General features: G+C 43.5%; 2 protein-coding genes across 4 annotated transcripts; both read right to left on the bottom strand.

Annotated features, from left to right (window-relative positions):
- Positions 1-18,430: 18,430 nt before the first annotated feature.
- Positions 18,431-33,878, bottom strand: rbm6 (RNA binding motif protein 6). Of its 2 annotated transcripts, none has more exons than XM_028999281.1 (23): positions 33,784-33,878; positions 32,913-33,010; positions 30,752-32,270; positions 30,569-30,658; positions 30,397-30,466; positions 29,342-29,415; positions 25,237-25,311; positions 24,119-24,413; positions 23,782-23,939; positions 23,599-23,699; positions 23,451-23,523; positions 23,240-23,306; positions 23,076-23,149; positions 22,807-22,930; positions 22,516-22,613; positions 22,104-22,427; positions 21,708-21,857; positions 21,445-21,510; positions 21,012-21,242; positions 20,378-20,452; positions 19,253-19,326; positions 19,013-19,064; positions 18,431-18,925 (listed from the first exon to the last, which is right to left on the bottom strand). In XM_028999281.1, the coding sequence occupies exons 2-23, from the start codon at positions 32,957-32,959 to the stop codon at positions 18,833-18,835; spliced, it is 3,930 nt and encodes a 1,309-aa protein (XP_028855114.1). In that variant the 5' UTR covers positions 32,960-33,010; positions 33,784-33,878; the 3' UTR covers positions 18,431-18,832. The 2 variants fall into 2 exon arrangements, with proteins under 2 accessions (XP_028855114.1, XP_028855115.1); XM_028999282.1 differs by having other exon boundaries at positions 23,451-23,514.
- A 1,505-nt stretch (positions 33,879-35,383) lies between these two features.
- On the bottom strand, positions 35,384-57,004 carry camkva (CaM kinase-like vesicle-associated a). Of its 2 annotated transcripts, none has more exons than XM_028999556.1 (11): positions 56,812-57,004; positions 45,342-45,449; positions 45,121-45,252; positions 44,833-44,907; positions 44,289-44,427; positions 43,923-44,043; positions 43,622-43,697; positions 43,233-43,369; positions 38,947-39,025; positions 38,462-38,549; positions 35,384-38,282 (listed from the first exon to the last, which is right to left on the bottom strand). In XM_028999556.1, the coding sequence occupies exons 2-11, from the start codon at positions 45,434-45,436 to the stop codon at positions 38,004-38,006; spliced, it is 1,221 nt and encodes a 406-aa protein (XP_028855389.1). In that variant the 5' UTR covers positions 45,437-45,449; positions 56,812-57,004; the 3' UTR covers positions 35,384-38,003. The 2 variants fall into 2 exon arrangements, with proteins under 2 accessions (XP_028855389.1, XP_028855390.1); XM_028999557.1 differs by lacking the exon at positions 56,812-57,004 and adding an exon at positions 53,381-53,511.
- Positions 57,005-72,089: the final 15,085 nt, after the last annotated feature.

Raw genomic sequence — 72,089 nt, 5'->3', positions numbered from 1 at the left:
AGTGAGGGCCACAGACAAAAACTGCACAGAGCTTCAGTTGGGGCTACAAATCCAGCTGCAATAGCCAGGCATGTTATTGGTGACTTTGAAAGTCTCTCAGAAATCCTAAAAATGGACACACCCTGTGGATTGTTGTTTGCTTTCTCGACTGAGCATCGATGAAGTCATTCGTTAATTTGTTCCTGTCCGGATCCGGTCAGGAAGGGACTACTCCGGAACCCTGTGTTATTATGTTTCCGGATTGTTCTCACCCGTGTCTGCCTGTGTAAAGTCACCCTGTTTGTTTCCGTTTGGTCATCGTTTGGTGATGTTTGCATATGCATCCTCCTTCCTCGCCATGTCCAGCCCACCCGTGACAGTCCTTCTTCATCGCCATGTCCAGCCCAACCGTGACAGTCCTCCTTCCTCGCCATGTCCAGCCCACCCGTGACAGTCCTCCTTCCTCGCCATGTCCAGCCCACCCGTGACAGTCCTCCTTCATCGCCATGTCCAGCCCACCCGTGACAGTCCTTCTTCATCGCCATGTCCAGCCCACCCGTGACAGTCCTTCTTCATCGCCATGTCCAGCCCAACCGTGACAGTCCTCCTTCCTCGCCATGTCCAGCCCACCCGTGACAGTCCTCCTTCCTCGCCATGTCCAGCCCACCCGTGACAGTCCTCCTTCCTCGCCATGTCCAGCCCACCCGTGACAGTCCTCCTTCCTCGCCATGTCCAGCCCACCCGTGACAGTCCTCCTTCATCGGCATGTCCAGCCCACCCGTGACAGTCCTCCTTCATCGCCATGTCCAGCCCACCCGTGACAGTCCTCCTTCCTCGCCATGTCCAGCCCACCCGTGACAGTCCTCCTTCCTCGCCATGTCCAGCCCACCCGTGACAGTCCTCCTTCCTCGCCATGTCCAGCCCACCCGTGACAGTCCTCCTTCATCGCCATGTCCAGCCCACCCGTGACAGTCCTCCTTCATCGGCATGTCCAGCCCACCCGTGACAGTCCTCCTTCCTCGCCATGTCCAGCCCACCCGTGACAGTCCTCCTTCCTCACCATGTCCAGCCCACCCGTGACAGTCCTCCTTCCTCGCCATGTCCAGCCCACCCGTGACAGTCCTCCTTCCTCGCCATGTCCAGCCCACCCGTGACAGTCCTCCTTCATCGCCATGTCCAGCCCACCCGTGACAGTCCTCCTTCCTCGCCATGTCCAGCCCACCCGTGACAGTCCTCCTTCCTCGCCATGTCCAGCCCACCCGTGACAGTCCTCCTTCCTCACCATGTCCAGCCACTGTGACAGTGCAGGCTGTGGGTCAGATGGCTGCAACACAAAATTGGGAAAGAACAATTCCGTCTCCAATCATGCTAACAGGATTTTCCTGGTCGCATGTGGGATTCCCTGAAACCAGTGGTTTGATGCCAGACTAAAAGCAGCACAGAACATTTTTCACGGACTGAATGATGAGTCTCTCCGACTGTATTAGTACCTCTTGGAATGCCAACCTCAGTCAGGATTTTGAGAGTGAAAAGGTGGTGATTGCTTCACGAGGAGCAACATGTGTGAAGCCTACAGAGACATCTTGCTGACCTACATGAAAAAAGACTATGTTCTACACACCACACTGAGTCAGGTCAATCTCAGAATCAATCTCATGAATCTAATTTTATACGTTTTCTTCGTGCTGCATGTAGAGAAATTAAGAAACGACTTTGATGATCCCCTCATAACACATCTTGTGTGCCTTTCTCCTGCTACTGTGACCAGTGCACGAACAGAGCAGCCATCTCTGCTACTCCTGGAACAACTGCCCTGGTTGTATAGGGTGGTAGTGGCCTAGTGGGTAACACACTCGCCTATGAACCAGAAGACCCAGGTTGAAATCCCACTTACTACCATCGTGTCCCTGAGCAAGACACTTAACCCTAAGTTGCTCCAGGGGGGGACTGTCCCTGCAACTACTGACTGTAAGTCGCTCTGGATAAGGGCGTCTGATAAATGCTGTAAATGTAAATGTACTGTAATCAGATTTCCTCATGCTGTCATATAATCATGTTGCTATATTATACATATTCTAAACAACAGCGTCCTTTTTTGCTTTTATTTTTGTAGCACATTTAGTAACATTGATACAAATAGATGGTTGTAGTTCAAAACATACTTTGAGCTGGGATGTATTTATTTATTTATTTATTTTCATTTTAAAATACAGAACAACGCTAACACGTTGTCACGTCCGCGAGCTGACAGGGGAAGGAAGATTTAATAATTGGCGCAAGGAAAAATGGGCCAAAAACTGTGTAAACAAAGGGGAGAACAAAAACGAACCCGCAGGCGTGTGCCGAAAACAGACATAAGGTAAGTAACAGGGTCCACATAAAATGTCGCAGCCACGAATGTCCCTTATAACCACCCTGCTGTCAGGGAGATTGGCGCCACGTGCGTCTCCAGCCGCACCCAATCGTGACATGTTATTAGTCCTATTTTGCATATTTTCTGCACAGGATGTTGAGATGAAATAAGATGCTTTTTGAAGTTGTGTATGTGTGTTTTACGTTAAGCAATGCAAAACTGTGCTATAGACATATTTTGCATTTAGGGTTTCAGCTCAGATCGAATGTAGCCATTTAAATGGACTTTAAATGCACAAGAGGCTTTAAAGGGGTATCTGTGTCATGATGAATTGCCTTTTACAGTAGTTGTTCTTACTGTTTGCACTTTTCAAATGTCACTGCATTGTGATTCTTAATAAAACTGTAAATCATTTATGACATGGTTTTCAAATATCAGAGGCATGACCTTGATACATGATGGACAGAAGCCACGTGGAAGATGGTTACGTATGACCGATATTCTGGGCTGTTCAGTGAAGGGAATTACTAAACACAGGTAGAGGCACTATTCTGCCGAGAGGGGGGTTTTACAAACACCGAGTAGGTAAAAGTTGCATCATACACTATATAATCTATGACTACACAATCTCTACACAACCTATGACGATATGTGTTATCGAAGCAGATTTTCTGAGCAACATCATTACATGTGCACGATCATTTTAAGCTGCTGGAATGATACTTTGACATTTAGGATCCTGCAACACTGCCACCTTACCTTGCACTGTTTGCCAGTTGTTTTTCGTGAGTTTCTGGAGATGCATTGAAAATTTTCTTGTCATGCACCTCTGACAACAGGCTGGGCGCAGTGCCGCGCGTTTCTGCATTGTGAAGGTATGACTTTTTTTAAACAATCAAAATATCCAGATGAATTACCATAAATGTAAACAAATCGTCAAGGAATCAGATATTGGCACAGATTTGTACACCTTACACAAGTCAACCCCAAAAAATTACCTTATTATTGTTCTAGAATTATTTTTGAACTGGTGAGAGGCATAGTGCTACATTCTAGGTGTGCTAGTGTAAGGTCAAAAACATCCTCAGGATTTAGATGAATAAATACTGTATATAAAACAGAAAGAGGCCGAGGAGGTAGTGTGTGTGAGAGCTGTCAATCATATGGGTTTTGTCTCCCACTACTGTAAACTCCTAGCTTAGTGACAGTTTGAAAATAGTGCCCTTTGAGCTCAACTCAAACAAGAAACATACGTACATGGCTGTACGCCAATATCAGTCTTCCTTTAATAACAGTTTTTAGACTTTAAAATAGCTGTCATTTTGTAGAATTCCAAATATACACATGGCCTGCAATGTTAGAGAACTACGAAGTATCTTTCACCGTTTTTGTTCTACGCTGAAAAGACTTTTTTTTTTATACACAGCAAATCTGTCCACATTTTTTAAAGCACAGAGAACATCAGTTGTGGGTGCCTGTTGTCTTTGAGAAGCCTTCATTTGATGTGAACTTAATCACCATTATTATGCTTCATTTAACTTGACAAATACAGATAATTGATGCAATTATGTCGGGTTATTTTTCTTTTTGCCTCTCATTTTAAGGATCAGCAGCTGAGGCACTATTTGCATCTCTGATGATGTCTCCATTTTCACAAGCACTAAATTACTGATGAATCCCATCTGAAGGATTTAGTTGTCTTGAGAACACAATTTATTTACAACAGTACGTTTTTGACTAATCATTTACACAAAGAAAAACACAAGTCCAACTACACACAATCAAAGCGGGACAGTGGGACAAGCTCTGACAGGGTTTCAAGATACCTTTCCCTTGGCCGGGGTCATGAGCAGCCTCACACCTGACAGGCCGTCCCCTGCAGGTCAAATGTCGCGACTGCCACCAACCACATGTGAATTCACAGGTCAGGGACATTGAAGCAGGAGTCTGCATTCATTCGTCTTAAGTGTTCCAATCAGGCCAAGGCAAGAATTCAAGCATATGCAACAAAAGAAAATAATAAATGAATACAATTAAAACGTACTATGCAATTATATAACATATTTATTTCTTAAAAATCTTATTTAAAGGCATTTACTTTTGCAGTTAACTGTAATTAAGTTTTTATCATGCAATCATTACATGATTTTATAGACATCATAACAGTTTTAGCAATAATGTATGTTAAAAAGCAGCTACAAAACTGAACATGCAATTTAATTCATGTCTAAACTACAACAACTGAATTCTTTAGATAAGCCCAGGGAAGGAGTCTGTTCAATTGCGTCCAGACACCCATTGTTGCTGCCGAATTCCACTCTGCCCCAGGGCCAGAAACAGAATTGCTTTTTTTTTTTGTTTGGAGAACAGCTGAATTTGTAAAGAGATATATGAGTACTAATCTCTCCCTGGGGCAGATGTGGACCGTAATATGTATTTGGAAGATTGCTGTGTATGGTACCAGTGCTTTGTAATAACAATGTAACATATTTTTTACATATTGTAAACATATGTGACATAAGTCATGTGTTTCATGTGTTACTACATAATAATTTCCACTGAAATGTAATACTCTTTAATCAAAAATAAGCAGTATACAAATTGTCAAATGTATTTTAATACATATTTAATACAAAAACCTAAACTGCACTGAAAAGTCTTTATTTTCCATTGGCAAATACATCTAAACCCAAATTAGTCAACTAGAAAACCATGTGTGAACTTGTTGCTGCACATTTTTATACCACATGGACCTAAACAGATTAAGAATCGTAAGACATATTCAAGCTTATGTTACTCAGAATCATTCGTTTTTATAAACTACATGATGTCATGATCCAGTCTGGAAGGGGTTACCATGTTCGTTTCATGTTCGTCCTGTGTAATGTTTCCTGATTATGTTCACCTGTTTCTGATTGTATAAAGCTGCCCTGTTTGTGTCTGTTCACCATCAGGTCATTGTCACATGTTCATTGATACTGGATGTTTCCCCTGTCCAGTTCATCACGTATTAACCCCCTGTTTTGTGACGTCGTGCAAATGCGTCCTTCTAGCTTGTCATGTCCAGTCATCATTCCAGATCGCCTGCCTCGCCAGCCCAAACAATAATGACACATGAATTATATGTGTCATGATGCACACATCATTGTCATACTACTCAGAATCAATTATGTTGTTTTATTCTAATTGAAATTGTCCTGAACTGTAGACTTTGAGATTAAATTGTCACATGACAACTCGACTCTAATATTTAATATCTTAGGAGCCCAACCCTCATCACCCCTCTTCTTACTCTCCTCTCCCATAATTATTGTTTTGTCCTCAGCATGTGGCATGTTGCAGTTATGGATGTCATACGTTCGGAGAACAAAAGGTGAATACTCACCCACCATATCACAATTGGATTTAACGTACTTCGCAACAGTCGCTCTCTAGCTCTGCTGTGCAATCCCTGCATGACAGAATGACTGAGCCACTATTTAACGCTCGGTGACAGTTTCTCCAGCTGATTGGTATGACCTGGCATCATAACCCCATCACCACTTCATCATGACTCACGTTTCTTCATCACTTCCATAGTCACTTCCCCAACCCCGGCTGGCGAAACATATATGGCGAACCTCATATCTCCTGTCCTCAGGCATTGTGCTCAAATGGGGGCCTCACTGTCACCAAAACTGCCTCCAGCCCCAACCTGAACCATCTTCAGCCATCATCCCTCCTTCTCCTCCTCTGAATCTCGATGCAGTCCCTCCTTGCTACCAAGAGCTGTCCGCCATCTTTATTACCAAAAGGGCAGTCCTTCTCCCACCACAATGGCCAGGAGACAATGACTGCATGGCCATGCAGTCATTTATACGCCTTGTTGGGGGCAGAGCAACAGGCCATGGAAAAATGTCCCAAGACTTGCAACCTTGTTTTAATTAAAGAGGTCTTAACAAAACAATGTGAAAAGCTGGTCACCATTTCCCCTCACTAAACAGCCCTCTCTGGTCTGACACATTACATCAAACTGGACGTTCGATCAGCATACAATCTCATCCGCATCAGGGAGAAGGACAAGAGGAAAACAACCTTCATCACATCCACCGGGCACAATGAGAGCCCATCTTCGAAAGTGAAGTGATTGTCACATAAGATACACAGCAGCACAGCACTCAGTGCACACAGTGAAATTTGTCCTCTGCATTTAACCCAACACCCTGAGTGAGCAGTGGGCAGCCATGACAGGCGCCCGGGGAGCAGTGTGTGGGGACTTTGCTCGGTGGCACCTCAATCACCTTCTGATTACGGGGCCGCTTCCTTCCCCGCTAGGCCACCACTGCCCCAATCTTGATTCCCTGCTCGCTCATCAGTGTAGTTTCTGCTCTATGTTGCTGCTAAATTCCTTGACTGATTTTGCCTCAAGCCAAACCTTTTCTTTATGACTGTATTATCCTGGATTATCCCGACATTTTTCTGGAAAAGTGCACCTTCCACCAGCGCTCCACTATGGTGCTGGGTTTCACAAACTCATCCCAGGGTGTGGTCATGGTGCCCAAGAAGAAGGAAACAGTGGCATCATGGCCCCTACCCACAACACTCAAACAGCTCGAACAATTTATTGATGGAGACACAGATCTGGGCCACAAAGGCCCCAATGTTTCGCCAGGTTGCCTGTATGTTCCAGTTATCTACCTAAATGTGATGTGGTCACCCAGGCAGTCAATGGAGTCTTGCCTTCATCCGCCAGGCATTCTGGTGGCCTCACCCAGGACGTCTATGTTGATGCCTGTGCAGTGTGTGCCAGGACCAAAGATCCCACAAAGTGTCCCACCAGCCCACTTCGTCACCTGCCAATTTCTCAAAGCCCCTGGATGCACTTGGCACTGTATTTTGTCACAGGACTTCCTGAGTCAGGTGTCCTCAACACCATCCTGACTAGTTGACCGAGTCTCCAAGGCCGGCCACTTTGTCACACTCCAGGGGCTCCCATCTGCCATCAACACTGCTGGTTCTACAATGCATCGTCTGTTAACATGGATTCCCCCAGAACATTTTGTATGACCATCTAACTCAATACATCTTGGCTGTTTGGAAGGTGTCCTGACATCAAATTGGCTGCTACTGTAGTTTCTCCTTGCGCTACCATCCTCAGACCAACAGCCAAGCAGAGCAAACAAACCCCCAAAGGTTGCAGCCCCTGTAATTCTTTTATGGTTATCATCTTACCATCTTCAGGCATCTTCCACTTGCCAGCTGATCAAGGACTGCCAAATGACCTGGACAAAAGCATGCACTGCCTTTCTCTCCTCCATCTGTTGTTTTGCCGCACATCACCATCAACCAACTTTTGGGTTGGTAACAGGATTAGGATGTCACCTCAGAACCTTCGCCTTCACTCAGAATCCTAGAAGCTATCCCCTTGATTCATCGATTCATCTCCAGCTCCCTCCTTCACTCCTGAATATGCATTGGAAATATTATCATTGCATTATTGTTAAAAATAAAAGGCCAGTAATGTAACATTTAACATGCAATGCATCTCTGTCATTTCTGTGTTAACATTCAAATGTTCTGGTTGCAAGTATGAAAATGAAAAATTAACCTGTGTAATGGACAATCAAAAAGCACAGCCAAGCAGTGCAAAAATATATTTCTTATGAATTGATAAAGAAGAATATTTTAATTGTGATTCATTTTGAACAGATATCTAAAAAAAAATAACAGTGATTAGTGAACACATCAAGGCAATGGATAAACTACTCATTTCACCAGTCTGTGTTTTCCTGTTAGAGTGATAAGGGGTGTGTCACGGCTGGGTGGGGGACACACCTTGCACCAATCAGCTTGACAGCAGGGCTCCGGCCATGGACAGGCCGATTAGGCGTACATGGCCGGAGCCCCGTTATAAGGACCTGTGGGGCAGCAGACGAATGCGGCGTCATTAATGTGGACTCTGTTACTTACCTTCTGTATGTTTTCAGTTCCTAGCAATCAACACATGCCTGCAGGTTTGTTTTTTGTTTGTGCCTTTGTTGTTTCGTCAGTTAGGAAAATTTCACCCTGCAGGTCCTAATGCTTTAAGTATTTAATAATTTACTGACAGGGTGCCATGTCTGCAGTAAAACCATCATTTCCAGTGTTTTGCATATGACAGATGAGGTAATAGGTGAGATACACCATCCACTCACACTCACAGACAATTTAAAATAGCCATTTCACCTATTGTACATGTCTTTGGATGGAAGGAGGAAATGGGAGAACCTGTAGAAAACCCACACCCATACAGGAGAGCATCTCACCCTTCCAGCTGTGATCAAATGAGACAACATATCTGTCATCCATCTTAATTCCAGGCTTGTAGCAGAGAGCTATCACAATACAACATGACTTCAGCTGCTGACTGGATGGCTTAAGGAAACTTGCCAAAATCCCATCATCACTCCACCACCATGCCAAGGTGCTGAGAACTTGTATCGGCAGAGGAAAATGAACACATAACCTTGAAGATGAAACCATGCTGTACGGCAGCAGCTCTCCCAGAGGTTTGTGTCTCTGGCCCAGAGACCTGCTGGTGTTGGACATTCTTTTCAATGCTTGTGTGCGTCATTCAGTGCAGATTTTTGAGGCTAGGCGTTGCTTTTGAATTATGGGGCCTGAGATCTGAGCATCAGTCCCTCACTGAGCATGGAGCCAGCTGCTGGGGGCCAGTGGAGTGTGCAGATGGTGGGGGAAAGTGCTCTCAAGTCACTGGGTGACTCAAAGGTCACCAGTTCCCAAGTACTGCTTTTACAAACAGAGACACGCCTACATACTGGAAGCAGAACTTGAGGTGCAGAAGGACTCAATGCAAGATTGAAAACATTGTGGGTCCATCAATGAAGGTGAAGTATCAACTCACCCTGAGTTGATTCTAAATTTATCTATCTTTAAAATACCTAGATCACTTTAGCTTTTGTAGTTCCAGAAGTGTGTTTGGCGGACAAATGGCTAAATGGAAACAGATGTTACCTTCTCCTGATGCAGTCAGGGCTGAGGCCCAGCACAGGAGAACTCGATGACAAGTGGTAGATCATCCCTCCATCCCAGCTCTATGGCAGCCTTGGTGGGTACAGAGTGGGTGACCTCATTAATCAGATGTCAGGGAAGATGAAGCACAATCATCTGAAAATATGCAATAGATAAACTCTATAACATATTTAATAAAACACAGTGAAAAGTGAATGTACAATATAAAATTAGTAAGAGTCAACATTGGTATTCCAAATGGCAAATCTAACATGCCAGATAATCTGAACAGAAAGTACTGCAGTCTTAGCCAGCAGCAACAAATTAAATGTGATGTGGTTTCTAGTCACAGCTTTGTGCAATATTGAACTTGCATTAAAACAAAAAATTACAGCTGTATTAGTGAATAAAAAAACAACAACAAACAAACAAAAAAACACAGAAAACAGTTGCCCAGTGAAAGAGCAGCAATGGTCTATAGAAAAAGTTCCCTCGTAGAGTCTTGTTTTGAGAGTTTGGGCTTTCTTTGAGAGTGCATTACCATCCAACTCTGTCACAATTTCCTGGAGCACTTTGTAGAAGTACTTCAGTTCAGGAGGGTAGTTGAGATTCAAAGCATACTTTAAGCCAAATAACATGGCAGCAGCTTGAGCAACATTTTCCAGATCATGCAGTTCCTGCTGGCCATCCAGTACAATCCCTATGTCCTCTGATGAACTAATGGTATCACGTTTGATGACATATATTCCCACTGGGATCTCCTCAATAGATCTATCCATGACATCATCTGCCTACAGAGTGCATTAGTCAAGAAAAGGACAAACAGTCCAAAATCTAGGGCCGTTGGAGCCCATCATGGGACAGCAGACACAAGGGACACACTGCCACACCTTCAGCATCGAACACCATTCACATCCATGGCCAATTTAAGCTTCCACTGAGCAATTCACTTAGCCACTTGTCTTTGGGTCGGGTCACCTACCTTCCCCATGCTGGGAGGGCAAGCAGAAACAAAAAGTTGAGACCTGAAGTTGAGCCCTGACCTTGGAGCTGTGAGGAAACAATGACACTGTGCCACCCTCTTGCTACATAGATATTTTAATACACAGGAGAAAAAAACATTTGGATGAATCCATTCAGTACACTATAAAATCAAAAAAAAAAAAAACCTGAATAAATACCTCTATCTTAAAATAGTCAAATGTTGAGTGCAGATCTTGCAACACTGCCCCTATACAATTATACAGGTACTTCCGAATCTGTATCAGTATCTCTTCTGTTAATTTTTGAGTTGCACAAAAAAGCAATGGAGCAGCAAATATATTTTGCCTTAACACATGATTGTACTGCACAGTAAAGCTTAAATTACATCAAGTTTGCAGATGACACAACAGTAGTGGGTCTCATCACCAACAACACATACCCCACTGCATGTCAATGGATCAACTGTTGAGATGGTCAACAGTGTGAAGTTCCTGGGAGTGCACGTATGAGATGATTTCTCCTGGAACCTGAACACCATCACCTCCACCACGAAGAAAGCCCAACAACAACTGTATACTGTGTTTATGGTAGTATTGACATTAAAGATTAAAGATCTTGACTTGATTTTTCATGAAGGACCCCGCTCCACACACATTAGGCACAACCCTTAAGTGTGTATACTTTTTATGGCTTGGTGTCCTCAGGTATGTCATATTTTTTTTATATTTGTCAAAACTCCAGGTGCACAGGGGATGGAGGTGCAGAAGCTTGACATTTTCACAATAAATGATATTAAATAATCACAAAGGATAACCTGTAGGTGTGTGACAAAACGTCAGCAACAGAAACACTGAATAAAACCATGAACGGCCACGTTAATGTTGCAGCCACTACTGTGTGCTGCATGCTCTCTTTTAACGGGTCCTTATCACTTTTGCTTAATTGGCATCAGGACCCATTATTCATGGAAACCAGCACCTAATGTGTGAGCCCAGTGGCTGCTGGGCATCACAATATGTCTCAAATATAAACAGTGTTTCCACATTGTTTAGTTGAAAGGAACACAACACAAGTTTAAAGTGTACACCTCTAAAGCAGTAAAACAGCCTACAACATGACGATATGAGCAAAATCCCATGTTCCAAATGCAGCACGTCACCTTAAAAACGTGAATGAATGTGAGACACAGAGTACTTCACTGAAATATAGAAGGCAGGATTAGTGAGTGCTCACTTTCAGGGAGTGGCCCAGCTGACCCATGACTGTATACATAAATCATGTTTTCATGTTGTTCTTTAAAATCTCTATGGGTGCGTGCGTGTGTATGAAGATAATTTCAAATGATTTATGGTTGTTTACAAAGGCTTTTTTGATGAGGACAAGGCTTTATAAACCTGAAACTGTTTCATGTTCATGAACCAGGACAGCTACTTCCCTTTAATGGAAAGGTAAACACCCCGGGGCAACACATCAAAATACACCATTGCAAAACTTGATGTATACATAAAAGTAAAAGATTAGCGCTGTTCACTCAACTCTGCATTCTTTTCTGTATTGTTGAAGTAACGGCCTGGAAAAAGAGCAGCTGAGCATGTCACGGCGCTCATCACACGGCCGGAGACGACAGTCCCAAATATTCTAATGGTGCTGCACAGTGAACACTCACATATACTTCTACACAAATCAGCAATGACATGAAGCCAGGCGAAGTGAATAACAACTGATATTGCTGTTGCAGTGGTGGGATTCGTTACAGTCAAAACCTTCCCAAAATTGCTCCATTTGGAAGACTCGGCACCGTCACCATTAGCCAGTGTAATATAAACAACTTCTTCTATCGGGGAACTTCAAATATATTCACGTCTTTGCAGGCATCCTAGTGAGGCACAATGCTTGATGGGTAAGGACAGTGTTCTTCTGTGGCTGTTGACCTCCACTTCTTGGAAATAATGGTGTTCCCTGGAGCACATCCCACAAATTTGTAACTGAGAGCTGGAGAAAAGTTCGATCCATGGAATCTCACAACTTACACGATTTAAATGATCTGCCACTCATGCAATATGTGCTGGAGACAGATATCACAGCATACCTTCTGAGATCAAGTGGAGTCTATGGCGGCCTACTCAAAATTAGATTGGAGGTCATTATGATATGATTGATCATTGATCAATGTATGATTAGTTTGTGTACCATATAGGTACACTTGAAGTTGCACTATAGCATGTGAAACTGCACTGATATATCTAATGATAGAGCATGACCTTCACTGTTTCATAATGGCACAGAATAAAGATTAAAATGGCAAAGAAACTGAGAATCTTTATATTTACCTTCTGATATTACATAGATCATGACGCATTCTTCACCTGTTCTTTTTTTGTTCCTTTAAATGGTTGCTTTGTTGAACTGATTCTGTTTTTCTGCAACCATCACTGACAGATGCCAATTCAAAGCCTTCACACTTTCATTATCTGTACAACGGTCCTGTGTTCCTATCTCTGAGAGGGGCGAGGATTAGCACATGTGTATTCTGCTGAATCAGCCAAAATTATTCTTTTCGCCTTTGACTCTAAGGTGCTGTTAATGGGACACAATGCAGCAGAGGACATGCAGGTCCCTTCAGACTTACTAAGACACTAAGGCATGGTCAGTTTAATAAACCCTTTTAAAAGGCAGGATTGGCCTATATCTATTCTCCTTGCCTAACTGTCTGTTGGACAAGCATGTCTTCTTTCTTAACTTAATGAAATTGAGTTTGCTGTCCATTCTCCCATGGACTAATGCTCTGGACCTGATGAAATGTTAGAATCTATTGCTATTTAGGATAACTACTGTGGAAAAGTATTCAGACTCCCTTAAAATCTCACTCTTTGTTATTCTGTGCTGTGTGTACATTAATGAGTAAAAATTAATTTTATTTTCTAATTATTTTAGCAAATAGCTGCAATATAACAAAGAGTGAAACTGTATGTTGCTTTTAGGATAAATGCTATCATCAGGTGTATTATTCCTTCCAATTTAAAAAATCCCTCAGGCTGTAGTCTCTGACCACTTAATATGATTAAGCCCAAATTATTGGACAGCATGGAATTAACAACAAGCTCACATTTCAAACATGGCAACTTCCTTTCACTCATCCAGTCAAACTGTGGGAATTTTAACACAGCGTGATTTAACAAAGAAGAAATTATGGACTATTTTTGCTTCCGGTCCTCTGTGTGAGGTCAGAACATATCTGCACTCCACCGCCATGCACATCCTGGACATACGAAAAGGTGTAGCTCTGCAAAGTCAATTTCATGTCAGTGAAGGTTTGTTGAAGGTGATAAAAAGTCTCGTATTCTGGGGCTCTGCTGACAGTCTGATCTGCTCTTTTGAACTGCATCCCTGTGTCTCCTCAGGACCCCGACGTTTCTCACTTGGAGAGCCTTTTTGTATTTGATAATGATACCCCCTGTCCAGCCTCTCAGATGCCCCTAGAGCCTGAAAGCTCTGGTAGCACGTGCTGTGGTTGCAAAACCAGAGACCATCCCTGCTTCACTCAAGCCACCTCCAACCCCTCTCTCTCTCTCTCTCTCTCTCTCTCTCTCTGTCTCTCTCTCCTTTTAGGGTCTGCCTTCAGTCGAGCCCATTAATTACATTCACTCTGCAGTAACATAATGGCTTGGTGATAATGACATCTGTCACAATGGGTGGGGGTTGGAGGGAGTTAGGTGGAACAATGGTTATGAGTGAATGGCAAAGTGAGTGGTAAGAGCAAACTTTAAAAGAGGCTTTATGAAACAACTGAGGCTAAAAAACTCCATTAGTGAAACATTACGTTATATAAAACTAGGGACGTATCTTGAAATGTGAACACAATAACACAATATAATAACAAGGAACAAAATTACTGGAATAAAAATGCAATGACAAAAAATATATATATAAAAAAAATAACTTAGATATAAATTGTACTGGAGCCACACAACGTCGCAGAGGTCGTAGGTCATAGGTTTGAATACGCATGCTCAATGAAATGTTGTGAATGGTGTCCTGACCCAGCTGATCCCCTGGGATGGGGTCCCAGGATGGGGTACTGCAGCTGTGATTAAACTGTAATTAGGATTAAGCAGTTACACGTCTAATTATAGATTAAGAGACATATCAAGATTAATTGTCTTCAAGTTTGAGTGAGCCTCATTTCAGCAACATACAGGTTAGGCAATACATAATGGGACAAAACAAATGTTTCTACAGAACCAGGTGCTACATGTAACGTTTAAACAAAGTGCACGTGTGTGACAGAGACTAACTTGGCAACGTAAAGTGCAAATACGGGGCACAGGCAGTCTTGCTCAAGGATGCAATGGTAGTAAATGGGGTTGGAACTTGTGACTTTGTGGTCTTCTGGTTCATAGGTGATAATTTTTGATAAATCAGAACCTGGACCTACTGAAAGAACAACTAATGATTAAATGATGGTCACATCATGTAAAAGTATCACAAGGTCCAAGCATCTATATGAAAATAATGCTGAAGGGGTATTCTTTTGTCACTGTGCAGTGTGGCATAAAGATGGGTTCTGTACAACATGGAGGAAGACTTGACCTCTGAAATGTAAACAAATGAATGAGCTGGAAAATGTATTTTCCAGAATGTAAAAATTGAATCCACATTTGCCAAAGGATGACTGTAGATAAGCAGAGGGTTCTTCAAATTGTTAGTCTAATCTTGGTATAGGACTGCTATGCCATGTTAGACACAAGGCACATAATCTGTTATTCTGTTATTCTGACTTTAATAAAGCATCATAGCCTTTCATGCTATCCATTCAGAAACATGCTAAAGTTCATATTCCATCTCATTTTTATATTATTTAATCTATTTAATGTAAATGGACATTTACAACCTTAATTCACCCCCTGTTCGACAGTTAAACCGTTGATTTGTTGGTATGTGAATATTTGTGCAATGACGGTTGTCCCCGGCGTTCAGCATGAGCAGGCCGCATTTCCCGGTCCTGGGGCACTGAGTGCAGGCCACGCCCCCCTCATTATTCCCCAAGCCAGTTTTCCTTCCTGGATGCCTGCACCAGTGTTCAGGGTCAGGTCTTCTCGGCCTGTCACAGTTGGTGTGCTGCTGTGTGCCCACAGAACAGAACCAGTGCGGTCTGCATCAGCGGTTCCGTTCCCAGTCATGCGTCTTGAGTCAGGGAGACTCAGGGCCTTGGTTGTGTGCTAACTGTCTTGGTTTCTCGTGTTTTCTGATTTGATCATATGAGAGAACCTTCCCTTTCCCAAAGCCAATTACCAAAGCTGATTTAAAAATGATTATTTAATTTTTATGTTTGTCCCGGACTATAATAAATAGATTGTTTGATCACACCTGTACCTGGGTCCTCCTATTTATTTTGTGTTGTGACAATTTGTGGTAAAAACCCTTCAAAAAATTCCAAAAGACTGAAGAAGACTGCAGACCATTCTTAACCAAAAGTGTTAATTGCGCTCATACGTGTAGTGATATTGATCTTTGTCCATCATTTCAATGTCACATGGAAGACCAGACTTGTAGACTTGACCTCACAGGTACAACCCTCACCTGGTTACTGACATGTCTCCCTAACAGGACTGTTACTGTATGCTCCCACATGTTCTGTGTTTTTGTGTCCTGTCTCTTTTAGGTTGACTTCATGGGAGGAGTTGAAGCCTACCAGCACAACCTACCATCTGTCAAGTGGTCACCTCCACCTATATGAAGTGACTTCAGATGGTGTTTGGGAGGTCCCCAGGGTCTGCTAGGCTCTTACTCTTTTGGGAGGTCCCCAGGGTGCACAGAGATCTGCAAGGAGTATTTTGTTGCTTTGGGTGATAGATCCCTTGTTGTTAGCCTGTTGTGTTTCTTAACCCCTAGACTAGACTTAGAACGTGACAGGACACATTACATCAACCTGTAGAGACTCCTGCTCCTTAGTCAGCCAAGGTGTACCTCAAGGTTCTATGCTGGGACCTCTCCTTTTTACTATCTACATGGATGCATTCATGGCCTATTGCAGTGGTCTAGAGTTGAACACAAAAACAGCTGGATTGTTGCTGAATTGGTGAATATAGGTAAAGCCTTCACTGATCCATGAAACACCATGCCCACATCCCTGGTAGTAGCCTAGTGGGTAAGACACTCACCTGTGAACCAGGAGACCCAGGTTCAAATCCCACTTACTACCATTGTGTCCCTGAGCAAGACACTTAACCCTAATATGCTCCAGGGAGACTGTCCCTGTAACTACTGATTGTAAGTCGCTCTGGATAAGGGCGTCTGATAAATGCTGTAAATGTAAATGGTCAAGGCATGTGTCCCTACTCTATCTCCTATTATGGTCAGTATAATTAACAACTCTTTGGAATCTGGCCTGGTTCCCAGCAAAGTCCATGACAGGCTGCAGTATGTGTAAAACTCAGCTGCCAGAGTTCTCAGTCATACAATACATTGCCCGATCCAAGGCAGCACCCTTATCTATTAGCACTGGCTTCCGGTTTCGGATCTCCTACAAAATCCACCCCCTAGCCTACAACCTACAATTTTCAAAAAGTGCCACCTAAGCAATTGGACAGCAGATTCCAGAAAATGAATTCTTCCAGCCAGTGGATGACTACATGTGAACATGTGATTTGGGTGGCAGGGAACCCTTTTATGGTGTGCTTCCTATGCCAAGCACTTTAGTCAGAAACAGCCTTCTACATTTACATTTACAGCATTTATCAGACGACTTACAATCAGTAGTTACAGGGACAGTCCCCCCCTGGAGCAATTTAGGGTTAAGTGTCTTGCTCAGGGACACAATGGTAGTAAGTGGGATTGGAACCTGGGTCTTCTGGTTCACAGGCGAGTGTGTTACCCACTAGGCTACTACCACCGTTCTACTGACATAAGAGAAAACCAGCCACGTAATGCTGCTCTCTGATGCGTACTGGAGCAAAATGTTGTGTTCCTGTAAAAGGATGTGTTACTGTAGCAAGCAGTAATGTGCTGTTGTTAGTCATTTTAATTACATAGCAGTGTAGTTTAAGCACAAATTGATTATCTTGATATAAACATACATTTTTCCATGATAATCTTGTAGGAACCCTCTTTCAACTTATTTTTAACAGACGATGTTAACATCCCAGATTTTGCTAGAATTCATTTGAATTCATTCTTTCCTCTAACTGGAATGAAATGTTCTCTGTATCACTGCAACAAAAGACCAAGGCATAGTCCGTCTACATCCATCCTGAAAATTAAGGTGTCCTCTTCCAAATATACCTTTACACAGTTAACAAACAGTTCTGTTTAAAACACAGTGGTGTATTAGAAAATTGTATTAGTTTTTTTTTTTTAAGACAGGACACAGGAAAGGTTGTCTTCTGCTGACTGTACCACGAAGGTCATGTTTGTTCAGGTGTTACTGCAGAGCACAGTGCACCACCACTCCAGAGTCTGCTAAATCTTCTTGAAGATCTTTTATAGTCAAACAGGATTTTTTCCCCTCACTCAAACAAGACATTAGTTTTTTTGTTCTTCCAGATCTGTTTCACTGACCTTTTTTGATGGCTTTATGTTTGGAACAAGACAATAAGCAAATTAAGATCTGAAACTTTGGTAAAAGTTACCAAATAAAAGATATATTCCTTTTTCCACTCTGAACCTGGACTAAATAATGCTCAAATCTTGCACAATACACCCAAATTGTTACCATGTTACCATTTATATCAATACAGTTTTAGCAAGGAGCCCAAATTTAAAAAGAAATTATAGCAATAAGGTTTCATCTCTCAGCCCAAAATAAACAGAACATGAACATGCGGGCTCTTTATAAAAGACTACTTGCTTTTTATTGTATTAATATAATTTACACTAAGATACCTTAGCCTTTGGAATCACAAGTAAACTGAATCGGAATGAATCCTATGAAGTGCAGAGAAGACTCAATTCCTCCAGTGTAATATTGCCCCCAAGAGGCAAAGCAGAGAATTGCTTAACTAAAAGACATTTTAAAGGATATCATTGCCTTTGTTTGAGTTCCATTCAAAGTGGTTTCAAAGTGCGTTATTGCTCTTTTAAAAACAAATGCAGAATTTTTTTTTTTTTTTTTTTTACACATTTTACAACTGTTACTGAAAATGTTTATTGCATCTGTACAATGACCATAATTCAGTTAAGCAATAAACCATGAACTCAAAACCGCTTCACGGCACATATACTGTAATATAAAAAAAAAATTACATAAAAATTACATAGATGATTCGAAATCTGCAACCAAAATGAGAAGCGACAGTTCACTTAAAAACCTTTAAACTGTTCTTATCAAGCTGAACACATAAGAGAGGTTTTAAGCTACAGTGTAAACCTCAAACCTACCGCTATATCAAATTCACAGGACAACAGCTTGTTCATGAAAAACTATACTGAAAATGGTTTATCATAAAAGTGAGCTGAAGGGTTGGGTGTGTGGGTTTTGGGTTTTCCGAGGCATATGCTGTGGGTCTCTTTCTTTCTCCAAATGGCTGATCAGTCAAGTTCCTTAAACCGTGCAAACATGGCGTTGCGTACAGCCTGCTTGTATGTAGCATGGTTCCAAACAACCGGCTCCTTCTTCTTCCTCTGTGTTTGAGAAACCAGATGACTAAGTTAAAGAACAGAAAAAAGATCTGAAAATATTACATGGGTTTGAATAAGTGTTCGATTAACCTCAACTGGTTCGGCTCCCAGGCCTGGTCTCTCACTGCCTTTATTAATATCCCTGTGCAACAAGAGATGTCAGCTGTTAAATAATTAAACACACACACAGTACATTTATGTACAGACAACAAGATTAAAATATGCACAAATACATTAAATGACATTCTTCATCTAAATCCTTAAAAAGTCTTCTGTTAGAGTATATTGACTAAAGTCTTATTTTCTCTTAAATCAAATGCTACCCCTCACCTGGAGCTGCTGGCCCAGTTGTTCTGATGTTTCTTCCTTTTCATCTCAGGCATTCCTGTACATTCTCTTGTTAGCTGCAAAAGAATTTTTTTTTTTAATGTCACATTTTTAGAAAAAAGGTATGTGCGCGTGTGTGTAAACTGCTCAAAAAACAAAGGGACCTATTAAACAACACAATGTAACTCCAAGTCAAGCACACTTCTGTGAAATCAAACTGTCCACTTAGGAAGCAACACTGACAATCAATTTCACATGCTGTGAAACGAAGTGGAAATCATTGGCAATCAGCAAGACATCCCCAATAAAGGCGTGGTCCTGCAGGTGGTGACCACAGACCATTTCTCAGTTCCTATGACCTCTGGCTGATGTTTTTGTCACTTTTGAATGGAGTCTACAACCCACACAAGTGAAAGTGAAGCGATTGTCATTGTGATACACAGTGAAATTTGTCCTCTATATTTAACCATCACCAGTGGTTGAGCAGTGGGCAGCCATGAGAGGCACCAGAGAGCAGCGTGTGTGTACAGTACTTAACTCATAGGCACCTCAGCGGTTTGGGATTCGAACCGGCAACCTTCTGATTACAGGGCCGATTCCTTAACCGCTAGGCCACCACTGCCCCAGAGCATCAGCAGTTCCTGCAAGATGAAGGCACTGATGCTATTGACTGTTCCCCAGACCTGAATCCAACTGAGCACATGTTGCACCCCAGACTGTCCAGGATTTGGCAGATGCTTTAGTCCAGGTCTGGAAGGAGATTCCTCAGGAGACCATCCGCCACCGCTTCAGGTCATACAGGTACGTGGAGGCCACACACACTACAGGGCCTCATTTTGACATGTTTTAAGTGTTTTTCCACTTAAATTTTGAGTGCAAGTCAAAATCCAGACCGCCATGAATTCTTACATTTGATTTCCATCGATAAGTTTGTGTGTTTTTCAACTATGTAATGAACATATATAAAATATAATGATAATATTTTATTCAAATCAGTTATAGGATATCTTGTTTTTTGTGTTCCCTTTATTTTTTGAGCAGTGTGTATATGTGTGTGTGTTATTTTTATATGTATATGCACACACACTGCATGGGGGGGGTTGGTATCAGTGTAAAGGCTGATCTCACCTCTTTCTCTTGGTTTTCCAAAGCCTCTAGTTCCCTTTTAGACCTCTTGATTTTTAAGTGGATCTCCATATTTTGCTAGAATGTGGAAGAACAAAAATGCACACATTTTAAAACCTTTTTTCCTGGTTTAGATTAACACTGTTGGCTGGACTGGATTCTGCTGGTGTGCAGTGTTAAATACACACCACTGGTCACAGCTCACTAACAGCTTCATAAATGAATGATAGTGTCTTTCTGTGGTTGTGACTGGTACAAAAAAAGAAAAATGAGGAAAGCTGTGAGCTGGATGCCTCAGGGCAATTACCTAAAAGACATAATAATCCTGTGATTTCACTGAGTATTATATTGTCACAATACTGTTGATTCTGCAAATATTCATGAGCTGATAATTAGATTTTACTGAAGAAAATACAATATTTAACATCACTGACAGTGTAGTAGTAACTGTTTTCTGGATTGTGTGTAAACTGTTTCAGTTAAATCATGTGATAAAGATAATTTATAAATCACATAATGAAATAAATATTACTGACATTCCTGTTGATTTGAATGTTTTCCACCAATAGTCTGTAGTGTAATGTAACTGGATGTGAAGGTGAGTGGATGTGATGATGTTCTGAAGGTGCCTGGTTACCTTGTGAAGGTCTGACAGCTGCTGGTGACGGATAAGAGCATCTTTATTTGGAAACTGCCTCCTGCACAGTAGACACGCAATCTTCTTCCAGTCCGTAAGCTTGTCCTCCTTCTCCTCAGACTGGCTCTTGGGCAGCTGTTGGGTCTCAGACACAGGCATCTTCTCTTCCTCTTCTTCATCACTTCCTGCTGCATAGTCTGCAGCCAGCATGCCAAGCGATCCCATTGGGCGCTGCACGAAAGAAAAAAATTATGAAAAAAGTGACTGCTTACATATTCAATGTTTGACATTTGCACCACAAGAGAAAGGCTTTTTTGACCACTAATTAAACAATTTGGGAGAAGTTACCAGGCACTAAACCTTTCTTTGAGAAGAGATGAATAAAAATTAACATGGCTACAGTGATTAATATATATAAAAGGGAAATGCTCACCTTTGATGATTTCTCATCTTTTCTGGGTGGTGCAAGAGGTTTCTTGAAAAGATCATCAGCAGTACCCTAAAAGTTTTTATGGGGGGGAAAAAAAGCAATAAAATTAGCTAGATATTTTATATCATACAGTCGACATTGTGATTTTTTTTTTTTTGCTGCTCTTGTCTTTGTGCCATGACTATGTACATTTCCCAATTTAAATGAACAAACTTATATTAAAATGATAATAAATGTCTTTAAAAATGTGTATCAATTGTTCACACCTTCCTCTCAAAGATGGCAAAGGCAGCATCTGCAGCTTTGGATGCTTTATCTTCTGAGCCAATGGGGGTCTTTAGGACTGGAGAAGGGGCTCGGACACTGTCTTTCTGACGATTCTGGATCTTCGCCCAACGTTCCATATCTTTCATGATCTAGTTAAGAAAAAAAAAAAAAAAAAAAAAAAGTAGGTCAGTCTTAATGTTAAATGTTGGTTCAGGTCGTGAACTGAAGACCATCATAAACTCCATGATGTGCTAGAGGTCAAAATTCAGCCTGGGAACAGTCACTATAATGGGCTAAGTAAACCTGAACGGCATTCATTCAGTAATTCAGCTCCCTGGTGATAGCTGTTGTCTAAATTGACAGTCCAAATAGCAAAAATACAAAGCAATCTTCACCTTAAATGCAGCCAAGCTGCGAGGTTTGTCCTCTTTATCTTTCTTTTCTGAACGAGGAAGGGTATCATCATCCTCTCTCTTTTCAGGTGGGCTCTCCAGAGTCTTCATTTTATCATCTGTTGCAGGACAGACTGCAGGGGGTGGCATCAAAGAGGGGGTGGGCAGTAAAGAAGAGGACGAAGGCGGTGGGACTGATACTTCTTCAGGAACAGCAGGAATGGGGACACTAGGCTGGGTATCTGTAGTGGAGCCTGATACTGGAATGTAGGTCTTGGATGTGTTGTCCCAGTATAGGTACTGTTGTGTGTCAGCATTGTAGTAATACTGCAAACAAATGAAAAATGCACAAAAACAATCAGAAAAGAGAATCATACACAAACACATTTCAAAAGCAGGCGTTTACTCCCCTTACCCTGGAATTAGGGTCATAATATAGCGTGGTCTGGGGGTCATAGTAGAAGCCAGATGTGGCATCGTACAGGTATGCAGACAGGTCTGGATTTTCTGACCCTAAAGACAACAGACTATTTGACAGAAATGCCTCCAAAACATTTCCAACAAAGGTCACTTCTGCATTTACACTGGGGATTAGAAATTAAATTAAAAAATATATATATACACATTTATAAAAAAAAAAAAAAAATCAGCTCAAGCACATTACACAGGACTATTGACAACTGGACAGTCAGCTTGTCACTCTTACCATAGCTGTAGGAATCTGTGTTGTTAGGGGTCGTGACCTGTGCAGTTGTGCCTACGGTGCTCGCTGTGAGGTCTGCTGTCATGAAGGAAGGGTTCACACCCATAGTGTCTGCATATCCAACAGGCTATAGCGTGTCAGAGACAAAGAAAGTTGAAATTACACCATTCAGGTTATATCAATTTAATTCTGACGAATTATCCTTATCATTGGCAGATTTTGTAAGAAATGTGTGGAAAGAAAAAAAGCTATAAAAGTTACGTTAAACTCACCTGCATCAGGTTATTGTTTATATGAGAGTCAGTAATGGCTTGGGAGTCTCCACTGGAAGGCATGGCAAAGTCAGCTGTAGTAGGAGCACATACAAGCCTCAGATTACCAAAATTCAGTGTATGCACCTTCCATTAAATTTGATGGAGTAGATGTGAGGTCATACCATGAGCACTTGGCTGAGAGGGCACAGGAGTGTGGTGGGGCTGGGACGGAAAGTACTGGTGGTGCTGCTGCAAGGCAGATATGAGCACAACACTGGATTATTTTTGTATCTTTAAGCATTACTGCAACTGTCTATTTACAAAATGTAAAAATTTTAAATAAATCCATAAAAGGCTAAAATAAAAACATGAATAAATTAACCCCCCCCATACCTCCATTATGTCTGGTGGGAAACCCAGGATAGAAGAGGTGGATTTATCAAAATCCTTCCTGTAACTGAAAACACTTTTCAAATCACTTTTAAAATAAAGAATGTCTGGACATTTTAAATAAACTCATGTAAAATGAAGCTCAACTCACTTCTGGTTCTTCAGTGGTTTGGCGACCTCTGCATAAACTCTGACTCCATCAATAATCAAAGGCCGAGGTTTGGTGAGCAGCTCCACCAGACGGGTGACTTGCTGCAAAACAATGTGAATTGATTAGAATATTCACGAAACTGTGCAAATTGGTTAACAAAAAAAAAAAAAAAAAAAGTCAGACCTCATGAGAGTCCATGTCAACAAAGCAGAAGCATTTTGATCCAGGTGGCTTTCCTCGAACCAGCCGGACATTCTTATCATCCAGATATGCGTAGGGGTCCAGGGCTTTCAGGATAAGCTCCACCGTTGTGGATGGTTTCACGTTCTTTATGATCATTGCTATTGGGAGCCAAAAATAAGTGAAAAGGTTTGAGCTCAGCTAGACAGGTCCAAACTTCTGGCACATTAGTTTAGTGAAGACTGTAATTTAATTTGGCCAGGTATTAAACAGTTGTGATTGCCCCATTATGAATAAGTGGTTTAAAAAAAAAAAAATTATTCTATCCCTTTGTCCTCACTCTTGCTCTCTTTGAAGATTGGGTCCGATTTGAGAGGTGTGAGGCGTGCTGCGCTCCGATTGGTCCAAGCTTCTGCCTGCTGCTCAGCCTCTTGCTGTTGGAGTTGATCCACCTGTTGCTGCCATGCCTCCGGGGTGAGATCGCAGCTGCGCTGCCATGCCCCTCGAGACAGGGGGTCAACAGGGGTCGGAGTCTGGGTCTCTTCCTGTTTGGGTTGTGTTTTAGCTGGTGGAATGGGACTTGGCAGAAGGGCTTCCTCTGGAGCCTGGGGTGCTTTGTAGTCAGGTACCTGTTGCTAAGAGGGGGAGGGGAAGAAAAAAAAAAAAAAAAAAAAAAAAAAAAAAACATTTAGACTGCAAAAATAAGATGCACCCCCATATTTCTTTTAGGCTTCTTCAAACACAAATTGCCTTTGGTGACATTACTGCTTTGTGTTCTTTATCTAGACCAGGGGTCGGCAACACGCAGCTCTTTCATCCTTACACTCCTTTTTAACATTTTTATTGTAGTTTGAAGATTGTGATTTTGTAACATTAAAATGCAATGTGTTTTTGGCACACACAAATGCTGTAAATGCGTATATAGCCGCCAACCCAGCACAGCTTTTAATTAGGTTGTTCAATTTAAGTTGTGTTCCAAAATCTGATGCCTCTTGGGGTGAGCAAGCTGCTGTTTGCAATATTTAGTGTCAACATACGCAAATCATTAAAGTTGATAAGTTGTGTAGAGTTAGCACAGAGCCGCTAAGTTAGCACACATGCGTCAAACGCTCGGGATTCAAACCGGCAAGCTTCCAATTATGGGGCCACTTCCTTAACTGCTAGGCCACCACTGCCTGTTTTACTTTATAGCATAAAAGTACAAATTATATATGCAGTGTGATCTTAAGTTTACATGTCACAAAGAATTTGTGTCTCCAGTGAGTTACAGAGACAGACAGCCCAATATACAATATACTTGCATGACAAGCCAGTAACAAATTGTCCCTTTTTGGCATTTTTGCCCAGACTATGCCTTTTAAGCATGAGGAGTAATGTTGCATTTACTGATATTTGTGGTTCATACAAAACACACAGACCTCTAGCAAATAATGTTTCATTACAAGCAGTATAACTCACCTGAACATCTTTGTCGTTTCCTTCTGGATGGACATACTTCATCAGCGCCATCTTACTGCCAACCTTTAGGGATCCCTGAGAAAAGAGAAAAAAAAAAAAAAAAAAAAAAACAGAACTGGTCAGGTCCTGTGCTGCTCTTTTCACACCCTCTTACACATGGATGAACTGAGGAAGTACTAAAGCTTCGTATCTGTGTGCTAAAACCCTGTGGTGCAGGGGCAGCTAATAAACTTTGGTTGGCTTAAGAATTCTGTACTCTTTTTTTTTTTTTTTCAAAAAAGTTGCTTTTTGATGGATTCCTTTTGGTGACATTCCAAATACCGGCTGCCTGACATCACATGGAGAGGAGTCCTGTGTGGGTTATAATGAATCAGTCTGGTCAGAAAAATCAAACTGAGGATGAATAAGTAAATCAGTAGGGTTTGGGAGAGAAGGAGTTCTTGTGTCAAATGTAACAAACTTAACCTCACAGCTGGATATATTCCCACGTTTGGATGTGATGTTTACAGATCACAGCATAAAAGTTGCCTTCTTAACCTCAAAATTCATTTCACCGGTTAAGGTCTATTAAGGTTCAAAGGGATTTACAATGAGAAGCAAACCATGCAGCCATTAAAAAAAAAAAAAAAAAACGAACAAGCTTTTGCTTCTACAATCAAAAAGGTCTGTGAATGAAAGTTGTGTTGATGTTGATCCACCGATACATGTCTGTTTGAAGCTAATACAGCAAGCTTTCTTTGAACAGGTATTGCATTGTGACTGACAATGTTAATAATGATTCGCAGTGTTTCTGGCTAATTAATACTCAGCACTTCACTAATACTCAGAGTCTTAATCATTATGATTAGAGACGTACACTGATCCGCCATGCAGATGTGGTAGTAGAACCAAGACACACACAAAAAAAAAAAAAAAAAAAAAAAAAAACACTTACTACCATTGTGTCCTTGAGCAAGACACTTAATCTCGAGAGTCTCCAGGGGGACTGTCCCTGTAACTACTGACTAAGGTGCTCTGGATAAGAGTGTCTGATAAGTGAAAGTGATCATTGTGAATCACAGCACACGGTGACACAACGAAATGTGTCCACTGCTTTTTTTTTTTTTTTTTAACCTGTGGTTTTACCCACCGCCTTGATGAGTAGTGGGCAGCCATGACAGGTGCCCAGGAAGCAGTGTGTGGGGACTGTGCTTTGATCAGTGGCACCTGGGCAGATTCGAACCAGTAACATTTCGTCCTTTCCTTACCCGCTTGGCCACCATTGCCCCTTCATAAAACATTAAAACCACTGACAGGTAAAATAGATATCAATCATAACCCAGGAGATGGATTTCACTTTTGCGAGGTTTCAACTGACAGTTCTTCCAAACCTCATTACACTGGTGGTGTTAAGCAATACACCCACTGGACAGCAGTCATGTTGAGCATAGGATGGACCACCATTTCCCCCTCGCTACAGTCCAACTGACCTTTCTTTGTGCCTATACAACCCTCGATATGCTCCACATGTCCGCAGTCATATTGTTCAGGTCCATACTGTCCTCATCCCCCACACAGAGTACAGACAGAAAGCACTCTCTGTACAAGAACTAAAAGTGAAGTGATTGTCATTGTGACAATCCCTTCTGATTACAGGTCCATTTCCTTACCCACTAGGCCAACCACTGCCCCATGTCTTTAACGATCAGCATAATTGGGCCTTAAGGATCTTTGACAAGGACCAAACTGTTATACAAGATATATCCAAACTGCAGGTCATATGGGAAATTCTTGTTATGCTGTAGTTAATATAGACTTCCAGATGATGGACACCAACACCACAGACATGCTACAGATGGACAAAACTTAACACTGGTCATGATAGGTGTCAGAAGACAGAGAATACAGCTTTCTGTATAGCTGCAAACTGGTCAGATGGGCCATGCTCACTCCTGTGCTCAACAAATCAGAACAGGATCACAGAGTAATGGCAGATGGCCTGCCCTGATGAACTTCCAAAAGGAGGTGGCTCTCCAAGTACCACCATCCTAACCACATTAAAACACAGTATCACAGGCCTCCTAATTTGCATGGGAGGCCATTCTTAATATGAATATTAGCTGTTAGTAAATGATATTCAATTTCATAAACTGGACTACATTGTGGAAATGAAGTATAGTTACTGCACATGCCGCAGCTGCAATTTTTTTTTTTAAGAATAATCTCAAACACTCCTGGTGTACTAGTTGAAGCCAGAGTTCCACACATGGTATCACAGTTTTTCAAGCAAGGTTGTGGACTACATTCAGCTGGGTTTTTGTTTGATTTGGATGCTGATTTGATATGTGAAAGTGAAGTGATTGTCACACATGATACACAGCAGCACAGCACACAGTGAAATTTGTCCTCTGCATTTAACCCATCACCCTGAGTGAGCAGTGGGCAGCCATGACAGGCGCCCGGGGAGCAGTGTGTGGGGACGGTGCTTTGCTCAGTGGCACCTCAGTGGTAACTTGGCAGATCGGGATTCGAACCAGCAACCTTCTGATTACGGGGCCGCTTCCTTAACCACTAGGCCACCACTGCCCCACGCCCCATGTACCGCAAACCTAAATATTGTTGCAGCTGAACTAAACCCTTTCATGCTGATACAGGATCTATCCACTGCTAACAGTTGAAAAAAAATCCTCTTTCTTCACATCTTGTTCATGATTCAGCAGATTTCATAATGGAAACCTACACAAAAGCAGGTGGCTTATCAATAATTCCTTTCAAACCTCGGTAAAAGCACATCGACCCATGTAAAATCAAGTATTGACCATTTGGTTAAACTTGGACCCTTATTTAACAACAAAGGTGCAGTGTACAGCAAATTGAGGGTTCTTGGTGGTTTTGAATACAAGACAATTGTACACTGTGCTGGCACACGTTGCCAAACACATTCAAGCAAAGTTCAACATGTGATGTCACTGCCCATGCAGATCTGAATCAAATCATACAGTAACAACTGCTTCTAAACCAAATCGAGGCATTCACCATAACTGCCTTAAAACATCATAGTGCAATACAAAGTCAAGCAACCGCTTTTTTTCACCCCTTTCTGAGACCAAACCATCAAAACAAGCAACCAAAAGTACCGCTGTTTCATTAGTCATGAAGTATTTATGAACTTGGCATTACACCAGACACCAAAGACACATCCAATCATGTTTGACTGGTCAGGAACTTGTGATGCAGCAGAATAAAGTGCCTGGCTCAAATGGGTCCACCAGGCTCAAGAATGAATGGAGGAGGTTAAACCTCAAGACAGAATCCAGAAATAATGGGGCCAAGCGAGACATGAAGTACAGTTCATATCAACAATTGGATTTCAGCGTTGGGGTAAGAGCGGAGGTCTGGGAAGAAGTGCAGAATCCAATCCCCAAGGAAAAGTGCAAAGTTATGGGTGATAAGGATGCAGGAGGTCAAGCCAACAAAAGCCAGGATGTGACTGATAAAGAAATCTATAACATCGATATGATTCTCACAATGAGAGAACGAAGCTGGACCAATATGCAAGGTCACTGCAAAGAATCAATATAAACACAAGAACAGTTCCTTGAGCAAAATAAGAAACTGAACTGTTCTATTGTCTAAAACAATAGACAAAAGAAAGAAATAAAGGCTGTCAAATTTTGTGATGGTTTGACAGTCTTTCAACAAATATTTTTAAAACATTGAGTACTGACATCAAGTACAGCAACGTAAGAAATACACAAATACAGTTCTAGAACAGTTTGAGTCCCTTGCATCACTCCTTACTACAGTAGGAGACAAGTGGCAGACGGCCTCTCCTCCCAATCTCTCCCATTTGCAGGTGGTATCTTATTTGTATTTGTTGGGAAAGTGTCCCTCACGAGCACTGAAATCAGTATGAGATAAACCTCAACCTAAGTGAATGTATAAGCAAGTCACCTGCTGGAAAAGCAAGTGACTTACATTTAAACCATACATTTCTTGCCCCAACATCACCTCCATGCCTTCCCATACACCTAAATGGACGGGCCACAGGCCTGCACCCCCAAATCCCAACCCCCATCTTCCTGCTTGTAGACACAGCAGTTGTAGAGTGGTGAGGATGGGCCACCTGGTTGGAATCCATGAAGCCGACAGCATCCTCGAGGTTTAAAAACTCCACATAGGCCGTATCGTAGCTGTAACCTGGGGACAGCATTTGAAATACAGATGGATTTCCATTAGTAAAAATGTTAAAGCAAAAATAACGTTTATAAAAAAAAAAAAAAAAAAAAAAAAAAAAAATAGGTCGAGCGATAAAGCGTATCGAAAAAATGCGTATTTGGTTAATTTCAGTGACCGTAGAATTCAAATAATGTCCATCACTCACACCTTCTTCAGTATCATATTTCAAAAAAAGAAATATCACATGAAAATCTTTCTGAAGGCCCACGTAAAAATTCAAAGTTTTGATTTATAACTGGTGTGTGTTCATATTAACTTCCATTAAATGATGATTTGTTGAAAAATGTTAAATCTACCTTTCCAAGACACAATATTCACAATAGAATAAAAGACAGATGGAACAGATGCAGTTTGACAAACTGCTCACTGTGTACCTCACCAAAAATACAGTCTAGTGACAGTGAATGAACAGGGAAAACTGACTGGTGGGGATGTCACTTCGATATGATGAGTTTGCTTCTAGGATGGAACGAAGGTATATTTTAAAAAAGTAAGTAGTAGACACCATAGCAAAAGTATGTAAAAACCCCCTGAAGTCTTGGACGTGAGCCCTCAATTTTATTACATTCCAGTCACTCAGGTCTAAGCTGAGCAAGGACCAAGGGAATTGCAATCACAAGGCACTGTGCTTTTTCTCTTGTTTAATACTCTTTTTAACTGCATGTACTGAAAAATATAAGGAACCAAAACATAGCTTCCAGATGATCAGTGAGGAAATTACATTCTGTAAATGAAAGGTGCTCAGGACCAACAACTCCATAAATTCACATAAGGAAAAAAAAAATCTAATGTCTACTTAAAATAAATACATAAAAAAAATAATCCCATGATACTGACGAACAAATAGGTCAGAGCGATCAAGAAATTGTGTTTGCATCAGCAGGATTTTTGTACATACAGCACAGCGGGAACATGGCATACACATGGCGAGCGCAATCTCACCTGGCACAACGTTCTTTATCTTCATTCCTTGCGTGGGGACACCATCTCGAACTGCAAAAGCACCCAATATCTGGCCCAAAAAGGAAAAAAAAAAAAAAAAAAAAGAATTAACACCACTAATCCTTCTACCTCATTTAACAGCCTTCAGCAAACGTTCCAACCACATTCCTACCTGCTGCATTGTGGCCGTCTTGGGAATCCCAGAGATGGAGATTGTACTAGAGACTGAGTCATTCACAGTCGCACTCCTGTAATCCTGATCCTTGGTTTACAAGTTTAATATAAAATGTTTAAAAGTCGCACAATAAATACAACCGGCAACACAAGTTATCTGAGATACGAAGGCATTACTAACCTGGGACCCCGAGCTGCCGGGCCTTGGTGGCGGGGTCAGTTTGGGTTCCTTCACAGCTTTCTCTGCTAGAGGCAGATCCCCAATGTCGTAACTGAGGGTGCGTCCAGAGGCAGTTCTGTAGTCGATGTCCCTATAGTCCTGATCTTTACCTTCTCCTCCACTCTTCATCTGAATATTCTCCTGTCCAGAACCTAAAGCTCCCATGTGAGGTGTAGGTTCAAGTGGAATATCCTTGGATTCTTTGATGTGCGTAATGTTATTGGAGAAAGGACCATCTTTAGAAGCTGCTGGGCCCTTATCGTGGAGGTAAGGAGTCCTCTGTGTTCCCCTATCGGCCTCAGTTTGTGTTTGCCAGGGTTTACAGTCATTTTCCCTGTTTGACCCAGCCAGCCCAGGATCCACTGGAGGAAATGGCTGTCCTGGAGCCCCCCTGGGAGCATCTCGACCTGGAAAATTATCCGAAGCGATGTTCTTTTCCCAGTTTTTGGCAACTTTCCCATCTCTTTCTGGACAAGGATAGCCAAAAGCTTTGTCATCTTTAGCTGGGAACTCAGAGGGCTTGTTCCTGTCAGGAAAACGAGGTTCACCCATTCCTTCCCTCCCACGCCCAGGAGCAAGCCGCTCTCCTGCTAATTCCCTGGGGTGAGGTGGAGGACCCGTGAAAGAGTCTCTCATACTGTGCTTACGCCACTCATCTGAAAGTGACTCCCCTTCCATACCTCTAAAACCTACTGGTCCATCACGCTGCTCTGGGAACTCTCGGTCTCTTAGGGTGGGTTCTCCAGGCCTGAACGCTGGTCTGTTAAGATCCCCTATATTAGGGGGTATATCAGGCCTACCATCTTTATCACCAAACCTCAAAGGAGACCGATCCTTAAACTCTCCAGAAGGTCCCATGCGGTTTCGCATGTCCATGTCAGATTCAAATCTCCCTCTGGGGTTCGGTGGTTGCATACCTCCCCTCCTGTTAAAGTCCATCAGCCCTCGGTCTGGCTGGGGCATGTCCATTCTGAAATTGTTCATGTTATCCATGCCCATACGAGGCCTATCTCTGTCACACATATCTCTAAACCCATCAATTCTGCCCAGGGGTTCCCCCGGAAGCCTTCTCCTAGCATCCGCAGCATTGAATCCATGCATGTCTCTCCTTTCCTGATCTCTGACATCTGGGAACCGATCATATGAATTTCCTCCTTGCATGTCTCTTCCACCCATTTCCATAGGGTGTCTGCCTGGTGGCACAAATCCTTTCAGCTTGTTCCTAATATCAAGCTCATACTGCCTTCTGAGAGCTATATCAGCATTCTCACCTTGTCTGAAAAAATTTGGTTCTCTTCCTCGCAAGTCCATATTAAGTGGATTCATATTGCGCGCCCTCATATCTGGTGGACCATCAAACCTTCTCATGTCCATAGGGCGCCGATCTTGAGGCCTGGGACCCATATTAATCCCATCTCTGCCCCTGAATTCCATCATGGGACCACCTCTACCTTGGAACATTTCACCACGAGGATTCCCACTGCGATAAAACAGTACTGAGTGTGAAAACCTACCAATACAAACTAGGTTCACTTTTCATAATGAATTTTCAAAATAGCAACACCATGGGGGGTCGTAGTAGCCTAGTGGGTAACACACTTGCCTATGAACCAGAAGCCCCAGGTTCAAAACCCACTTACTACCATTGTGTCCCTGAGCAAGACACTTAACCCTAAGTTGCTCCAGGGAAGTCTGTCCCTGTAACAACTGATTGTAAGCCGCTCTGGATAAGGGCGTCTCATAAATGCTGTAAAATGTTGCTATGTTTGAATAGTCCAATTAATAATTATAAAGGATATTCTTATATATTGCAGAAAAATGTATAGAAGGGGTTTAAAACAAGCAAGTAATTAAAATCTAGCAACCTGGGTTCTATGCCATGTGGCTCATTCCTAGATACGCCTCTACTAAACTGGGAAGTCAATGAACATCACAAGTGCAAAATATTCAATAGACATCTAAGGAGCACTAATTCAAACATTATGATTTAATACAATAAGTGTTCTGTAACACGAGAATATATATATATATATATATATATATATATATATATATATATATATATAAAGGTGAACTATACAGAATAATGGTTTTATTTATTAACAGTTTGCAGTTGACTCACCCAAAGTGGTGTCCCCCCCGTGGACCTGGTCTTGAACCATTCCACATACTTCAACTCCAAGATCAGCACAAACACACACACGCACAAACAAAAAAAATCTGAAGAGGAAAAAAGAAATGCCCATGATTTAATTTTTTTTTTTTTTTTAAAAAGCGTCAACAGTTTTACGTTTGGATGTTTATAAAACTAAAAAGGCGATAACACTGCATTTAGATCACAATTGGGAAATCAACTACAGTCACACAAAAGTTCCGACTGCAATCAAAACGCAACGTTTCACAATAATTATATAAATGTAGTCCGATGCATTCATATATGTCAATAAAGCGAATCAACATTCAACGTGAGACCCTCCGATGGTAAAAAAAAAACTACACACAAAACTACACTACACAAAAAAAAGCAGATGTGTAAATTACCATTATTATGATTATTAATTCCGCAATACAGAGGGAACACAGCGCACAGCCGCTGCGCTCGACTGGAGAAGACCTCACTTCAGCCATTTTAGCATTTTTGGATGACGCCACATAGCCAGAAACAAGGTTCACACGGAGCACATTGAACACGACAGATGACGTTGCAAATTAATAATCACCAGAATAGAACTTATTTGTTGCAAAAATATGGTATTTGTTCAAAGAGTCTAAGTGTAAAAACAACACCAGCAGCTGCCATGCAAAGAGCGTCCACTCAGGCCATAATACACAATTAGCTTTAGCAAAACTGCTAAACGCAGCATTGAAAACAAATAAATAAATGAATAAGGTCTCGTAGCCAACGACTTGAGACACACGTATTTTCTTCAAGTATATATATCCTCACTATAGTAGCTCACGCCTCGAAGAAAGCTATATTACAAAAGACTCACCGAATCCTGCTATCCGTGCAGCGCTTACGAACGGATAAGGAAATAAGTTGCAGTGGGCAGAGGCGGTCGCTGTTTCTTCTGTCCGTGTCAACGTGGGCAAACGCGAGATAGAATAATGCTCTACTGCCCCCACCGGACTGGAGACAAGATGGATGATGCCACATAGCGTGCTACTCAGCAGTGTTTCTGTACGAAGCATATAACAAAATGTATTGTGCAACACTGAGTGATCCCTACCACACCCAGGATCAAACCGCTCTCCTGCTAATTCCCTGGGATGAGGTGGAGGACCCGTGAAAGAGTCCCTGTCCCTCATACTGTGCTTACGCCACTCACCCTCCATACCTCTAAAACATACTGGTCCATCGTGCTGCTCTGGGAACTCTCGGTCTCTTAGGGTATGTTCTCCAGGCCTGAATGCTGGTCTGTTAACATCCCCTATATTAGGGGGCACATCCGGCCTACCATCTTTATCACCAAACCTCAAAAGAGACCGGATTTAAAATTCCATGCCATATATCAAAATTCCTCATATAAACTTCATAAGGAACATGTTCACAACATACTGACCAAATTTCATGATAATTTGCACGAGCGCGAACATAGAAAGTGCAAAGTACTGTATTTTTTCTTGCCAGTTGGTGCCACTATACCAAGGTGACAAAATTCATCAATGGATATGATCATGTGTGAGACAAAAAAAATTCTGTGAAGTTTCATCTTGCTTACTCAATGTTTAGTATAATTTATACTTATATAATTTATATAAATGTATATAATTTTTTTTTTGAAGACTGTTCAAGATATCAAAAAAAGTTTAGCATGGTGAAGCTGTTCTATGTTCAAGCCGAATTTGGAGTGAATCAGACAAAGGGTCTAGGATCTTTGTTTCAAATTACTTTGTATGAGAACATTTAACAATCCAGATCATCTCACTGTTATCACTGTTGTGTGAATCATAAGTTTGTCTAAATGAGATAGACATGTTTATTAATTTAGATGCCGATATGTGAAAGTGTGTGTGTGCACCAGAAGGGGTAAAATGTTAGGTGGCACTCTTGAGCCCCCTGACCACATCCGGTCGAAACCTTTCTCAGCTTCATGAATAGTTGTGTGTGGGCAATAAAAATGAGATTTTGTGCATAGGAAGAACTTAAAAATGGCAAACTCTGCAAGAAGGATACTAATAATAATAATCTGTGCAAAAACATTAGGGAAAAGCCCAGAGCCCCAATCCTCCAGTCTCAAAACCCAACTTCAGCATCAATCACTAAGGTTGAAACCGTAAAAAGGTCATTTCTATCAATAAATCTGGCCTGAGGATTTGGTCCTTATGATGGACGAATTCATATGAATCAGAGCTGATTTAATATATCTGTAGTTCTTGCCTTTTTTAATGTATTTAGATCTTTTTTATACAGATGGTGGTGGGATTGTTCCTGAAAAATGCATCCTTTAGTTGAGAGCATCATCTCAGGTAGTGGCGCCGCCCTTGGTTTAGTTCATTTTGTGTTATGATCACTGCAAATGCTTTTCTGCATAACAACAACATGAATCAATCACAAATGAATAAATCATGAATCCGTTTCGACATTCGGAATACACATTACGCATTATTCTTTATTTCAAACAAGAAATACAGAGAAAACCAAACAAGAGACATGGACACATACACATCTTCAAAACAGCTGAAAAGATTGATCAGTGCAATTGAAAATGTATTCACAAAATTGCAGTGATTAAAGCATCGATTCATAAACACTTTATTACTAAGTAGCTAAACTACAGAAAGCGCTGTAATATAACCCTGTTAAGATAATCATATATTTTTCCCTCTGGAGTTTAAACACAAACATAAACAGTTCATGAAACAGAAACACAAATCAATGTAAAAATCAATGACGCTTCATTTTGCTAGATCAACAAATAGCTACATGAACTGGTAGTTATTTTTAGAATCTGAAAGAAACTTCTGAGACACATCAATTCTTCTGAACATCACTGTCTACCATAACACTGGCTGTAAAAAAAAATCTATTGTGAGGTCACCGTAAATTAACGTATGTCACAGTATCTTAGCAACAGAGATATTGCTTAATTCATACTGCACATTAAGAAAAATACCAACCCGTTAAAATGAGTCATGTTTGGCACAATATAGCAGACAGCAGGAACGACATTTACTATGCAAAGTGCTCAATAAAATACATCAATGTCAGCAACCACCATCAAATCAATAAAGAGAAAGATGGTCACCAAGATGAGCTAGAACCAATACACATTTCGACACAAATAATTCCTTTAGTTCTCTAGTTCTTACGCAGAAGAGTGTTCAAACAAACAATTTTCAGAAGCAACCGTGTCCCCAAAACCACCCACCCCCCCAGCGATTCAAGTTGTCAGCTCAGGAGTCATTCGAGGGGGGGGGGGGTTCAATAGGATTACGGTCTTACTGCTTCCACAGGCAGAAGGGAATACGGTAGAACTACAGAAAATAGATGAGGGTTGCAGACATCTGTACAGGCATCAGAAAAAGGCTGCCGGAATGTTTATCTCGATTTGCTACACTGAGGGGATGGTAGAGTACATATCCATACAAAGTCAGATTTCCTACCAGTACACTCACACACTGCTCCGCGCAGGCGAAAGCTCTGCCTCGTCATCTGAAATCTTGAGTAAACAACACAAATGTGTTAATGTGATATTAAATCGCATGATATAAAAAAAAACATATTCCTGAAAGGTATAGAATATTTGAAAATATTTGAAATGAATGAAGATGGACTTAAGCTTCCACACAGAAAGCAAAATGAATGCTACCCATAAACAGATTTGTGCTGAAAAAAAATGGTAAATGGCGACATTCCTTTAAAGGGTAACTACTTTTTTTTTTTTTAATTATAAGTGTTTCATAAGTGCTGTCATAAGCACATGTACCATACACAAGTCCCTACAAAATTATTACAGACATCATACAGCAGAAGTGCAGCTGTGAATAAAAATGTGCATTTAGTGCTTGCTGTTGGCGAATGTCAATGATGCTCTTGTGTCTCAGGATGTAACGCGGTTGTCCTAACCACTTGACGCAAGCGAAAACCACACAACAAAACACTCAAAAACCAGGACACAACAGATGCGGTCATTGCTCTATGAATTTCAAATCCTGTGTATGTCAGTGTGTTGTCAGAGTGTGTTACATTGCTTGGATTGTGTTTTTTTTTTACTCTCACCACACGGAAAGCTTTTCAGGGGTCAAATAAGTATCTATACTTTGTATTTGTATACAAAGTATGTAAAATACATAAATACAAAGTATGTCATAAAACATGTCAGGTTAATAATGATGTGTTGGCTTATGCTGGAGTTAAATACCCTTCAGATCAAATATGTTCCCAAATTCAGATTCGGTTTCAGATGGCCACTCAGATCAGTCACTCTCTTCACCCATCTACACAGTGTTATGTTGGGTGTGAAGCAAATGGGGCTGGGAACTCAAGACTGGAACATGTGAATACATTTCAGGCAACATTTCATGTGCTTTTGGATGTCTATAAATGCTATTATTATCATCATTAACTTAGGTCTGGGGTTCTTTTTAGTTAATGGACATCCTATGAAATGACATGTGCAAAATGCCATTTCTTCATTTGTTTTTAGGTTGAAACTGGCGCTTTGAAGTTGGAATTGAATATACAGGACACTGGAGCACACATTTGTAATGTGCAGCCCCTTCCATGCATTTATCTCTACCTTATTTAAAAGTATTTGAATTAAATATGCCATTTAGTCTACTGTGTGTTTTAATTACTTCAGGTAATTACCAACATGCACCACAAGATATAGGTGAAAACTCTATGGTACAAATGAGAAAGACTGTTAAGGTTTAAACCCATTTTGCATTTGTATAGGGGCCAGACAACTGCTTTATGGAAATTGTGACTTAACTGCATCCTATAATTTGAAATCCCTGTTTAAATACAAACTGTTTATACTGTAATTGATGTATAATTGTATTAATTGACAGAGCATGTTGTGAACTCAATATCACCAGTGTCTCAATTTAATATACATAAATCAGACTCCTGAAATAAAGTTTTAGTAGGTTCAGAGTTTAATGGCACCACAGCTTTACTCTAATTCCAGCAAAACCTCTGTGACGTATGTTTGTGTGTGTGTGTGTGTGTGTGTGTGTGTATGTGTGTGTGCTTGCCCTCTTTTGCCTAGACTCCACTTGCAGGGTTTGATGGCAGGTCACCGTTACATCGTGAGGGGACCCCAGTCTCCATGGTAACCGTTGTAGAGGATGTCTGGTGATCTGGCTGAGGGTTGGGAACCTGTGTGCTTGAGTTTGGGCCTTCGGTGGTCACAGCCAGGAGAAGAGGGGTGTTGCTGGGGGTGATAGGGTCAGCAGAGGTTCCGGTAGCAGGACTAGAAGCCCCAGAATCACTCTGATCTGGAGCACGGAGTCTTTTCATGAGAGTCGTAACTCGTACAGCTTTCTAGAAAAGAAGTTCACATGAAATGGTGGTAAGTAGTAGTTATGTATATTCTGGGCAAAAAAACACACACACATCAGATGCAAACAGAGGCTAGCAGTATACTCGTGTACTTGTAAGCACTTAATTTCCTTTGCACTATTAAATTTTTTTTTTATTTCATTTTAATCATGACAACCCACCTTCCATTTAGCTTTGGCAAAGTTCTTTTCAATCTGTGCACACACACCGTCCTTTATATTCTTGTCAGATGCAGCATTTCCAGATATCCTGTTCATAAATAATAAAAAAAAATGCTGTACACGGTAGGGAGGGATTCAGAACAAAATAAATCAGCAAAGTAAATAAATAAGGAACAAATGATTAAATCAAATGTGAATGCCATTCACTGCTGTTTTGTACTATCTACAGGGCACTTTGTCATTTTAACCGTAGTTTACTTATAAACAGAGCTGCTTTGCATGCCATTAAATGTCACACATTGAGCCAATATAAACATGTTTGATGTGAACCATTGCCTGAATTACATGGTGTTTTACTTTGCTTCATGTCAAAAAATTTATTTAATGTTTCAACCATCGGGACATTTCAAATACCCTGAATTATGGTGGTATCAGCATGACATTTGTGGATTAAAGGTTTACACCAGGCACAAGCATTTTTTTACCATTCATGGTTTATAGCTTCCTGTGCAGTCAGCCTTTGGTCTTGGTCTACCTCCATCAGACAGGCCACCAGATTTTTAGCTGCAAAATAAATGCATTTAGAAAAACAAACAGAATCTTTAAATCATGTCCTAGATCATTTTCTGAAAAGTTGCCAAGATTAGGTTTAACATTGTTATTCCCCCATCCAATCCATTCCCTGATACCGTCTGCTCCTTTACTTTTAGCAAGTTTGAGCGAGTATTTTTTGAAGATCTTTCAGATATGGTCAGTAAATTTAAACTTTCGTTCTGTCCAACTGACCTTGTCCCCCCACACTTTTTTAATGTGGACAACAATGTGCCCTACTGTTCAGGAAATTATAAACAGTAGCCTTACCACTGGTGTGGTGCCTTTTTTTGCAAAGAGGCTGTAATTGAACCTTATTTGAAAAAAAAGGCACAAATCAGGCCTATCTCCAAGTTTCCACTAGTGCCAAAAACTGTGGAAAAAACTGTTCTAGAGCAGCCACAGTTCTTTTAAGAAGCACAGTCAATTTTTGATATCTTCAAATCAGACTATAATGCTTTCCACAGCACTGAGTCTGCACTTCTGTTTTTAGTAGCAGATTCTGGCGATTCAGCCATTTTAGTGCTTCTTGACTTGACTGCTGCATTTCACACAGTGGGCCACGCAACTCTTTTAAACCGCTAGGAAAACTGTGTGGGTGTCAGGCGGACAGTTCTGGAATGGTTTAGGTCCTAATTTGGGGGGGAGGTCATGCTCTGTGAGGCTGGGGGGCCACCAGGGATCCATTCTGGCACCAGTTCCTTTTGCATTCTACCTCCTATCTCTCAGCCTTATCTTTAAGAAGCACAGCATACAATATCATCCCTATGTAGATGACCATCAGATTTACCTTCCACTCAAGAAACATTCATCCAGCCCCCTGACACAAACTGAGGTGATTGTGTTTGGGACCAGAGATTTAGGTGCTTTTGATAATCTCCTCAAGCCCTTGGTCATGAACCTTGGAATCACCATGGACAGCGAGTTTAAATTTGACTTGCAAGTAAATGCTGTTAAGTCTAGCTTTTATAATCTTATGCTTTTAGCCAAAATAAACCTTGTTTTCCTCTTTGAAAACTTTTGAACAGGTTGTTCATGCTTTTCTACTTTCGCGGCTAGACTACTGTAATGCACTTTATTTGGGAATTATTCACTCTTCACTTTCCCACTGACAGTTAGTTCAAAACCTTGCAGTGCGTCTTTTAACTGGGAGCAAAAAGCGTGATTTTAGTTTCTTGGCACTGGCTCCCAGTTCGTTTTAGAATTGATTTTAAGATTTTATTTTTTATTTTTAAAGCTTTGAATGAACTGGCACCTCAGTACATCATAGACCTCATCCAAATATATACACCCCCAGGGTGCCTTGAGGACTGAGGGTGACGGGAGAAGGACAGGACAGTGGTTGCCTAGCAGTTAAGGAAGCGGCCCCGTAATCAGAAGGTTGCCAGTTCGAATCCCGATCCGCCAAGGTGCCACTGAGGTGCCACTGAGTAAAGAACCGTCCCCACACACTGTTCCCCCGGGTGCCACCTCAATGCAGCAGCGTCAGTCTACTGCCAAACAGTTCCTCATAACAGGGCCCTAACCAGCAGCACATGTCAATGATCAGAGCCCTGCTGTCAAGCTGAGCGGCGCAGGCTGTGGCCCCAGCTGCACCCAGCCATGACAGAGGGCCAGCTTCAGCATGTGGTGCCTAAGACAAGACTTAAATCCACTTTCGAACATTCCCCATTGTGGAGTGTTTTAAGCCTCATCTTAAGACCTACTTTTATTCTTTGGCTTCTAACATGCAGTGAGTTGTGGTTATGGTTTTTTTTTATTATTTTTGTTTATGTTCATACTTTTAGTTCATTTTTAATTGTATTTATTTAGTTTTAATGTTTTCCAAGTATGACGCATTTTACTCTGGTTTTTGTCTTTTTATTCAGCACTTTGGAAACTGTTTTATTTGTTAAAATATGCTATTTAGGGCAAAAAAATTGTGCAAGTTGTCCCACTTAAAAATATGAAAGAGTTCTGTAATTTTCATCATAGATACACTTCAACTGTGAGAGACAATGTAATAAAAAATCCAGGGAATCACACTGTAGAATTTTTAAAGAATTTATTTGTAAAATGGTGCAGACACCTGTCCACACCTTCAAACAGTCAGACTCCAACCTCCAGACCAGACAGTTGTTTAAGAACACCAGGGACAAGATTGTACACCTGCACAAGACTGGGACAAGCCAATCTACAATAGACAATCAACTTAGTCAGAAGAGATCAACCATTGGAGCAATTATTAGAAAATGGAATCACTGACAATATCCATCGACCTGGGGCTCGTGCAAGATCTAACCTCGTGGGGTACAAATGATCTTGAGAACAGTGAGGAAACAGCCCAGAACTACATGAGGGGAACTGGTCAATGACCTGAAGAGAGCTGGGACCACAGCAACAAAAGTTACTATTAGTAACTGTCAGGGCTGCTACTACCGGACCACCAGGGGGAGGACCCCCACGGACCCATCAGGCCATGAGAAGACCACAAAGACAGAGACTGGCATAAAAGGAGATGTAAACAACAATGTGAACTCTTTGTTGGTTCATGTTACATAGTTGTAAGGCTTTCCTGGATTTGATACTTGTGTTGTTGATCTCTGTTGACCCCGACCTTAAAGTCTGGATATTCCTTACCTGTTTGTGTTTGACCCCTTTCGGCCTGACTACTCTCCAGCCTGACCACTCAGAGGTAACACACGGTGTTAAGCCCCACCAAGCACCACCGCTCTGGCAGCCACACAAACCATAGGCTCCCGACAGACAGCTCCGCCCCTGCAATTGCACCCTAGGTCATGCCGTCTGATAGTAACACACTACGTCGTCATGGATACAAATCCTGCAGTGCTCAAAAGGTCCTTCTTCTTAAGACACCACATGTCGGGGGCCATCTTAAGTTTTCCAGAAACCATCTGGATGATCCAGAGGAGGATTGGGAGAATTGTAATGGGGTCAGATGAAACTAAAACCGAACTTTGAAGAATGTTTGAAGGGGGAAGAATGCAGAGTTTCATCCCAAGAACACCATACCCACTGTGAAGCATGGGGAGGAAATATGATGCTGTGGGGCTGCTTTTCTGCAAAAGGGACAGGACACCTGGTCCATATTAAGGAAAGGATGAACAGGCTCATGTATCATGAGATTTTGGTCAAAAAACTCTTTCCATCAGGTAGAGCATTAAAGATGAAATGTGGTTGTAGCCTAGTGGGTAACACACTCGCCTATGAACCAGAAGACCCAGGTTCAAATCCCACTTACTACCATTGTGTCCCTGAGCAAGACACTTAACCTTAAGTTGCTCCAGGGGGACTGTCCCTGTAACTACTGACTGTAAGTCGCTCTGGATAAGGGCGTCTGATAAATGCTGTAAATGTAAATGGTTGGATCTTCCAGCATGACAATGATCCAAACACACCACCCGGGCAACAAAGGAGCGGCTATGTAAATCGCATTTCAAGGTTCTGGAGTAGCCTAGCCAATCCCGACAGCCCCAAAGCATCACAGCTCTTTAGAACATCTGCATGGAATTATGGGCCACCAGCTACAGTGGGTGCAAACCTGGTGAAGACCTACAGGAAACGTTTGACCTCTGTAATGTTCGCAGTTGAAGTATACCTATGATGAAAATGACAGACCTCTCTCATCTTTGCACAGTCGGTGGATGCCAAATGTTGTTATTTGTTTAATCTGTGTTCTTATTAGCTTTACTTAGATGTTGTTTCCCCTCAACCACAAATCCATTTATATAGTTAGAGATACATTTATATGTCCAGGTTTTACAGAGGATATATTTGAATAATAAAAAAAATTGCAGTGAAGGCCATCAGTTCATTCAAAAGTGACTGACTTGTGGTGCCTACTAATACACTTGCCAGATTTGACTGCCTCTGCATTGATTAAATTGAAATATCACATATTTATCAGATATTTAAGACACAGCCCATTGACTAGCTCACCCAGGTTCAAATTCCGCTCACTACCATTGTGTCCCTGAGCAAGACACTTAACCCTGAGTGTCTCCAGGGGGGGACTGTCCCTGTAACTACTGATTGTAAGTCGCTCTGTATAAGGGCGTCTGATAAATGCCGTAAATGTAAGATAATCTATCTAGATTTTTGGTACGGTATGTTCACATTTGTAACATCAGGCAAAAATGTATTACCCCTTTAATAGCACCACAAAAATCAGGCTCAGTACCTGAATCTGAGATCTCATCCCAGTAAGGTGAATCAAACTCATAGTCTCCTGCTAGAATCTTCCGAAAAAGGTTCTTGTCGTGGTTATCATAGTCATCATCATCTGCATCATCATAAAATGGAGGGTTTCCCGACAGCCTGCCCAACAAAATGCAAAGCGCTCAGCACATCCACAATCGCAAGTCCCTATATATGATCCAAATACTGTAAATAAAAGATAGATTAGCACTCCAAGGTACTCACATGACTGACTCACAGGTCAAGAAAATGATTTCCTGATGCTCAACATGGTAAGCGTGAATGTGGAATGATGGGACGTCACACAGGAAATGATCCACAGATGAAGTACACAATGATGGCGTATGAGGGCAGGGATCTACATGTACTTACAGGATGTACATGACAACTCCAATAGCCCAGCAGTCCACAGGCCTTCCGTACCTCTGTCTTCCAACAACTTCAGGAGCTAGAGATGAAAAACAAATTAGAAATGAAAAATTTCAGAATTTTATTTTTTTTATATCATAGTATTAATTTGATTAATAAAAAAAAAAATAAAAAGCACTTCAATACAACAGACATAAATATGAAAATTTAAATAAGGGGCTTAAGAATCTGCAATATAGTTCTAAATTTAACCTCTAAGAGTTATTTTTGGAGTATTTTCATACTCCATGTTTGCTCCACTCACCAAGATACTCTGGTGTCCCGCAGGGCTCTTTGATGAGTCCGTTCTCTAGCTTGGCCAGATGAAAGTCGCTAATTACAATTTTTGAGTGCTTCAACCGATTGTAGTACACAAGGTTCTCCAACTAAATGATCAAAAGATAGGAATTAAGTTTACTGCCACTTTCATCACTCTGAGCAGAGAATTGAACTGCTTTGAAAACTGCACGAGCCAGTCCTTCTGAATAGAAGAGAACTTCCTTGAAACACTGAAGTCAAAACACAGTAAGCCAGCTCTAACTGAACTCCGGCCCTAAAGAATATATTTATTGAACTAATTTACTGTGCAGTCCTACCACCATCCACCAGATGGGAGTATATCACTGGGTACCTTCAGGTTTCTGTGGACGATGCGCAGCGAGTGGAGATAGGCAACAGCCTCCAGGACTTGTCTTATGACATTGCTGGTGTCTTTTTCTGAGTAGTATCCTTGGTCCAAGATCCAATCGAACACCTCCCTTCCTGTGGCTCTGTGAGGAAGAACAGGTCCACACAATACAAGGCAGTTTCATTTAAAGAAAGTGCAAGTGGTTTTGTTGAACTAATATAAATGTTTTCAGTCATTTCATCAGATCATCACATCCTTAAAAAATAGGATTAGACATTTAAACACTAGCATCATGCATTTTCTTAATTTGTATAATCCTAAACTCAGGCCAAAGATGTATAATATGCAGCAAAGGCTCCATATGAGTTGGAATCTTCATCACAGCCAGTACATATTTAAATAATTAAAAATAATTCAGTTAAATAGAGAAAAATATGTTAATCCAACAAAATCTAGTGGGTGTATATAGATCAGACTAAAAATAATTTTCTGTCAGAACCCCACCTCATTCAAAGATGAACAATTATGAAATTCAGTTGCTACTCACAGTTCGAGGAAGAGGAAGTACTCCTTTCTAGTCTCAAAAACATCAACCAGCTGCAGGATGTTAGGATGCTTTACCCTGGGTGTGTGTGTGTGTGTGTGTGTGTGCATCAGGAACATTGAGATAGGGAGGAAACAAAACCAAGCAAAATGTGAACTAAATTGCTAAATTGACCAGATCAAGTGTTCATTTATTGCTAAGCGTAGTACATCAGTAAAGATGTGCAAGAAAAGATAGTAAAAGACTAGAAAAATTACAGATGTATTCATCTTATTATCTGTCCTAACTTACATCTTTAAAATGAGGATCTCATTTTTAGCCGCTTTTCGCACTTTCCTCCCATCTTTCTTGTGGAACTTTTTACAAGTGTACATTTTCAGTGTGTTCTTGTCTTTTGCTCGAAAAATCTCACAGAACTCCTCTCTGAAAAAAACACACAGACACAGTATGTCAAACTCTCTCTGCAAACAAGTGAGACAAAAAATGATCAACATGCCAGGTTGCATACTCACGATCTAACGACCTGCCCGAGGTCATACTTGTCAGTCACCTCCGAGGGGTTATTATAATCTTTCTTCTCCCCCAGGGTTAAACAGCCAAACGGCATGGCTGCTACTGCCCTGCAGAGCACAGAATTACGACTTATTAGAAGGGCTACTCAAAAAATACCCACGATCTGACCATGAGGTAGGTGAGAACTTTATATCAAACTCAAGGGCGCAACAAAATTTAAGCGTACTGCAAAAACTCCGTACTGCAAGGCTTAACAATGTGTATAGAATCTGGTTCTGAATTGGATTGGCCATTGATTAGGAAGCTGGCAACAATGAACAAGTGGATGGGTTATTGTTTAAGTTCCAAAGTACATTTCCAGCTGTAAATGGACATTTCCAACGAAATGCCCCAGCAGGACCCAGTTCCGCTCTATAGAATCAAACCCCACAAACTTCACAATGACAATCACTTCACCTTCACTGTGATTTCGAAACCAGCCTAAAAAGGGAGGAGTTAAGGTGGGTGGGTCTGTTAAACGTATCTGGTATCTGTTCCCAATGTCGAGACCTTATAAAGTTTATAAAGTTTGAGGAAGTTTGAGTGGTTGAGGCTTTCCTGCAATTGTAGAGCATTTCTGGGGATGATTGAGCAAGTGAAAGTGAAATAATTGTAATTGTCCATTTCCTTACCTGTTAGGCTACCGCTGCCTCATTAGGGCACTAGTTTGACCAACAAACAGACAGTCTATGTGACTCCAGGATGAACAAGAGGAAGGTGCACATCTCCAGAGATCAATAGAATCAATAAGAGTTTGTAATTGTACTTCATAGATTTTGTCACCTCGGTAGTAAAAAAAATTGGAGATGTGGAACAATGACTGACGACCTGTCTGAGCATCTCAGGCCTCTCTATGGCCTCTCCATGGCATTGATCCTATCTTTAAAGAACTTCCATGGACAGTGCATGCAAGGATGGCATCTTGCTCTGATGTGCTTTATTGGCAACCATTGCCCCAAGATAAGAGAAACATCTGGCACCTGTGGAGGCTAATATACTATAGGAGAGTTGGAGGGTTTTATTGTGAGTGTGAGAAAGAGTGGTGGTAATGTGTGTGATGCCGCCTGATCCAACAAGGTATCCATCCAGCAGTTGTGTGTGCCTTTTCAGGTGGGGATTTGGGGGCTTCTGAGCCACGGTACTTGCAGAGTCCAAGCTGTGCTTTATATCAAAGCTCTGGAGAGTGAAGGTTAAGGTTGTGCACTGGAGATTTCAAAGGCCATATTTCTAGGTCAAAACAATGGTGATTTGAGAAGTATACAGAACATAATAAAGCAAAAGTCCTGCACTGTTGATGGCCTTTTGATGTTGAACTGGACCCTGAGGATATCATGGAGTGCAGAGCTGGGAAAGGTTGATCCTGCTTTTCACAGAATCTTCTTAATGGCCAAACGATGTGCCACAAATTGAACGGAGGTCAACGTGTCAGGTAGGAGAAACAACTCATACCAACAGAAAGGTCCAAAAAGCCATGGTAACCACAAGACTTGGAATGGGGTTTATGAAAGGGCATAGTTGATACTGGGATATGGTGAGGTACAGGCAAGACCAAATAGGCTCCTGCGGCACAGTGTCATTACAAGTTCTTCTGCCTCATGGCATGGCACACACTTGTGAGGATTATCCAGTGAGAAGAATACATGTCCCTTCTATTGACACCATTATAATCTGTGATGTGCAAAAAAATTATAAACGATAACAGGAATATTATGATTCAGTGTTTCTCTGTCAATGGGGCAGTGGTGGCCTAGCGGTTAAGGAAGCGGCCCCGTAATCAGAAGGTTGCCGGTTCGAATCCCGATCCGCCAATGTGCCACTGAGGTGCCACTGAGCAAAGCACCGTCCCCACACACTGCTCCCCGGGCGCCTGTCATGGCTGCCCACTGCTCACTCGGGGTGATGGGTTAAATGCAGAGGACAAATTTCACTGTGTGCACCGTGTGCTGTGCTGCTGTGTATCACATGTGACAATCACTTCACTTTATTATTATTATTATTATTATTATTAATTAAATTTTCAGGATTTTCCATGGTGCACATTTAGCTGATTGATTCAAGCATCATTTATCTTCAAATCATTTGGTTTAAACCAAACCATGGTTGGTCATACCAACCCAGTCAAATAAAGGAACATTATAGGTGGACTGTTCCAGTAAAAAAAAAAAAAAAGAACTTCAGAACAGCAGCCTTCTAAAGGACTGTAAACAATGATACTTTGGCCCAATTCGATGTTTGGCCGATATAATAAATCTCCCGAACAAAGAATGAGTGTGAGTTATATTTTCATTCAGTGGGGAGTCGCAGCGTTGACCTTTATCTACTCTTTTTGTCTGTGAAAGAACTGCAAGGCTGCTCTGCGCTAGAGGAAAAAAAAATGACTTATTCAAATGAAAGACAAGTGAGCAGACATAACCATTATACAGCTATGATTCATCCTGGCTTCTTCCTCAAGGTCTCAAAGATTTTCCTTTTTTTTCACTACTCACTCTCATAAGTCAAAAATGTTTGAAACATCTCAAATTGCTTAGCGTGACCTATTTTGTTTCTCCATTTTCTTATATTCACAGCAACTCAAATGATGAAAATCCAGTAGTCAACCATTCATTAGGATAGAACAAAAAAAAAAAAAAAAACCATCACAGTCAAATACTGTAATAGTGTACTGGTTTTAGGTGGAAGGCAAGTACTCATGCAATTATATTTATATAGTTCACCAGTCCAAAAAATATTACCAACAAATATGCAGGGAGCAGAGTGTAAATCAAAACCAGCAGTAAATTGAAACCTTTGAAGTAAGGAGCAGGGCAAGACTGGGGCTGCAGCTACAACTAAATACGGGGAAACAATTAAAGGTTATAAAGTGGGTGGCCCAGTGAGTAAGGAAACAGACCCGTAATCGGAACCCCGAACCGGCAAGAGGACACGTGTGATGGGACACAGACGTGACAACATAATATCAAGCAGGCTTTACATCATGACAAACGTCATATCTGGTTTCTCTTTGATCTGTCCACAAATAATAATAAAGTGAAGTGATAGTCACATGTGATACACAGCAGCACAGCACACGGTGCACACAGTGAAATTTGTCCTCTGCATTTATCCCATCACCCTGAGTGAGCAGTGGGCAGCCATGACAGGCGCCCGGGGAGCAGTGTGTGGGGACGGTGCTTTGCTCAGTGGCACCTCAGTGGCACCTTGGCGGATCAGGATTCGAACCGGCACCTTCTGATTACGGGGCCGCTTCTTTAACCGCTAGGCCACCACAAATTATGCCTCATGTAACAGTTGTGCCCACTCTTGTCATGCACACCCCTACATCCATAACATAAATGCAGCTCTCAGGCTGTGTTGTGTGCAGCCCTGCAGTTTGAAGAAATTATGTTTGGCACAATCTAACTGTTGCATTAAAGATCATCTGCCTGGAATATATAATCCATCCTTTAAACTTTGACTGGTTAGAAATGCAGTAAATCATAATATTCCTGCACTAAATTCACACATAAAGGCTCAATCAGACTGAAGGTCCGGACATTAAACCACAACAATCTGAGCACGACTGAACAACTGAACCGAGCATTTTATCCGGCGATCATGCCGGTGCAGGTGATGATCCGGACCCTGTAACTGCCTTCAGTACAATTATGCAACTGCATTTTTACATCTGCAGCATCTGGTATACTCACCGCCATATACTGTAATTCCCATAAGTACCCCATGCATTCATAAAACACCAGTACTTTATTATCTAGAACTGCTTTTATTGTGTCCACACAACCAGCCTTTTGTTTTTTATGGCTGGGTGTTGCAAAAAGCATTTCGCTGCATGTTGTATCCTAAATAGCAAGAAGGTGTGATGTGCTCGAGATCAACTTTGAAAATCTGCAATGTACCTCAGGCTGCCCGGTGATAAAAGTGTTGAGAAAAGAGGGGAAAAGGCCTTTAGTCATAGCACATTAGTCAACGCATCTGCCGCTGAGAGTTGTTATGCCATTTTCATAAATATAACTGCAGCTCAAGTAACATTCTGATATCAAACAGCTCAGCCTTTCTGCCTTATGTTGCACAGATGATGTGCACTGCACGCCCTGAGATAAACACATGAAATCAAGATATTATACTGAAGCTTCCCAATGATGCTGCCCTTAGTGACACTTTGTTCCGCAATTCCATTATGCCTCACAGCATGCTCATGTTCCAACACTGAAGTGCTGGCTCAGGGGTCACTTTAAAAAAATGTCTTCAAACCTGCTGCAGTCTGCAATCTACGGTTTTATCTACATTTTAGCTCAAACATTTTACAGATTTATTTTCAGCAGAAAATCCGACTCATAAAATTAGTCAAAGCGCCCTACTTGCTTTTTAAAGTGGATTATTGTGCTTTACAATGAAATCAGTGCAATGGAAATTAAAGTGTCTCAGACCTTATATTGTTAAAAAGTTTATAAATACATATTTACAGTTGCATATTGAGTTATGGCTATGTAGTGTAATAGATGTGCACTGAATAATTACAGTACTTCAGAAATTTGGTGTAAATTGCGAATCACAGGTCTCCAATTTCAGTCTTAAACCTGATGGTAAAGTTGCATTATAAGATAGGAGTCCAAAAAGAATCATAAAACAGACGCTAAGAGTGCTCATATTCATGGTACATTAGCCAACACATCTGCTGAGAGTTGTTAAACCAATAACATATTCTGATGTCAAATACCTCTTCCTTATGCATCTAGATACATTTTTTTTATTCCTAAAGTCCCATCTGACTAAATTGGTTGTAAAACACTCTGCATATCTGTATTTTCAATAAATGTTTGTGTATTTGGATACAGTTACTTTAAGATCCTGTCCCAATGGACAATTCAGAGAACCGGAGCAACAAACTGCCACCAACACAGGGAGGGCATGCAAACTCCACACACTCAAGGTCCGAGCCGAGATTCAAACTCACAACCTTGAAAGTGTGAGTTCACGTTGCTAACCGGCGCCACTGCGAAACCCCTCATTATGTTCAATGTTTCACAATCAGAGCACGTCAAAATGTGACCGGCAGCAGGTCAACAGGCAAATGGGAGGTCATCGTTAACCACGAAACCAGCATGATAATAATATCTTTCAGCCCATGGTGCAGTGGTTTATGTCCAGAGCTGTACAAGCTGTTGTGGTTCCGATACTGCTGACGCGCCTTTTCAGCTTTCTCTCAAAATGTACTTCATTTGCAGATTTGGTATCTGATACGCTCATACTGTCCATCCATTATACCAGACAGTGAATGCACAGACTCTCATTGGGCATTCGTGTTATACTCGCACACTGTTGACAACATTTAGACATATTCCTAGATATGCAATCAAAGAGATAATTATGATTATCACAAGCTACATCTGCCAGCTATCTGCTGTCTGATCCTAAAGCTATTATAGTCTCCAACAATTAAAAGGCCGAATCAGGAAACGTGGCCAACGAACCATCTACAGGTCAGGCAGTATAACTGTATTACACTCAGAAGCCAGAGGCTGAGCTGCAGCGAGTGATAAATCCATAGCTCCTGACGGCAGCTGTGCTCAACACCGGTGGCCAATCCTGACGGCGCATAAATGCCGGATGTTTCCGCCCCTTCCAGGTCTCCGGCATTTTCGTGAACTTCATTTGGCAACAGTGTGTATGTTTGTAATTTGAGTTCTGGCAGTCGCCACACGCCTACGGGTTAGTTTATGTTCTTTATTTAAGTTAAATTGTTTTCGGCCCCCGCGCCATTGTTTCTTTGTGTTTATTGTTTGTTATAATAAAACCCCCTTCCCAGCATGTCAAACCTCTGCGCTTCCTTCCCCCGTAAGTCCGTAGACGTGACAATGACAGTGGCAGACTGTAGATAAAGACACCCAGGAAACTGGGTTAAGTACTTAAAAGGTTGCATTAGGATGAGACTAATTATACACAGAAATCAGAATACTAAAACTAAAAACCAAAAGTGTGTTCTAAAGTTTTGCAGGGGTCACAGGGGACTTGAATGACCAAAAATTATGCATAAATGTAACATACGGTTATGTGCAAAGGTTTTTGGCAGGTGTGGGTGTCACACTTTGTGCATTGAAAGGGGGGGGTCAAGATGTCTGTCTAAATAAATAAATACATTTGTTTCAGACGCCAGAGCATCACCGGCTCCCCGCTGCTGTTTTGCCAGATGGTTAAACTCTGCTTCTCTATATATGTAAGTAAAAATTCAGTGAAGCTGACTTTGTGTCACAACCATCTGGCATGACGAGGCAGGAGAACAGAGATGATGACGAGATGACGAGGAAGAAGGACGCGTTCGCACGACGTCACGAAACCGGGCTTTAATTGGTGAAGAACAGGACAGAGGTGACATCCGACAACATGGTGGACGGGTAGCGTAACAAAGACCCAACGGAGAACAGGAACGAACATTAGACACAGGTTAACACGATTAGGGAATGATTAGGGATGCCGGAGCGGATCATGGCACTCTGGTCCGAGACAGGAGGCTACATCACTGACAGTTAACCGGACGATTAAACATGCAACTATTTTGCTGCCGATAATTGAAATGATTAAAGAAAATCAACAAGCTATTAATGCAAGACAATTCATCGTTTTATTAACGGTAATGATGGGATTATTTATGTACTTCTGTGTTTGTTTGCCGCGTTTATATTGAATTTCCATTCCGCTCGTGACAGCGGAAAATGTTGTAAACTAAGAATGCTTAAAAAATCTAAATAGAAATTACTTGCACAAAGGCAAAGATTGTGTGGGATTGTTTTCAGGCCACCAAACAGGCGCTAATGATCATCAATCTTACGTAAAACTTACATTGAAACTCGGTCACTTACTGAACCAGAAACAGCTGTGAAGGTGGAGGCTTAAAACTCGGTGGGGAGCAGCCCAACCCTGCTACCAAGACACAGGGCACACACCATGGTACGATGCAACATAGTTTTACTTCATCAGTGAGGCCTGATCTCAAAGTCATCAAGTCTGTCCGGAATTACACGAAGACACCAAAGGAATTAAGGAAGTCTACCGCAGAAGGCCTGTGGTCAGGTCCTTCAAAAACTGTGTCACGCATACGTAGAATATCTGACGCTGCTTTGAAGCCAAAGGGTGGCCACACCAAAAACTGATTTGGTCGATTTTGCTTCTGTTCATTCACTGCATTTTGCTATTTTAACTCTTTAACTTTTGAAAGTGTTCTTAGTTTATAGCATTTTTTTTACTTTTAGTACTGTATGAACTGTATATGGGTGAAAAACAAAGCCGATACAGCGGAAAAGAATCTACAATGAGACCTCTGCACACATGTTCTAGCAACTTTCATCACCATATCACAGATAATTGCAGCAGTGGTGGCCTAGCGGGTAAGGAAGTGGCCCCGTAATCAGAAGGTTGCCAGTTCGAATCCCGGTCGGCCAAGGTGCCACTGAGGTGCCACTGAGCAAAGCACCGTCCCCACACACTGCTCCCTGGGCGCCTGTCACATTTTGTTGTCTGCACCGTGTGCTGTGCTGCAGTGTATCACAATGACAATCACTTCACTTTTTAGTTCTGCAGCTTTCATCTGACTAGAATGAGGTATGCAGAATGTAAAGCACAATGCCATGTCTGATGCACTAATGCACATCCGTTTCTGAAATAAAGTCACTTTTTTTGTGTGCATCAACACTCACTTAACATATTTGTAAAATCTCTGAATGCATTTGGTTGTGCAAAGAAAACAGACTGCTGCTTCTTATACACACACTCGTGCTTTTCCACCTCATGTGCTCTGCAGCATAATGCAGAGGAAGGCAAAGGCGGAAATTCCACTGCAACCCGCGACGAGCCGGCGCGGTTATTAGACGCGGGATAAAACATTAGGTCTATGTCTACGATCAAAAGGCACAGCCCGGCTCAGAGCAGCTTCCTACTAGCAAGCTGTGCAAGGCACCAAGGAGCAGGGGAGTTGCAGTTCTGAGCAGGTGAGTCCGACTGATCCTACCTGTTAGAGACCGCGCTGGATTTCACAGCTGTCCTTACCAAGCCTCAGCCTGCCGTCTTAAGAAATTTGGAACAAGTGCCCACAGTCTCTTTCAAAATCCCTCGTCTTCACACTCTCTACCTCTTTTCTCCCTCTATCATTTTCATACACACACACACACATAATCTGACCAATCGGTCTCTGATGTTGTTTGTTGCCTTGGTTACAGAGTCCTACATACGTATCAGTACAGTACTGTGTGATTCCTTTGGAATACAAGGGGAGGGGAGGGGGGTTGGTCTCTGTGAGTGTTGTGTTTAGTACACGGCAAGCTGGAGGACAAGAACATCTCCAAATTTAGGAGCACTCAATTGGTTGAGTCCAATAAAACAGAACTCCCATCACCGCCACTCTACAATCTGGTCGATCTGTTGTAATTACGTAAGAAAAGACCTTTCTTAATGACTTATTACAGCACACATGACATTACAATTACAGGATGTTTGACATTAAAACAGTTCACTAAAATGTACGATTAGCAAATTCTTAGTATTAAAAAGTTACAGAAAACTGGAAATTCAAATATTGTTGTCACAATTCCAGGACATTTCCTGATGCTCCGTTTCGCACTTTCCAGACCCTGACTGTATTGTGCCGTGTCCTGTCCTTGTTCTGTCCTCCATCACATCCATGTTGGGTTGTGTGTGTATGTCCAGTTTTTACTTGTTTATTTATGTGCCCATGTGCCGTGTTTTAAACCCTTGCTTGTTGGCCGAGTGCATCTGTCAGTTGTGTAACTAGGTTCTCATATCAGCGTTACACCCCGGTTACTGGACAAAAAAAAAAGATGGAAACACAATGAAACATCCTTTTTTAAGACGAAAAAAATGTTTCCCGGGCAACAAAGAAACAATGACTTTTCAACAGTTTAGTTCAAGATATTTTAATGCAGTTGTTTTTGTCTGGAACAAAATGAAATCCTGCTATCAGTGTGTGAATAAAAAAAAAATACCTTGTGCAAGGACACCACAGTGGAACATGGTTGGTGAATTCAAACCCATATATCTGGCTATGTGTGATTTTTATATATATATATAATCAGAAATCTCAGTGGAACATCTATTGTCAACATGAAAGTCACTTGCTATTAACCTGCTATTTATTTCATCCACCAAAATATCCAGAACATTTGTCTCAATTGTCAACCTCCTCCCTAGTCAATTTTTTTTCATTCAATCCACAGCCCTAATATATAAGAAATGAATACAAATAATGTATGCTCTCTTATAATAATAATGCTCTCTTTAGATAATTTTTTTTCCTTGGTCAATTCACTGAAAAGCACACAATAAATGGCGCATGGCAAGATAATGAGCAATGTGCCCCAAGAAATTTGCCAAACAACAGATTACCAAAATAAGGGCCCATAGTGTTTGTAGGTTGGACACCCTGATTGGCCAGCAGGGCAAAGCATTAGTGTTAAAGCAAGTAAAATGAATGGCTTTTTAAAAACACAGGACTAATAAAGGATCGTCTTATCTCATCTTAAAAATATTTCTAAATCTGTTAGATCTGTCCAGCGCTCTCCTGGTCTTGTCCCAAAATTGTGTCATGGTTCTGGTTCGAGTTGACTCGTACTTTATTCGATTCATTTACACTTACTTCAAGCACAGTGGCCAAAAAATAAAATCATTCAGCGTGAAGTTCTCACATGACATGGCATACAGTCGGACGTGTCTGTTCTAGTCAACTCATTTCATCTCGTTTCTTCTATTATAATGCATCAAATTTAGAACAGAAGCAAACAGCTCAGATTCAGGATGCATAATGGAAGCTTTTTTTGCAGTGGGGTGTGTGTATGAGTATGCATGTATGTGTGTGTGTGTGTGTGTGTGTGTGTGTGTTAGGGCGGTCAAGTGGGTGAAAAAAGAAAATGATCAGACAGTGACTTAATGATTTTCCAATGACATCTTGGCCCATTTAACCTGCATTTCTCAATACAACATGAACATCTAAATCCCTACAGACACCAACACCAAAAGATCACTCCGCCACCCTGATCTACCGCTTTCGATCAATTTCTAACAAAACTCCCTCTACTACAGCCAAGTCCATATGTCAGTAAGCAATATTATGCTCAAAATATTGAGTGCCCTTCTTCTCCACCAAATATTTTAGGCAGGCATTTCACAGAACACGGCTACATCCTGAATTTCGGCGGCATTAATTAGAAGCCCAGGGAATATTCTTTACTGACTTTGGCGAGCGCTCTGCTCTCTCCGCTGTTTTATTCCCAGGGGATTAGTCGTGGTTTTTCTGAGGTTGTAAGGGGCGTGGAAATCCCTCGGAAAGTGTAGGAAGACACCTGTCACGCGACAAGGAACGTCAGGAATGGAGCGTGTTTTAATCTTTGTACGGGATCTACTCTCCGTTGCGTTGTACGACCCTACATTCTAATAAAGTAATAAAATTAATAGTGTCTAAAGCACAGGGGCTGTATTTACCAGGACCTAACAGGCATAATTAAAAAGAATTTAACAACAGCAGGCATGTTAATGACGGTGACCTCGAGTCTCTCTCTCAGGCACATGTCCATGCTGTGATCGTATTTAAAGTCGCTCCATGGCCACCTGCATATTTAACGTGGTCAGTCAGCATCAGCAAGTTACGTTGATGTCATCTCCCTCCCTCTTAATATGACTGTGAAGAATGGAATGCGCTGAAGAGAGAGAAGATGAAGGAGGTCTCCACCTCACCAGTATGGAACGTGCTGAAGAGAGAGAAGATGAAGGAGGTCTCCACCTCACCAGTATGGAACATGCTAAAGAGAGAGAAGATGAAGGAGGTCTCCACCTCAACAGTATGGAACGTGCTGAAGAGAGAGAAGATGAAGGAGGTCTCCACCTCACCAGTATGGAAAAGTGAAGTGATTGTCACACGTGATACACAGCAGCACAGCACACAGTGCACACAGTGAAATTTGTCCTCTGCATTTAACCCATCACCCTGAGTGAGCAGTGGGCAGCCATGACCGGCGCCCGGGGAGCAGTGTGTGGGGACGGTGCTTTGCTCAGTGGCACCTCAGTGGCACCTTGGCAGATCGGGATTCGAACCGGCAACCTTCTGATTACGGGGCCGCTTCCTTAACCGCTAGGCCACCACTGCCCCACAATGTGCTGAAGAGAGAGAAGATGAAGGAGGTCTCCACCTCTCCATCCAAGCCGACGCCGGCGTTTGAATTCAGCGTTTCGGTCGAACCGGGATCTGCGCTTGGCGTCTGCGCACATTCCTTTTAAAGGTACCCGGTGAAGTTCAGAAGTTTGCGGCCTGCACCATGTTTTTTTTTTCGTCAGAAATCAATAATCAAATCGATAATCAATAATCTCCAGAAACCTAGACGCGTCTCTTTTTTTTTTAATTCGGAAACACGCCGCGCGCAATCCGAAACTTACCGACCAGAAAAGAGTCCAGCGTCGAACGGAGAATTTGGGAAGTTTGTGGTGCGGGGCGAGAGGAGAGAGTATTCCCACACAGCGCGCACGGCGACACGATGGCGTGGACCGCGGTGTGACGAAAAGAGCGACTCTCTCTCTCCCTCTCTGTCTCTCTCTCTCTCTCTATCGCTCTCTCTCTCTCTCTGTGTCTCTCACTCTCTCTCTCTCTCTCTCTCTATATATATATATATATATATATATATATGTCTCTCTTTCTCTATCTCTGTCTCTCTCTATGTCTCCATCTATCTCTTTCTCTCTATCTTTCTATCCCTCTCTCTCTCTCTCTCTCTCCCTCTCTCTCTCTCTCTCTCTTTGCGTGTGCGTCATTGACAGTTTTCGGGCTTCTGCCCGAGGTTTTGTATTGTTTGAGCAACTTTATTTTTTAGAATTTATCACATAAAACATATATAACAGAACACCCATTGTTATCCAGTAGAACTATTCAATATTCCCATAAACCTTTGGTGAAACGTATAGAATACCAACCGACTTGGTAACTTTTTAAAAATCCTTTGCGACGACATAAGAGACGTAGTGCATAAGGAGCGTTCGCTTATCAGTGTTGGGAAGATTACTTTGGAAATATTATTCGTTACTCTACCTGTGACAGTGACCCCTCCCTACCAGATGCAGTGAATGACTTCTCAACAAACAGAATGTTGTGACTGTGAGGAAATCTAACCCTTCTTCCACTGATCAGGTGCTGTGTCGGACGAGAGGAAAACTCTTCACAAAGTTAACTCACGAATGGCTGCTGGGCTGCTGTTGTTCCTACATGTCTCAAGGCCACCACCATCGTGCCCATGCTGAAGAAGTCTTCAGTATTGTGTCTCAATGACTACTGTCCTGTTTGACTTACACCCATTATGATGAAGTGCTACGAGAGGCTGGTCATGAAACATATGAAGACCCTGCTGCCCTCCACCCTGGACCCACTGCAATTTGCCAGTCGTCTGAACCACTCCACAGACGACACCATCGCCACCACCCTGCATCTGACCCTCACCCAACTGGACAATATGGACAGATACGCACGAATGCTGTTCATAGACTTAAGTTCAACATTCAACACAATGCAACTGGATCTTGGACTTCCTGACTGAGAGATCTCAGTCTGTCCGTATTGGGAACAGCATCTCCAGCACCACCACACTGAGCACTAGAGTTCCTCAGGGCTGTGTGCTCAGTCCAATGCTGTTCACCCTGCTGACCCACGAAGCACACCTAGAACCACATCTCCAATCACATCTCCAAACATCAAGTTTGCTGATGACACGACTGTGCTGGGTCTCATCAGAAAAAAAGATGAGTCAGTGTACAGGGAGGAGGTGCAATGACTGACAGACTGGAGTAAAGTCAACAATCTATTTCTGAACATGGACAAAACTAAGGAGATGATTGTTGACCTCAGAAGACAACGGAGGGACAACTCTTCACTGAATATCAATGGTTCTTGTGTGGAGATCGTCAAGAACACAAAGTTGCTCTGTGTTCATGAAGAGGAGAACCTCTCCTGGAATCTTAACACCAGCTCAACAGCCAAGAAAGCCCAGCAGCATCTCTACTTCCTGTGGAGGCTGAGGAAAGCCCATCTACTACCACCCATCCTCACCACCTTCTATAGAGGGACTATTGAGAGCATTGTGACCAGCTGCATCACTGTCTGGTTTGGAAACTGCACCACATCGAACCACAATACCCTACAGCGGATAGTGAGGACAGCTGAGAAGATCATCGGAGTCTCTCTCATAACGGACATTTACAAAACATGCTGCATCAGCAAAGCCACCAGCGTTGTGAAGGACTCTACACAACCGGAAAATGGTACTGATGCATTTGGGCCCTCACTGCCAGACTCTGCTTCATCCCACAAGCCATCAGACACCTGAACACTCAGGGACTCACCCCTCTGGACTGACACCCTCACACAAACACACTACCTCTATTATATTGTTTGATTATCTATCTGTAATATCACCTTATGTAGCCCAGTTTGTCACTGTCGGACATGTGAACTTTGTCAGTATGTAACTTTGTCTAATCGTTCAAATGTTACATGAGGCACCAGGTTCCGGAGAAACATTTCTTTCACTATGTACCGTCTAACACATACTTGAAATGACAATAAATCTCAACTTCAACTTCATCTGTTCCAGTGCCCGCTCTATCCTCCCCAACAGCACAATGGTGCTCCAGCCTTCTTGCCCCTCTGACCTTCTGGCCCCTTGACTGGAGCCCCAAACCCATACTGCACCTCCCCCCAAAAAAGACTTGGGTTAAGCGCACTTGGAGGGGCAACTGAGGACAAGCCATCCCGACTTCGGGCTGGTGCAGCAGGGTCAGTGATCTGGACTCGACGAGACAGCACGGCACCTTGGAAAGGCAGAGGCTTGCTGCAGTCAGGTGCTACAGACCTACTGGGGAGCACTTGGGCGGTGGGGCAGCTTGCTGTCCCAGCGACAGGATGTGGGGACTGCCAGGCGGGACATCTTTGCTTCCGGTCCCCACCAATCTACCTCATTGCTGCTGGTCTCCTTGTTTTCTCTGGATGGCTCCGGCTCTCCGTTGGCTTCTTCCTGCCTTCTTTGGGCTCCCAGGATGATGATGCACAACTCCTGATGGACAGCGTGGGCAGGAGTGGCATCGTCGTTGCACCATCCTCTCTGTACCTTCTTGAGCCGGCTCGCATGCCACTTCGTACCATCAGCCAGGCGGAAAGTGGCCAAGCCCAGCCGCCCCGTAATCTGCACTGGCTCAGAACAAAAGGAAAGGAGCGTGTTGTCCCAGTGAGGCCAACGAACCCTGACCCAATCATGGACTGCCAGACGGGAAGGTGTCACCTTCCGTTGGCGATCAAAAGATTGCTTCATCCGGCACTGAGAAGTCGAAACCCTGTGGCGCAGGGCCGTTGCAGTAAGCGGAGCCGCAGCCAGTCTAACGGAAGCTGCAGCTCCCTACCCAGCATGAGGAGAGCTGGGGAGACACCAGTGGGGGAATGGAGAGATGATCTGTAATGAAGCAGGGTGCGCTGCAGGGCTGAGGAAAAGGCCAAGCCATTGGCCAGGTGAGCCCGAACACTGTTCTTCAAGGTCTGCTTAAATCTTTCCACGCCACCGTTAGCCTCTGGGTGGTAGAAAGCAGTGCGTGTGTGTCTAATCCCTCTGTCCCTGAAGAACGTCTGAAAGTCCATGGAGGTGAACTGAGGCACATTGTCTGTTGTAATGGAGTTGGGAAGGCCCCACCTTGAGAACAGACAGTCGAGGAACTCCATGGCCACCTGAGACGTGACCGAGCCAGGAGAGGAGATCTCGGGCAATTTTGAGTACAGGTCATAGGCAACCACTAGAAAGCGCTGATGATATGGGACACCCTGTAATGGCCAACAGATATCCAGCTGATTGTGCTGCCATGGCCCGGCCGGCCACTGCACAGACTGCAGTGGCGGAGGTGTGGGAGGGCCCGTATTTCCACTGACGAGGCAGGCTGAGCAGTCCTTCACCGCAAATTCAATATCCCCATCGATCCCAGGCCACCACACCCTGTCACAGCAGCACTGCTTGACTTTTACGATGCCTAGGTGTCCCTCATGAGCCATGGCCAGGATGCGAGGTTGTAGGCTGCCGGGGATGACTGCCCACAGTCCCCGTGCCACACAGAACACAAGCAAAACGTACACTGCCCAACACTCCCCATGTACATTCGTAACAAACCACTCCCATGAGGTTGTGGGGCTCGTAGTGGAGGCGTGGTTCATGTCATCGCGATTCAACCCATTTCCATGGGTGGCACTCTGGTTCTCTCAGCTCGAGTCTACCCGCACTGAGACCAGGGGAAAACTGTCTTCCCCAATCTCCGCTACTTCCACTGTCTACATCAGCTGCATGATCAGTCCTGCATTCTGTCAAGCTACGGGGTGCGAAGGAGGCGCAAAATGCTCGACATGTCAATATGTGCAGTTAAAAAAGGAAAAGGCGTGATGGCCAAAATATTATAAACATTAATAAACAGAAAAGAAGCATAACACTGCCAATGGAGGACATGGGATTCATGGAGAAAACCAACATATAAAGGGTTCTAATCACCCATGCTAGATGAGCAGCTAGTGGGGATGATAAGAACTCTTGTCTGCGTGTGACTGGCATTACAATAGGCAGGTGTGTGCTAATGTCGTAAACCTGACTTTGAACCTGAGTTCAAAGTCAGCTCCGGTTCCGTGTACTGCCCAACGTCGTAGCCCTGATTTCCTAATTGTCTGAATCTGTGTTTATGTGTGTAAATTTTTCTTTGATGTGATTTTATCCACTCTCTTAAGCTCTGTTCATCTGTTCAGAGGTTTTGGTGCAGGATTTGTGAATCTGAGACGCCACAAAAATTAATGCAGTCCACATGGCTTTTACCGCTTTATGCAAGAGAATAGCATACCTCATGAACAGGAAAAATAAAAATGATCTGAATATTGTAAGAATGGACATCACGGGAGCCTGCTTTTGTGTTGCATAACAGCTGTCTGCAGGGGGAGGTGTGACATTTCTGTGTCGATGGTTGTGCGTGAAGATTCGGCACCTCTGTTTTACATGCCTTTTGTCTGACGGCAACGTGTGAAGTGTCAGCCGTCAGGACCGCCCACCCTCTTTGTCTTCCCCAAATGGGAGGCACCGGGGGCGTGACATCAGAAACAACAGGTTCTGGTTGGTCAGTGACAACTTCCTGTAGGCCAGTGACAACTTCCTGTAGGCCAGGGGTATAAAGGTCTGCTCACATGTGGAAAAAGGGACTCTGAGCTTTCTTGCTCAGGGGGTTTTCCATCAGAAGCCGGAAGGCTTCTGAGTCTTTCTCTCTCCCTCTTTTTCTCTTCTCCCTCTTTACCCTTTCTTCTCAATTTTATTTTCTCTGTAACCTTGGTACCTTTTTACATTCAATATTCACATGTAACCACAATAATTATTTACCGGTGTTAATAAAATAGAAACTGTTCATCTTTAACCTCTATTGTGCCATGCCTCTTTCTGCCAGGTAACATCAAATTGGAGTGGTTGAATACAGTGCTTTGTGTGGAGGGAGAAAGAGTTTTCCTACACACTCTGTTCTCTCTCACACCACATGGTCTTTTTTACAATATCAACCAGGATGTAACAGATCTAGCGCCTGTTACCAGTACTCTGAACAGCCATATAGTGTAACCAAATGGTGTCTGGTCAGAGGGGGAGTGGTAACGGTGCAAAATCAGTTATAAATTAATGTCAATATTTTTGGAAATGTTTCTAAAGGGCATACTAATTGATTAATTTATGGGTGCATAATTTGATTTTCATTACCTGTTGAAATGTTTTATGTTAATAATTGACTTCATGTTCAGAGAAATGGTTTGGTCCAGCCCCATAAAGGCTGGGTGATGGTTTTAGTTAGGAGAGAGAGATGATTGGCGAAAGAGAGAGGCCGGACTTGCTGTTTATTATTTATATGCCCCATCTCCTGCTTGTAGGCGTGATTAAAGATGTCTTCAGTGGGGATGCAGAGGCGTGGTTATCCCATACTTCTTTAATTGCACCTCGTTCCTCTTCCTCAGGGAACACTGGCTTTATGCTTAACATGACGTTTTTACCACTGCGCTGTTCCTGTGTATCACACAGGGGTTTGAATTTTTTTTCATAAGAGTGTGTTCCTGGGTTTTGAGTGTTTGTCTCTTGAGTTTCAGTAAATCTCTTGTCTGTTAGTCATACATGGCTCTCCGTATAGATCAGCGGATTCTGACATGGCCTCCACCTGCTCAACATTGGTCCCGACCACCTTCCACTCATATGCCGTCTCCGCCTCGTTTTTCATTTCCCAGCGCGGGCGCTAGCCCAGCGGCCGAGGAACCCATGCAGCTTGGACGACTGCCGCAGGGGGAACGAGACCGCCGCTGGAGAGAGGGCCTCTGCACATACTGCGGCTCTTCGGAACATCGCCGTCCCCAGTGCCCTCTCCGTCCGGGAAACGGCGCAGCCAGGTAGGTGTTGGGGGAGCCCTGCCTGGCACGTCCACTCATGTCGTTAGTTCTCGTTTCTCGCTAAGTGTAACTTTCCAGCTGGGACACAAGCGGGTCGAGTTGGAGGCTCTCCTGGACTCAGGAGCAGCCGACAACTTTATCGACCAAGGGTTAGCCTCCCAGCTGGGAATATCCCTGGAGGCAGTCACCCGTTTCATTCCCGTCACCTCTGTCGATGGACACCCTCTCCAACCTTATCCAGTCCAGTCTCAGACCAAGCCAGTTCTGATGTCCATCGGCCTCCACTGAACACATCCACTTCCTGGTCATCTCGGCACCTTCATCACCTCTCATCCTGGGTTATCCATGGCTCCAGCTCCACGATCCACACGTCCTCTGGTCTGAAAACCGCATCCTGGACTGGGGTCCTGCCTGCCGCCAGCGCTGTCTGCTTCCCAGGACAAGCACGTGCTCCAGAGAGTCCCCAGCCCCCCCGCCCGCCGACATCAAATCCATCCCTGCATCTTATCGTGACCTCGCTGAGGTCTTCAGCAAACAGCGAGCCTCCACCCTGCCTCCGCACCGTCCTTATGACGTCGCCATCGACCTCTTACCTGGGGCAGTGCTGCCTCGAGGTCGGCTGTTCTCTCTGTCCCCCACAGAGAACAGGGCGATGGAGGATTACATCGTGGAGGCCCTCCAACAGGGCTTCATCCGGCCCTCCACCTCCCCTGCGGGCCGGTGGGTGTTTGCGTACCTGGACGACATTCTAGTGTACTCCCAGAATGAACAGGATCATGTCCTTCATGTGAGAGCCGTCTTGAAACGTCTGCTTGCCCACCAGCTGTACTGTAAACTGGAAAAGTGCGCCTTCCACCAGCGCTCCACCACGTTTCTGGGTTATACCATCTCTACCCAGGGCGTGGCCATGGATCCCCAGAAGGTCAAAGCTGTGACCAAGTGGCCCCAACCCACTAGTCTTAAGCAGCTGCAAAGCTTCCTGGGGTTCGCCAATTTCTATCGCCGTTTTATCCGGGGTTTCAGTTCAGTTGTAGCACCCCTGACGACTCTCACTAAACCAGCTCATCAACCCCGGCCGTTTCTTCTCCCTCCAGAGGCACTTCGGGCCTTCCATCACCTCATCAGTCTCTTCACCTCTGCTCCTATTCTTCGCCACCCGGACCCGGCCGAGCAGTTCGTTGTCGAGGTGGGCGCGTCCGATGTGGGCGCGGGCGCTGTCCTCTCACAACGTGGTCTAGACAGGAAGCTCCATCTGTGTTGCTTCTTCTCCCGTAAGTTCTCTCCCACTCAGCAACGTTACAGGGTTGGGGACCGTGAGCTGCTGGCCATCAAGTGGGCTCTGGAGGAGTGGCGGCACTGGCTCCAGGGCGTTGTTGAGCCATTCCTGATCTGGACCGACCACCAGAACCTGATCCACATCCGCTCAGCCAAACAGCTCAACCCCCACCAGGCTCGTTGGGGTTTGTTTTTTTAATCTTTCGATTTCCAGCTGGCCTACCATCCCGGATCCAAGAACACTAAGGCAGACGCCCTCTCCCGGCAATTTTGTTCGTCTGTCCCGGATCCGGATCCGGACCCCATCATACCTGCCGAGCGGATCCTCGCGCCTCTTCGTTGGCCTCTGGAGGACTCCATCCGGCGTGCGCTGCCTGGGGAGCCGGCTCCTCCGGAGACGCCACCTGGTCGTCTTTATGTTCCCTCCTGCTGCCGCCAAGAGGCTCTGCTTTGGGCCCACTCCTCTCCGCTCTCGGGGCATCCTGGTCCGGCCCGGACCCTTCGCCTCCTCCAGCGCGCTTTGTGGTGGCCCTCCATGCGGCGAGACGTCCGAGAATTCACCTCCGCTTGTGAGACCTGTGCTCGGTCGAAGTCTTCTCCCTCTCCTCCGGTTGGTGATCTGCGTCCTCTCCCGGTTTCCCCGCGCCCCTGGTCACATGTGGGATTGGACTTTGTCACCGGTCTCCCTCCCGTGGACGGGAAGGACACCATCCTCATGTTGAGACTTTAACAAAGTTCTACCCAGTCTGCTTTAACCGGACTTTTGGGGGTTTTAGGCCTGTGTTTGAAGTTCCTTGTGTGTGTTCGTGGTCTCCTGATTGTGATCTCCTGCTGTCATGTGTATAGTCCTCATTCTCTCTAGTCCACCTTCAGTCATTGTGTTTTACCTTGTTCTGTGTGTCAATGTCAATGTGCCATGTTATAATCGAAACCCTCTGGTTCGCGAGGGTTTCGTCCATTCCTCCCTGTCCTGATGGATCCCTGACACAAACAATCTGGTCATCATGAGAAACCCACCAGGGCAGTCCACCTTCCATCACGACACACTTTATTCAGAATAGCAAGATAACCTGCTGCTGCTCTACATTTTCTCAAGGCCACTCCCAACAGACTGCCATGGCAACCAGCATCATTCAGAGAACGGCAAATCACTGGATGGACAGTTGGTGGAACTTTGCATGTTAGTGCAGGTTCTCCTCATCTGTACTTACATAAAGCACTATTATTGTACCATTTCCTGAAATGGACCTACTTCTGGCACTTATCTGCCAATTTTTCTGTGCCACAGTCTGTCAACAAAAATATAATTTCTTAATGTTCTCAATTAGTGCCAGGGTAAATATAAAGCCCTTTTTAGTCCAATTTTTGGTCATGTTAGTGTCCTTTCAAAGAAGTCTGCGATTTTAAAAGTGACTCGCATTCTCTTTTTATTTTCACTTGAAAGAAAGGAAATAAAAACTTTCCGGATGAAGTTGGCTGCCCTTTAAGAATGGGCTGTCTTGTTTTTTTGCCTTTCACCCCATCTGTGTCCGTTCTTTAATTAAATTCTTCCTTTGAGTCAAAAGCTCACACAGTAGCTCTGTAGCCATGGCACCTGCACTAAAGTGAAGTGGGTCAGGTTATTTACTCTCCATTTTAAATCTGACATACAGCTGATTTTTTTGTTTTAATACATTTTTTAACACTGCTCTAAGTGTTTGTTTCTGATTTTCTGTGTCTGCTTTTTCATTTTGTGTGTGTCTGTGTTTGTGTATGGATATGCAGATGCACCTCATAGTCCTTCACATGCACCAGTTCTGCAGATGAAAATGAGCTAAATCTAGTACAAAGCACATTTATGTGGTTACATTTACAGTCTTGCTCTTACAAATGCTCTAATCCGCCCTTCTGAACCTGTGACTTTGTTTTTTTGGAAAGTGTCTATGTCACGCCCGCTTGCTGAGGGGGGAGAGTAGCGCAGAAGCAGGACATGCTGGGAAGGGATTTTATTAATAAACAATAAATAAATACAAATAAACAATGGTGCGGTGGCCAATGATGTGATTGCCAGGACTCAAAAATACACACATTCACATACGAGCAATAAGGTCCACTAAAATGTCGTCCCTTCCGAAGGGGTGGAAATGTCCGGCTTTTATGCGCCATCAGTTTTGGCCACCGCTGCACAGCTGCAGTCAATCCTGACAGAGCCCCCCCTCCTCGGAGCCCAAGCAGTACCATCAGTGAAGGCAGCATTGTGGACGGCGACAACCACAGGGCTCCTGCCCTGCTGTATCCTCCCCTTGGATGACCCGGTCCCTCGGGCTGGCTCCCCGGCGAGGTCAGGCGTGGCAGCCCCGGACCCTCGGGCTGGCTCCGCGGCGTGGTCAGGCATGGCGGCCCCCGACCCTCGGCCTGGCTCCCTGGCATGGTCCCGCTTGGCGGCCCCGGACCCTCGGCCTGGCTCCCCGGCATGGTCCCGCTTGGCGGCCCCGGACCCTTGGCCTGGCTCCCCAGCATGGTCCCGCATGGCAGCTCCGGACCCTCGGACCTGATACGGGCCCTGTCTCCGCACGTCCCCTCTGACGCGTCTTGTGTCTTTCCCTGCACTGTGCATGGTTGTGGTCCCGAAGCCTCCGGCGACCACCCTCTCCTCAGGAGGAGCCCCCAACCCGAACTGCACCCCCCCAAAAAATTCTTTGGGGGAGCACCCCCCCCCCCCCCCCCCCCCCCCCCCCCCCCCCCCCGATGGACTTAGGGGTACCTTGGGGCTCGTCCACCTCGTCATGGCCCAGTGCAGCCAGGTTAGGAACTCCCTCCCTGGGGTTCGGCTCCGCTGCTGGGTCGCCGTCTGGTGGACACAAAAAGGGGAAGTGGGGGCGACATACAGACACAAATGCCATGCACACACACACAGACAGAGACAGACAGAAGAGAGGGTCGTCTGGCTCCCTCTCTGGGCACTTCGGGACCTCATCAGGGGGCACAGCCAGGATCTTGGGAGGCGCGACCTTCTTGTCGCCCGCCAGTGCTGGGTCTTCTTGCCCCGGATCCTGACTGGTGCTGGATGTGGTGGAGGGGCAGAGTTCGACCCCTGGCTCAGGCTCTGGCCGATCAAACTCCGCCCTCAGTCTCTCCAGGAAGTCCTGAAAACTCATGTCGGTCTCTCCCTGCTGCCAGAGGGCTGTGCTCCAGCCCCATGCTGACCCAAGCAGACACGTGAGGATGGTGGTGATCCCATCTGCGTCTGCTGCCCCACTGAAGGGTCCCGGGACCCTTGGGCTGTCCCACACGGGGCTGGGCACATCGCTGAAGATGGTGGTGGGTGTGTGGCATGGAGGGTGGTGGACGTCTTCTCCAGCAGGCAGGGGCGCTGGTGCTGTGCTACCATTCTGCTGGGGAACGTCCGGGCAGAGGGAAGGCGACTGGAGCTGGAGCTGGGAAGGCGTACTCCCCGCGAGGCAGTCCTGGCAGCGCAGTTGCTGGCTGGCGACCTCCCGTCGCCCTCTTCCACCAGCTGTCCTCACACTGCTGGGAGGGACGTGGGTTTCCACAGACCTTGCGACGATCTGGGACGAGCACACTGTCTTCGTCACTCTTGTCGCCGTCTGTGTCTCCCTCGTCTTCCTCATACGCCCGGAAGTCACGTGGGTCATCACGGATGTCGCGACGATCTCAGACACACGCAATGGGCGGAGCCATTCCGGGACCGACCGCCCAAAGAAAATCCACGTCATCACCGCTTTCGTCATCTGTGTCTTCTCACCAGTGACTCCAAGGGTCGTCCACCCAGCGGACATCCTGGACCCATGGCGCGATCAGCTCCCATGGGCAGTACTCTGGGCATTCAGGCTGGAGCCTGCCCATCTCCTCGTTTGAGGAACACCGCTGTGGTCGTCTCTCACACCCCCGGAAGTGACATGGGTCCCCAACTCGTGTCTCCCGTGCTCTTGTCGTCGTCCGTGTCATCCCAGTCCATGGGGAGCCTTGCCAGCAGAGCGCAGAGTTCCTGGCTCGACATGGCGAAGATCGTGGGGGTCACATCCTCTGCGCTCGCTGCCCACATCACTTCCTCGCTGCTGCCGACGCCATCGTCTTCGCTCTGCCCACTCACCCGCCGGCGTTGTCGCTTCCGGGTTTCGCGGATTCTCCCGGTGGTGACACCATCACACGGCGCCGGGTGCCATTGCTCATTGGGGAGAAACGCTCTACCAGAACGGGTGGTGTGTCTCTCCCCCCAGCGCCTCCGCTCGTCGCGCCGGGCTGAGTCCTTCGCGGTGTTTCTCCTCTGCTTCTTTCCTTTGCGCTTTTGTCAAGAGGGACGACATTTTGTCACGCCCGCTTGCTGAGGGGGTAGAGAAGCGCAGAAGCAGGACATGCTGGGTAGGGATTTTAATAATAAACAATAAATAAATACAAATAAACAATGGCGCAGTGGCCAAAAACTGGAAATAAACGGGAGAACTCAAACGAGTCAGCAGGCGTGTGGTGATTGCCAGAACTAAAAAATACACACATTCACATACGTGCACTAAGGTCCACTAAAATGTCGTTATTTGTATTTATTAAATGTCGTCCCTTCCAAAGTGGCGGAAATGTCCGGCTTTTATGCGCCGTCAGGATTGGCCACCGGTGATGAGCCCAGCTGCAGTCAATCCTGACAGTCTACCACCCCATATATGTAAATGCATTCTGTACATAGTCATTGTAAACTTCTCTTACCAAAACGGCTTAGCTTTTATCAGGGTCACGGCTGCAAGAGCTTGGTTACAGGCTGGAAACGTAACCAGGGTGGGGCAACTGCCCACCACAGGAAATGAATGTTTGCACAAAAAAATATATATAAATCGGTGTGTTTTATTATCCAATCGACCTGAATGGTTTTCTTAGTGAGAAAAGCTTCTGTCTCACATGCCCTACTAGTCCAGGCATATAAAGAATACAGGAGCTTGATGTCACAGGATGTCCTGCAGAACCTTCATAGCTGTTGTAGGCTGACCTGACCAGTTTCCATTGTACCTTTTCATTTTGGAGGGATGTAAAGTTCTTGGCAAGGTTGCATGCAGTGCTGCTGGGGGATCCTGTGCCAGTGGACATAGGTTAGGGTGGATCAAGGGCTGTCAGGGACTGGGTGGATCAAGGGCTGGGGTCCTGAGCTCAGCTTTCGGCTGGCATTCTGGCCGGGTCTGGGGGGACTCTTCTTTTCCAAACTGAATGGCATCCAGAGCGTGGTCTATTCATTCAGACTTTCCTCTGGTGCCTGTGCCCACTTCTCAATTTTAATCGCAATTAGACATTGAGGGTTCTTTAGAGGGACCGAGGTGACACCAACTGCAGTTTGGCAGTGGGTTGTCAGCTCCATACCCCTCCCTTATTTTAAAAGCATTTTATAATGTAAGATTGGGCGTCGCAGGACCATGCTTTTGTTTTGCATTGCGGCCGTCGCAGGACAATGCTTTTGTTTTGCATAGCGACCGTCTACAAGAAGATTTGTGACATTCCTGTGCCAATTGTTGTGCATGAAGATTCAACACCTCTGTTTTTCATGCGGCAACGTGTGAAGTGTCGGCCGTCAGGATCGCCCACTCTCTTTGTCTTCCCCATATGGGAGGCACCGGGGGCGTGACATCAGAAACAACAGGTTCTGATTGGTCTGTGACAACTTCCTGTAGGCCAATGACAACTTCCTGTAGGCCAGGGGTATAAAGGTCTGCTCACATGTGGGGAAGGACCTAGGACTCTTTTTCTTTTCTTTTCTTTCCATAGCTGTCTTTCCATCGAAACCGGATCTTCTGGTTTTGAGTCTGCTCTATCATCTTATTTCTTCCCATGGCTCTGCCTCTTTCCCTCTCTCTCTCCCCCTTTACTCTTTCTTCTCATTTTTATTTTCTCTGTAACCTTGGTACCTTTTTACATTCAATATTCACATGTAACTACAATAATTATTTACCGGTATTAATAAATTAAGAAACTGTTCCTTTTTAACCTCTATTGTGCCATGCCCCTTTCTGCCAGGTAACATCAAATTGGAGTGGTTGAATACAGTGCTTTTGTGTGGAGGGAGAAAGAGTTTTTCTACACTCTGGTCTCTCCCTACCACGGTCTTTTTTACAATAACATATGAAAGTGAAGTGATACACAGCACACGGTGCACACAACAAAATGTGTCCTCTGCTTTTAACCCATCACCCTTAGTGCGCAGTGGGCAGCAATGACAGGTGCCCAGGGAGCAGTGTTTTGCTCAGTGGCACCTTGGCGGATAGGGATTTGAGCCGGCAAACTTCTGATCATGGGCCGCTTCCTTAACTGCTAGGCCATTACTGCCCCACACCATTATTTATTTTTGTAGGTTTCCATGTTCTGTGAATGGGTGAACATTGGCATATGTGTATGAGGTTGGGAATGTATGCTTGTGGCAGTGGTTGATGGATTGAATCCCACTGAGCAACTGGGGAGCACACCGCTTCCCAGGCTGCCCACTGTTCAGTAAGAGAATGGTTAAATGCAGAGGACACATTTCGTTGTGTCACCGTGTGCTGTGCTTGCTGTGACAATCACTTCACTCTCACTTCACTTGGGTGTATGTGGTTGCCTGCTTGACTATGACTTTGTGACAGGTCGGGTCCTGGACTCCACCTCACATCACAGGGACCCAATTCCCCCCTCAACACTCTGTGCCAGTGATGATGCCCCCAACTGCCGGTGTGTTGGTGGTTCTCATCATCTGAAGCTGGGAGTGGAGTAGGAGTCCTTGAGTCCGTGGTTCGCTGGACCCAGGAACCGGTCTGCCTGGGGACGTGTCCAGCTGCCAATGGAGCCTACAGTTCCTCTGTCACGGCCCCCAGGTGCTCCAGTATGGTGGCTGCCAGGTGTCCCACCCTCCAGTGCACTCCTTAGATGCATGTGTCATGTATCAATACTGTAAATGTCAGAACATATTCTATGAGTATATCAAGGTTAATAGGAGTCTTTTTATTGTTGTTTCATTTTTTACATCATAAAACCTGATTGGGTTTAATAATAATAATATGAATTAAAAATGATTAATAATTTTATTAATGTTTTATGTATATCAGTAATGGTGAACTAGAAAAGGTGTCTAATGCAAACATCTTCATTTTTCCTAAACTGTATGCCCTCAGCATAGACTGGTATTCTATAGGATACACTTCACCGAATGCAAACATAGTAATTTAGCAAGTGTGTTTTATCAAATGTGCTGAACACTGCATTGTCAGTCTCTTACAACCTTGCAGGCGTGGCTTATGTCAATTTTTTTATTTATTTTTTGCTTAAGGATTCAGTGTAGAGGTTACTGTTAGTGTTTTACAGTACAGTTCATCAGTAGTGTACTGATTAAACCTGTTGAAACTGATGTCCATTCATAGGTTTTTTTTCAGGTAAAGACTGTAAAATGAAGCTATTTTTGGCAGGATGGGCTATTGCATAGCCTGTTTTTTAATTGGGACTAGAATAACCTGTTTGCTTTTCTGTGCCTCTGAAGCAAATGTCTCACTGACACTTAGCTGCACATTTTATGCATTTACAACTGTATGAGACAACTGTCTCAGTGAAATGGCTGCTCAAGATCGCTGCTGCTCCAAGCTAAGGGTATTATTTTTGCCGGTAGGTAGTCTTCCTTCTGCTGTCAAAAAGGCTCCCCTGAGTCCATTTTTAGAGGCCAAAATAACAACGCAGGCTGTTGTGGGCTGGTGGGCTGCTGTCTGACTGAATGAGGCGCTGGCACACATCTATGTCTGATCTTGGATTTGTTGGTCAGATGTAAAATGACTGGTTTGTGATTGACACGTAGACAGTTGATGCCAACCCTGAAGTGCTTCTTGTTTCACCTACAAGAATTCGCATCTGAAGACTTTGAATGGCTCTTGATCTCATTAGATATGGACAGGGGAAGAAGCATGAAGAGTTCTTGTATTGCCTTTGTTGTTTTTATGGAAACTGAATCTCAGGACATGTGCAGAAATAGTTG

Source organism: Denticeps clupeoides, chromosome 12 (assembly GCF_900700375.1).
Source record: "Denticeps clupeoides chromosome 12, fDenClu1.1, whole genome shotgun sequence".
Classification (NCBI taxonomy): Eukaryota; Metazoa; Chordata; class Actinopteri; order Clupeiformes; family Denticipitidae; genus Denticeps; species Denticeps clupeoides.
The sequence above is the reverse complement of the archived record's forward strand: the minus strand, read 5'-3'. Positions and strand labels throughout refer to the sequence as shown.

Coding starts and splice junctions, on each gene's coding strand:
- rbm6 (XM_028999281.1), bottom strand. CDS start 32,959: ATGTGGAATGGTTCAAGACCAGGTCCACGGGGGGGACACCACTTTGG. Junction 30,467..30,568: donor AGACGGCCACAATGCAGCAG/GTAGGAATGTGG, acceptor TTTTTGGGCCAG/ATATTGGGTGCTTTTGCAGT. Junction 21,858..22,103: donor GCAGCTTGGCTGCATTTAAG/GTGAAGATTGCT, acceptor TTTCTTAACTAG/ATCATGAAAGATATGGAACG.
- camkva (XM_028999556.1), bottom strand. CDS start 45,436: ATGCCGTTTGGCTGTTTAACCCTGGGGGAGAAGAAAGATTATAATAAC. Junction 45,253..45,341: donor CTCGGGCAGGTCGTTAGATC/GTGAGTATGCAA, acceptor TGTTTTTTTCAG/AGAGGAGTTCTGTGAGATTT. Junction 43,370..43,621: donor GGAGTTGTCATGTACATCCT/GTAAGTACATGT, acceptor TTTGTTGGGCAG/GCTGTCGGGAAACCCTCCAT.